The sequence below is a fragment of the Lepidochelys kempii genome, chromosome 6 (assembly GCF_965140285.1).
Source record: "Lepidochelys kempii isolate rLepKem1 chromosome 6, rLepKem1.hap1, whole genome shotgun sequence".
Lineage (NCBI taxonomy): Eukaryota > Metazoa > Chordata > Testudines > Cheloniidae > Lepidochelys > Lepidochelys kempii.
In genome coordinates, this window is record NC_136385.1 from 6,179,753 (window position 1) to 6,251,841 (window position 72,089).

The 72,089-nt window shown below is 43.7% G+C and overlaps 4 protein-coding genes and 1 pseudogene across 4 annotated transcripts; all 5 read left to right on the forward strand.

Moving 5' to 3' along the window:
• Positions 1-7,884: 7,884 nt before the first annotated feature.
• On the forward strand, positions 7,885-8,823 carry LOC140913762 (olfactory receptor 5W2-like). Its single transcript, XM_073350560.1, has one exon. The coding sequence runs from the start codon at positions 7,885-7,887 to the stop codon at positions 8,821-8,823; it is 939 nt and encodes a 312-aa protein (XP_073206661.1).
• Positions 8,824-20,643: 11,820 nt separating this feature from the next.
• LOC140913763 (olfactory receptor 5W2-like) lies at positions 20,644-24,854 on the forward strand. The gene is made up of 2 exons (XM_073350562.1): positions 20,644-20,676; positions 23,913-24,854. Exons 1-2 carry the CDS (start codon positions 20,644-20,646, stop codon positions 24,852-24,854), a joined length of 975 nt encoding a protein of 324 aa, XP_073206663.1.
• Positions 24,855-45,732: 20,878 nt separating this feature from the next.
• Positions 45,733-46,671, forward strand: LOC140912760 (olfactory receptor 5W2-like). Its single transcript, XM_073347784.1, has one exon. The coding sequence runs from the start codon at positions 45,733-45,735 to the stop codon at positions 46,669-46,671; it is 939 nt and encodes a 312-aa protein (XP_073203885.1).
• Positions 46,672-52,917: 6,246 nt separating this feature from the next.
• On the forward strand, positions 52,918-53,856 carry LOC140913764 (olfactory receptor 8U9-like). The gene has a single exon (XM_073350563.2). It carries the CDS (start codon positions 52,918-52,920, stop codon positions 53,854-53,856), a length of 939 nt encoding a protein of 312 aa, XP_073206664.2.
• Positions 53,857-63,830: 9,974 nt separating this feature from the next.
• LOC140912762 (olfactory receptor 5AR1-like) lies at positions 63,831-64,757 on the forward strand (annotated as a pseudogene).
• The last annotated feature ends 7,332 nt before the right edge of the window (positions 64,758-72,089 follow it).

The window sequence follows — 72,089 nt, forward strand, 5'->3', positions numbered from 1 at the left end:
AAGTGTGTCTGACACAACCAGGCAGAGTTCTGGAGTCCAAAACTTGCAGGGAAAGCAGGGGAAGAAGTAGGCTTGGCAAATCAGTTGGCAGCCCCAAGGGGTTTCTGTTATCCAACCCGTCAAATTCTTCCTGGTTTGACCCACACATACACAGGAAGACTTGCAGGTAAACAGAGCCATCCACAGTCTATTGATTCTCAAGCACCTTTAATGACTTCCACTTAATGTGTCTAAATCAGTAATACAAGTTTATATCTTATTCTCCGAACTCAGAAATAGAAATAATCCACATAAACAAATAGGATGAACACACTTAGTAGTTTATAAGTTTTATAATGATATGTTACATGGGGCACTTAGCATAAAGCATATTCCAGTGATGTCATATTAATAAGCATATTTTCATAAAGCATATGGAGTGCAATGTCACACAGAGCTTTGCCCAGCCCTGGACAGAAGGGGGAATTGAACCTGGATCTCCCACCTCAGAGATGAACTATTGGGCTAAAAATTACAAAGGGAAGGACCACCACTGCCTCCTACAGTGGCTGTCTTGCATCCGGCACCTAAACCATCCCCCCGCACACAAGCATTGTTTTTGGCGAAGCTATTAGGAGTATTTGTGACACGTTTGTGAAGAGTTTCAGGTCAATCCAAACGGTATTGTTTTTGACAATAAATGATTAGTCCAGAAGAAATTCACCTATTTCTACACACATTTGTGTCCCAAAGCTGGAAATTTACTGAAAGAGACATTTGGAGAGGTGACCACCAAATAAAGTGGAATACTTTTATCTAAGGTTTGTATCATATTAAATAGATCTCACAGGAGAGACAGCGATCCAGACCAGCTGATGTTCTGTCCCTCTCTGTTCAATTTCAAGAAGAAAAGACATTGCAACAACATTAATTCCATTTGCTGTGTACACTTGTTGTCCTGGGAGCAAAGATGCTCCAGTGAGTAAATCTCAAAGTCATCAAAGCCAAATTTAACCTCTGCCACCCAAGGAAGCAGCAACAGATGTATTAAGGGTAATGTTGGTGTGGATAGCAAGCAGGGAAAGATTCATCTCTAAATCTGATTTCTGGGTTCTGAGCAGGTACTGCTTCTGTCCTTCTCAACTCATTGAAAGTGAAGTGAGAAAAAACAAAGAGGTACCACCAAGTCTTGGGCAAACAAGTCAGTTTCAGAGCACTTCAGCCTTTAATTGAAATGACAGTGAGCCATTCATAGAATCACAGAATATCAGGGTTAGAAGGGACCTCAGGAGGTCATCTAGTACAACCCCCTGCTCAAAGTAGTACCAATCCCCAACTAAATCATGCCAGCCAGGGCTTTGTCAAGCCTGACCTTAAAAATTTCTAAGGAAGGTGTCATAAATATAAAGGGAAGGGTAAACCCCTTTAAAATCCCTCCTGGCCAGAGGAAAACTCCTCTCACCTGTAAAGGGTTAAGAAGCTAAAGGTAACCTCACTGGCACCTGACCAAAATGACCAATGAGGAGACAAGATACTTTCAAAAGCTGGGAGGAGGGAGAGAAACAAAGGGTCTCTGTCTGTCTATATGCTGCTTTTGCCAGGAATAGAGTCTTAGAACTGTTAGTAAGTAATCTAGCTAGGTATGTGTTAGATTATGATTTCTTTAAATGGCTGAGAAAAGAATTGTGCTGAATAGAATAACTATTTCTGTCTGTTTATCTTTTTTGTAACTTAAGGTTTTGCCCAGAGGGATTCTCTATGTTTTGAATCTAATTACCCTGTAAGATATCTACCACGCTGATTTTACAGAGGGGATTTCTTTACTTCTATTTACTCCTATTTCTATTAAAAGTCTTCTTGTAAGAAAACTGAATGCTTTTTCATTGTTCATTGTTCTTAAGATCCAAGGGTCTGGGTCTGTAGTCACCTAGGCAAATTGGTAAGGCTTTTTACCAAACCTTGTCCAGGAAGAGGGGTGCAAGCTTTTGGGAAGTATTTTGGGGGGAAAGATGTTTCCAAACAGCTCTTCCCCAGTAACCAGTATTTGTTTGGTGGTGGTAGCGGCCAATCCAAGGACAAAGGGTGGAATATTTTGTGCCTAGGGGAAGTTTTTGACCTAAGCTGGTAAAGATAAGCTTAGGAGGTTTTCATGCAGGTCCCCACATCTGTACCCTAGTGTTCAGAGTGGGGGAGGAATCTTGAGAGAAGGAGATTCCACCCTAACCCTAGGTAACACATTCCAGTGTTTCACCACCCTCCTAGTGAAAACATTTTCCATAATATCCAACCTAAACCTCCCCCACTGCAACTTGAGACCATTACTCCTCCCACTTTAGTGTAACCTGCAAACTTGCTGAAGGTGCAATCCACACCATCCTCCAGATCCGTTATGAAGATATTGAACAAAACCAGCCCCAGGACTGACTCTTGGGTCACTCCACTTGATACCGGCTGCCAACTAGACATGGAGCCATTGATCAGTACCCGTTGAGCCCAACAATCTAGCCAACTTTCTATCCACCTTATAGTCCATTCATCCAGCCCATACTTCTTTAACTTGCTGGCAAGAATACTGTGGGAGACTGTCAAAAGCTTTGCTAAAGTCAAGGAACAACACATCCACCACTTTCCCCTCATCCACAGAGCCAGTTATCTCATCATAGAAGGCAATTAGATTAGTCAGGCATGATTTGCCCTTGGTGAATCCATGCTGACTGTTCCTGATCACTTTCCTCTCCTCTAAGTGTTTCAGAATTGATTCCTTGAGGACCTGCTCCATGATTTTTCCAGGGACTGAGGTGAGGCTGACTGGCCTGTAGTTCCCTGGCTCCTCCTTCTTCCCTTTTTTTAAAAGATAGGTGCTACATTAGCTTCTTTTAATCTTCAATCTTACTTATTTTGCTTATTTTTCGGTCCCTATTTCCCTTACCCGAAATAAGCAATTCGAAAATAACAGACTAGTAACCTCTTTGTCTGTTCTCCACCCACCATACCCAAAACTCACATAAAATCACTACCAGTGTCTCAAAGCAATCAACTGTGCACAGACCCTGCTCGACTACACCACTGTGACAGGTTGGGTCACAGAAAACCCTTTGGGACTGCCACCCAATGTGCTGAGTCTCCCTCTGAACCTGTTTTCCCTGCAAGCTTGGGACTTCAGTACCTTACCTTGTTGAAGCCAGATACACTTGCCAGCTGCAAACACAGATGCAAATCTGAACCACGCCCCCCACAAGCTGCATGCTTAAGTGAAAACAGCTAAAGTAATGCTTCTGTCTCCAGCACTCAGATACCCAGCTCCCAATGGGGTCCAAACCCCAAATAAATCCATTTTACTCTTTATAAAGCTTATTCAGGGTAAACTCACAAACTGTTTGCCCTTTATAACACTGATTGAGAGATACACACAGCTGTTTGCCCCCTCCCGCCCCCCCCCCCAGCCAGAACTAATACATACTCTGGGTTAATAGATACGTAAAACTTGATTTTATTAAATACAAAAAGTACCTTTTAAGTGGTTCAAAGTAATAACAGACAGAAGGAAATGAATTACTAAACAAAATAAAATAAAACACGCAAGTGTACACCTAATACAGTAAAAAAAAACTAAATGCAGGTAAATCTCACACTCAAAGATGTTGCAATAAGCCTGTTTTACAGTCAAGACTTCCTCCTAGTCTGGGTCCAGCAATCACTCACTCCCCTGTAGTTACTGTCCTTTGCTCTAATTTCTTTCAGGCATTTCCTTGGGGTGGAGGGGCTATCTTTTGTGCCAGCTGAAGACAAAATGGAGAGGGCTTAGCAGGGGCTTAGATTATCTCTCTCTTGGGGTTGGAAACCCCTTCTGCTCTCCTATGTAGAATCCAGCTCCAAGATGGAGTTTTGGAGTCACATGGGCAAGTCACATGTCCATGCATGACTCAGTTCCTTACAGGACGAGGCCACATTCCCAGGAAAGTTCACATGTGGATTGGTGTCTCTCAAAGATCATTGCTAGCGTAAGTGTTTCTTGACTGTGCACTTTCGGAGTCTTTTCTCAGTAAGCTGACCAACTGCTTTACTGAGGCTACTTAAAATCAAAGAAGTACAAAGCCAATATTCATAACTTTGAATACAAAATGATACATGCATGCAAATAGGATGAACATATCCAGTAGATCATAACCTTTGCAGGGATACGTTACAGGGCATATCTGGCATAAAACATATTCAGTGGTGTCATGTTTACATGCAGAAGCATATTTCTATAAAGCATTATGGGGTGCAACGTCACACTCTGTTTCACAAACTATAAGTTATAGGAAATAAATAAAATTAACAAAAGAATTGGGAGGGAGCTGGCCTGCTCGAAGATATTTTGTAGCAGCATCTGCAGACATGCTGCAGAGATCTTGAATGTTAACCACCAATTTGGGGAATATCCTCCTTTTTGCATCCTGCCCTGACATTGGCATTTTCAATGAGAACTGTCCCATGGACCTCCGGGTCACAGGAGGCACAGAAGCAAAGGAGAAGGATTATGAGCATGAATCCTAGAGGAAGTAGGGGCATAGTGATTCCTGGGCACAGACCTAGAGCAACAGAGTTGGGAGTTCCTGAATACAAAGATTGCTGGCTGTTAGTTGTTTCTACTGGTGTTCAAGGAAGCAGGACTTTATTTACATTCTTTGTAACCTCTCCCTCCCTGCACCGCATAGATTATACCAAAGAATATAGCTGTCTTGTATCATCAATTTTTTCCTCCTAATACAATCAACCCTGCAATGACTCACAGGTTGGCACCATTTAGAAGAAGGAGGCACCAACATGCCCCAGAGCACAGATAATACCAACCAAGCCTGCACACCCATGGGCGATAATTTCTGCTCCCATAGTGAAGAAGGGAAGAGTCATCACTGGGCCTGACATGGATCTCCTTGGTGGTAGGTGATGACGATAATGGCCTTGTACATCTGCAGCCATGGATCAGTGCATGGGCCCATCCCTGTGGTGACTTCACCCTTTCCCGTCAATCAAACATTCCTGTCAGTCAGCACCACACCTGTGGTGTTACTGGGATATTTTCTAGGTTGGTGGCTGTGGCATACCAGGGTCCAACGCAGACTAATCAGCAGCTGTGTCACACCTGCCTGCAACTTTGCAATGCCTTGCTGAAGTGGTTTCCACTGCGCCACTCACAAACAACTGTCTCACATGCAAATCACACCCTGAACATGTGTGTGTAACTGCAACCTGGCCAGGAATAGTTGGGTTACACTCAGGATCTCACCACCCTTGCTTATACTGCAGAGTGACCCCAAAACAGGCCCCTGTCTTCGATTTCCCTCCAGAAATTTACATCATGTGCTGCCAAGTCCTCTCCTGGACAACATAAGCTACACTGTCCATTATTTCTTTAATAGCACTAACATTCATGCCACTTAGTTTCTCAGGCACTTCTATTTAAACACACTGGGTTAGATAAAACAATAAAACAAAGTTTATTGACTACAAAGATAGAATTTAAGTGAGTGCCAATAAGGAGTCATAGAAGTCAGAGATTGTTACGAGAAAAAATAAGCTGGAATGCAACTTGTGCCTACATTAACAAATGATGTGAAATTCAAAGCAAAAGTTTCCTCACCACATGCTTTCAGCAGTCTTACTGACCAAACTTCTTAGCTCTGGACCCCTCCCCCAGTTCAATTGCTGCTTCCTTTTCCCCTTCAGAAGCAGTGAATCAATGGACAGAGAGAGAGAGAGAGAGAGAGAGAGACTGGTGCCTTGAGATGTCTGCCCCTTCTTTTTATAGTCCTATCCCTCCTTTGAGAAAAATTTCCACCTGGTTTCCAGAAGACAAAACGTCTTTGTAGAAGGATGTTCCCTGCTGCTTTTCTCTCACCTTTTTTGGGCTTTCTTTGTTTACCTTCCTGCTTGATGACTCTGATTACTGTTAAGACACAAAATTAACCAGCACACACATTTCTTTGTTTAAGACAGAACAGTTTGCCAGCCTCCTTTTGGAACATATATTCATAACATGATACAGTGTAATCTTATAACTTCACATGCATTATAAAATATATTAATATTTCCGACGAGAGAATGACTATTTCTAGTTGATGCATAGATTTACTTAGCATCTTACAGCTGAGCTCTCTGTGCAGATAATATGCATACAAGCGGGATAGTTTTGTAAACTGCAGAAGTCAGTAGCATGCTGTGGCATCCCCCTGAACTCCTCTGGTCATCATGTGGTCTCCATCAAGCAAAATGACTGAACATATCTTTCATACGTTGGGGAGTAACTAGCAAGGGAAGGACATGGGATACCATGGTGATTGGCATGCCATTCGTAGCTCAAAAATCTGGAGTACTCTTACATGTCTTACAGGTTTACTTTCCACCTACTGGGGCCAGGACAAGGAGGTTACTCTGGAACCAGGAATAACTGAGAAGATACCAGCTACAGCCGGAAACAATTAGTACGTTTCACCTGTATCTAACTTTCTGGTCCTTTGATTCCAAATTTGTTGCTAAGGCTGGTTGAAAATTTTTCTTGAGAAGTTTTTTTGATGGGAAATTGGATTTTACATTTTATTTTTTTCCCAAGAAATTATGTTTCCCCTGCAAATTGTAAGCTCTCCATCAAAATACCAAACACCCCTCATCCCTAAACCATGACGTTGGGACTCTGGTGATGTTCCAGGGCACTTCAGCAAGGGGAGAGACCATCATGAATCATGGGGGATGTAGTCCAACCTGGGAGACTTACCCGTCAAAGAGTAGTAGGGTGTGTAGTAAGGTGGTGTGTAGTATCTGAGGAACCCCCATGGTACTTCTGAGTCGAAATATCAAGTTTTTACCTAAAAGATTTTGGTGTCAAAAAAAAATTGTGGATCAGGTCTTTGGAGTATCCAGCTTGCACTGAAAGCAGCAGGATGAAATATGCCCCTAACCTCACACTCTGTAACTCTGATAGAAATTGCATCATTTAATAATACTGTAAGAAAGAGTAGGTCAAATTAATCCCCAGGGCACCAATTACACCGAGGGTGGCTTTGGTTCACTGAATGCATTAATTCGGTGTTGTGTCTCTCTGAGCTCAGATATTCCCAAGGGCTTCAGGAATCATATCCCATAGATCACATATCTCAGTATAAAACTTCCCGAAGGCTCCAAACTGGCAGTTTCTATAAATGGGGAAACACCGCCATCTCTCTCTCTCTCTCTCTTCTCAGCAGGTACGTGCTATTGTCCTGAATTACAGTCACACACACACAGAGACACCACGGGGATCAGCAGGTATTGAATTCAAGACCTCCAGCACCAAAAGCCTCAGCCCCAACTCCTACCCCTTCAGCTAAAGGAGCAAACTGCTGGGTTGGAAAAAATAGGCAATTACCTAGTCACTGAAGCCGGGGCTTCCCATGATGTCTCTGGGTTTTCGTACAGGTTCCAGTAAATGCCAAAAAGCTTAATCAGCACAGTGAGCAACTTTACCCCAAACAGACAAGCCAAGCCACAGAGCTCCCCTTGCCCAGAGAGGGTGGAAAGATTGACACCCCTTTACTCTCACCCCTTCTTTAGCTAAGGAATAATCCATTCAGACTGATTCTCTCACAACAGAGTCACAAGTCACAGTTTTCTGTTTGGAGTAGTGAACTGGAGTGTTTGTGTGGGGGCATGATTAGCCTGTGTGTTATTGTATTTGCACAGCATGTGCATTTTATCGAACACCTGGAATGACCAGCTGTGAACATCTGGCTCTGTGGACTAAGCCCTTCCCGGAGTGAGTACTGATGTCCATTGAGAAACTGATCTCCGTTTATCTTCACTTACTTCATTGCAGAGAAGAGACAGGTTTTCCGCACCATCCGCCTGCCCACATCTCTGTAGCAGCCTGATCTCTGTTCAGAGGAGATGGAAAAGGGAAATCACTCGGAGGTGACTGAGTTCATTCTCTCAGGACTGACAGATCGTCCGGAGCTGCAGGTCCCCCTATTTGGGTTGTTCCTCCTGATTTATGGTGCCACCGTGGTGGGGAACGGGGGGATGATCTTGTTAATCACAATTGATCCCCGACTCCACACCCCCATGTACTTTTTCCTCAGGAATTTGTCTTTCTGTGACCTCTGCTTTTCCTTGATAATTTCCCCTAAGATGCTGCTTAATTTCTTAGCCGAGACAAAAAGTATTTCCTACACTGCCTGCGCTGTGCAAATGTATTTCTCTGTTGTTTTTGGAGATGTTGAGTGCCTCTTGCTGGCTGTGATGGCGTATGACCGTTATGTGGCCATCTGTAACCCGCTGTTCTATACAGTCACCATGTCCAGGCAGCTTTGTAAACAGCTGGTTGCTGGGGTGTACACTGTGGGGGTGGTGGATTCAATGATATACACATGTTGTACATTTCGGCTGTCATTCTGCAGCTCCAACGTCATCAATCATTTCTTCTGTGACGTCCTCCCTCTGTTGGCGCTCTCCTGTTCTGACACCCGCATCAATGAGATTGTGATGTTTGCTTTCATGAGCTGCATTACAGTGAGCAGCTTTGTGACTGTTCTCCTCTCCTATGTCTATATCATCTCCGCCATCCTACAGATCCGCTCTCTCGAGGGCCGGCACAAAGCCTTCTCCACCTGCACTTTCCACTTGACCTCTGTGGTCCTGTCTTTTGGCACCCTCCTCTTCACGTATTTGCGTCCCAGCTCCAGCTATTCCATGGACAGAGACAAAGTGACCTCAGTGTTTTACACGCTGGTGATCCCCATGTTGAACCCCCTCATCTACAGCCTGAGGAACACGGAGGTGAAGGATGCCCTGAGGAAAGCAATGAATAAACTCCTAACCAATTCTTGAATCTGTTTAAGTCTGTATTGGTTTAGTGGTTGGGAGTGGAAACAGGTGAATTCAATTCCCAGCCCATTACAAAGTAATTTCACAGAGCCCCTGGGAGTATTGTTCTTTATTGTATTGTTATTATTATTATTATTATTATTATTATTATTATTATTATTATTATTATTATTATTATTATTTATTATTATTATTTTTTGTATTCTGACAAGTTCTGCAGGTCCCAACTCAGATCGGTGGACAAAACATGAGAACCATCATAGGGTCAGAGAGAGAGAGAATAATTTTATGAGCTTGTGGTTGGGGGCATTCATTTAGAGGGTGACATATTCAAGTTCACATCTCAGGACATTGGGTGGCAGTTCCAAAGGGGTTTCTGTGACCCAACCCATTACACAGAGTTCAGGAATAAAATTAGGAATACAAAAGTATGTGTGTGTGGTCGGAGATAGGTAGTTTAGGTTGGACATTAGGAAAAACATCTTAACAGTGAGGGTGGCTGTGCACTGGAATAACTTGCCCAGGAAGGTTGTGGAATCTCCACCACTGGAGATTTTTAAGAGCAGGTTACACAAACACCTGCCAGGGATGGTAGATAATACTCAGTTGTGCTGTGAGTGCAGGGAAGTGGAGTAGATGACCTCTTGAGGTCCCTTACAGTCCTGTGATTCCATGATTGCATAAGGAGCCCTGTACTGGGAGGAAGGGGGACGCCAGCCCGAGCACTGGGCAGGGCAAGGGACACAGACCTGCCAACACTTGATATTCAGCTCCACTGTAACCCCCAACAGATGCACACACAGAGTGCCTAATGCACACCAAATGCACACACACACACACAGAAGGCGCAGTACACACTCACACAATGCCCACTACAACACACACAGAACCAACTGCACACGAACACACACACACACAGCCCAACACTGAGCTCAATCAGAATGCAGAATAATCTCTGCTGGGAGCTGGGACAACTGCAATATTTCCAACTCTTCTGAACAAAGAGAACCGAAGGGGATTCTGCTGCCCTGGCAGGGAGATAGGACTAGATTTCCCAACTGGTCTTTTCCATCAACAGCTTTTCTGAGGCCTGGTTTAGGCTTAAAAAATAGATCAACAGAACTCTGTCACACAAGCCAGGGAAATTTTTCACACCCTGTGCAAGGTAGTTAGCTAGTGCTGACCCTTAGTGTCATTCTTCCATTGACCCAGCTACTGCCTCTCGGGGAAGTGGATTAACACTTCCATAAATGTGGAAAACATCTACGCTATGACATTGATGCACACCATAGCTGAGTCAATGTAATGGCTTTAGTATAGGCATTCTCTGAATCAATCGGGGTTGTTTCCCACTTCCCATTAAAGCAATTTTTCTCTCCTTTTCCATCATTTCAATTATAGTTTGAAATGTTCTGAAACTGACTTGTTTGCCCATGACTTGGTGGTACCTCTTTGTTCTTTCTCCCTTCACTGACAATGGGTTAAGAGTGACGGAAGCAGTACCTGCTCAGAACCCTAAAATCAGACATAGAGCTAAATCTTTCCCTGTTTGCTAGCCACACCAGAGTAACCCTTAATACCTCTGGAGCTGCTTCCTTGGCCAGAAGAGGTTAAACTTGGCTTTTATGACTTTGGGATTTGCTCCCTGGAGCATCTTTGCTCCTAGGACAACAGATGTGCACAGCAAATGGAATTAATGTTGTTGCCATGTATGTCCTTGTGGAAATGGAACACAGACGGCCAGAGAATCAGCTGGTCTGTATCACTGTCTCTCCCTTGTGGTCATTTTAGCATGATACAAAACTGAGGTGACTATATTCCACTTTATTTGTTGGTCACCTCTCCAAACGTCTCTTTAAGTAATTTCCCAGCGTTGGGAAGCAAAGGTGTCTAGAAATGAGTGAATTTCTTCTGGGCTAATGATTTATTGTCAAAAACAATAGTGTTTGGATTGACATGAAACTCTTCACAAATATGTTACAGATATACCAAATAGCTTTGTCCCAAAACAATGTGTGTGTGCTGGGGGAGGATTTAGATGCCGGTCACAACACAGCCACTGTAGGAGGTGGTGGTGGTCCTTCCCTTTGGAATTTTTAGCCCAATAGTTGGGGTGTTCACTTGTGAGGCGGGAGATCCAGGTTCAATTCCCCCTTCTGCCCTGTGCTTGGCAAAGCTCTATGTGACATTGCACTCCATATGCTTTCTGAAAACATCCTTCTGAATAAGACATAACTGGAATATACTTTATGCTCAGCGCCCCTTGTAACATATCATTATAAATCTTATCATCTATGAAGGTGTTCATCCTATTTGTTTACATGGATTTTTTTATGTTTGGAATTAGGAGAATAAGATATAAACTTGTATTACTGATTTAGACATATTAAATGGAAGCCTTTAAAGGTGCTTCAGAATCAATGAACTGTGAATGGCTTTATTTACCTGCAAGCCTTCCTGTGTATGTGTGGGAGAAACCAGGAAGAATGGAGATTGGGGTCTTATAGTGACATGTGACCATGCCACCAGATACTGAGCTCTATCTTGAAGCTGGTACTTTTCCTGAAGGGGCTGGAATTCGAAGGAAAGTTTTCCCACCTTGGGGAAGTTCTATAAAAAGTGAGGAAGCAAACAATGAGTGTCTTCAGATGGCTTAAGGTTTCCCCACGGTGATACCTACAAGCACCTGGAAATACAAGGACTGTAACCACAGGGGTGGGTGAGAACAGGCTGGATCCAGGCCAGAAAATGCAGCTTGTCTGAGAAGGATTTTACCTGAAATAACAACTGGGGTGAGAAGTTAACATTTGTAACTGATTTCTGAGTGTATTAAGCTTAGTCTTGTACATTTTACTTTTTGATTTACTTTGTTCTATAGGTTACATCTTAAAACCACTTAAACCCTAATTTTTTACTTAATAAAATCACTTTTGTTGATTTATAAACTCAGTGTGAGTAATTGTTACCTTGGGGGGCAAACAGCTGTGCATATCTTTCTTGAAGTGATATAGGGGGCAAACATGTATCATTTTACCCTGTATAAGCTTTATACAGAGTAAAATGGATTTGTTTGGGGTTTTGATCTCATTGGGAGCTTGGTATCTGCATGCTGGAGACTGGTATCCTACTGAGTTTGTTTTAATCTAGATCTGTAGCTTTGTGGGGTAACCCAGACCTGGGGTCTGTGTTGCAGCAGACCGGTGTGTCTGGCTCAAGAAGGCAGGGTTCTGGAGGCCAAGGATAGCAGGGAAAATCAGCTCACGGGTAATTTCAGCACATCAGCTGACAGTCCCAAAGGGGGTCTCTGTGCACTTGGGTTCCCTGCATCTCCAAAAAACATCCCAGCCCCTGGGGTGATATGCTATTCCAATCTGGGTTTCTCTCAGTCTCTCCTTTCAAAGTGTTTCTACTGTGGATAGCTAATTGAATAACCATTATACAGCTTCATACAGAGTAAAATGGACTTATTTGGGGTTTAGAGCCCTTTGGAAGCTGGGTGTCTACAGGTATCCTGCTGAGCTGGTTTCAGTCTAGATCTGAAGTTTTGGGGGTGTGGCCCGGACCCTTGGTCTGTGTTGCAGCAGGCTAGCGTGTCTGGCTCAACAAGGCAGGGTTCTGGAGGCCCAGGCTGGCAGGGAAATCAGCACACCAGATGACAGGAGGAAGGGAGGTGGGTTGCATGCTTGGAGATACTTTGTTTCAGCAGCTGCAGAGATCTTAAGTGTTAACCACCAGTGACTAACGCATGAAGTGAAATACAGTCACCTCTGTTTAGTATCATATTCAAAAGGCCTCACAGGAGAGACAGTGATTGAGACCAGCTGATTCTCTCGCCCTCTGTGTTCCATTTCCACAAGGAAAGACTCAGGGACAACATTAATTGCATGTGCTGTGCACACTTGTTATCCTGGGAGCAAATCTCAAAGTCAACCCGGGAAGCAGCTCCAGAGGTATAAAGGGTAACGTTGGTGTGGTTAGCAAACAGGGAAAGATTCAACTCTGATTTTACGGTTCTGATTTCAGGGTTCTGAGCAGGTACTGCTTCCGTCCTCAACTCATTGTCCGTGAAGGAAGGGAAAACAAAGAGGTACCACCAATTCATAGGCAAACAAGTCAGTTTCAGTGCATTTCAGCCTTTAATTGAAATGACAGTGAGCCATTCATGGGAGGGAAAGGAAGGAATTATTCTGAGAGGAGAAATTTCAACTTTTGTGAACATATTTACCTATCAAAAGAAGGAAAGATCTTTATAAGGGAGGGAGAAGAGTGATTGGAAAAGGAGAGAAAAATAGCTTTACGAGGAAAGAGGAAAACTCCCCCATCACCCAGGTAATATCTATACTAAGGCCATTACATTGACTCAGCTACGGTGTGCAACAGTGACGTAATGTAAATGCTTTCCACATTCTTGAATCTGTTTAACTCAGTACTGGTTTAGTGATGGGGAGTGGAAACAGGTGAATTCAATTCCCATCCCATTATAAAGTAATTTTGCAGAGCCCGTGGGAGTATTGTTCTTTATTATATTGTTATTACTATGAATTTGTTTATATTCCAACGAGGCCTGCAGGCCCCAACTAAAATCAGGGCTTTATTCGGCTATTACCCCATCAAAATTCCAGGAGGCACCTGTTTCAGATGTGTGAATATTTGTGACGTGCTTCCAAAGCATAGAGGTATTTGTACTGGGGAGGAAGAGGGGGGCGTCTAATCTATCTCCTTTTGCTTTGTAGTGGGTTTGGTTTTTGTTATGCAGTTGCAAGTATGAAGTGTGTGGTTTCCATGGTGGAACCAAAGGGAGTTTTGCACACCCTCCTGATATTCTGCAGCCCTGTATGTTCTCTGTGGGGTTGTTGTAGATTGTCGCCTGGTTTGAATCCATTCATGTGGAGGAGAAAGGTGATTTCCATCAAAATGGCCTTTATTTTAAGTTAAGGGAGCAACAAAACAAGTAAGAACAAGGGTAACATATCCAAAAGAGAACATGCTATGTGTGCGTCCACTGTGAGAATCTGCACTGAGCTGAATACAAAATAATATGGAAAGGGTGAGTTTTCTCGAGCACATACATTAAACAGAAAGAAAAAGTCGTATCAGACACTAAATATTTATACCACATCAGCTGGTTAGCTATGAGGTCTTACTCTTAGTTCTGCAAGTAAGTCCTATGGACTCTGAAGAATAGGGATTCTGGGAATTGTACAGCTCGGGTTACGGAGAGTGAGAAAAGGCTAGACCTGGGCCAATAGCAGATTTTTGAATTCATGTGTGGTTACAAAAAATGGAAAAACAAATTCAGTTCAACCTGATCCAAATCTGAAAATTCCTTAAATGTTTGGCAAATTGAAAACACTGACAGACATGTCCTGTGGGGGTCGAATGAACTATTTAGCATGACCAGAAATGGAACATTTCCTTTCCTTCCTGGATACTTTTCAATGTAAATGTAAAGACAATGTATGGCCACATTGACAAAATGAATGGAAATGGAAGAGGCACTAATGGTGCTGCTTCTCTTGTAGACTGTAACCCAGTGATTAGATCATTCCTGTGGGAAGTGGGAGATCCTGGTCAATCCCCCCTCTGTCTGATGGGGAGAAACTATTTGAAAGTGGTTCTCCCATAGTTCCGGACAGTGTCCTGGCAATTGGGCTTTGTTCTGTCCTGCATCATTCTCAGGACAGGTCTACGCTAATGCTGTAAATTGATCTAAGTTATGCTACTTCAAGTTGACTAAGTTCATCTGACTTACAGCGGTGTCCACACTGTGCCATGTCAACCGGAGAGTTATGTAACTGAAATAAAGTAACACAGATCATCCAACAGCGTTAGTGTAGAACAGCCCTGAGGAAGATCCATGATGGAACATTCTCTCTGAGGGAGGTGGAGTACAGACCTCATCAGGTAAGCGCTCTCCCATTGACTTAGCATGTCTTCCCCAGACCTGCTCAGTCAAGACCATTTCATCTCTTGCAGTAGTCCTGATTGAGCCAGTAGTGTAGATATGGCCTGTTGAAGATGTTGCATTTTGGATAAAAAACGGGAAGAATCACAGGGCCAGAAAGAGAGAATGACTCTATAGACAAGTGGTTCAGGGCACCAACATGCTCAACCTCATGTCTCTGTTCGAATGGTTTTTTAATTAGTTATCCACTGTAGAACGACTTTGAAAGGGGAGATTGAGAGTAACCCATACTGGAATAGCACATCACTAAAGGGCTTCCCACGGTTCATGTCATCTGGGCGAGATTCCAAGGTTCATGCCCTTGAGAAGAGCTGTGTGTGCACAGCTCCTATACAACACTCCGGGTGTGCCCTGAATGTTGCCAAGCGCATGAACCTTGTATGAATCCTACATCCCCTCCTTTTTTGTTTATTTGTGCTCGGCCATCTCATGGTAGCCAACAATTTGCTTTTGAAAGCCAATTAACTCCCGGACAGATGAGGTCATAACTCGTGGAGCCTGCCAGGGTGGGTCTCGACAAAGCCTTAACAAAAAGGATATACATTGCACACAGCAACAGCAAAAAATGAGCTTAAGAAGGTAAAGTGTAATTGGCCGGGCCCCAATTAGCCATGCTAGAGTACTGGGAAGAGAGGTTTTGAATTCATTGGGAGCTTGGTATCTGCATGCTGGAGACTGGTATCCTACTGAGTAAGGATACGAGCATCATCTCATTTCCAATTTCCTCAGGGTGATGACATACTGGAATAAGGCACGTACCTAACAATTCTTCAGCTGCTACAAAATCAGATAAACAAAAGTGGGTAACATTTGCTATTGAAGCCAATCTTTCCCATAGGTTATATGTCATTCGGGCCTGTAACGGAGAAAGCACTCCCGAGCCAACCCATACAGGAAATAGCAGGCACAAAAGACATACAGTCAATACAGAATTAGCAGTAATTTGGGCGAGAATGGCCATAAACAAAGTCTCAGAAGTCTCTGGCTGTTGGTTTGCTGCCAGTCTTCATTGAGCAGCGGCGACCAATGCTTTTACTGCTCCCCATGTCACGGGCTGGCTTGGGACACTACGCCTCCTCCGTTTCCGTCCCGCCATTGTCGACCCGGGAGGCACCGCGTTCTCCTCCAAGGTCAGCTGAAACTCCGGTATGGGGTTCGACAGCCCCTGGTGCCACGCCATGCTGCTTCAGTGCCGGTCGCACACACCGGGCCGGAACCCACAACGGTCCTGCAGGGAGAAACACAGCAGCATATCCCCGACCCCAAGTGATTAAAGGTACTGGGTCCAGCCATTGCAGATTGGGCAGCTGACGGTAATAGACACGCGGTCTTTCCAGTACCTCGGATTTGTGAAAATGCTGATCCGCGGGGGTCTGCTGATCTGCGTTCAGCATTAAATTATTTAAAATAAACAAAAGGATACGCAATTGTTGCTGAATGTCTCCTAAGGTTCGGAGACACAGCTCCCCTTGTTTTAATTGTTTGTTGAGCAAGGTTTTTAGCGTACGATTTGCACGTTCAACAATAGCTTGGCCTGTGGAATTATAAGGGATCCCGTGTTTGAGACAGACGTCCCATTGGGCACAAAAGATGGAGAGGGCTGTGGAGCAATAGGCTGGGGCATTATCTGTTTTTATCTGGCTCGGGCGACCCATAACAGCAAAACAGGCTAGCAAATGGTGAATAACTTTAGGAGTGGCTTCCCCACGCTGTGGGGTCGCCCAGAGGAATCCTGAATAGGTATCAATGGAAACATGTAAAAACGAATAGGGGGGGAATTGTGGCACGTGAGTGACATCCATTTGCCACAGCTGATTCGCCGCGGTACCTCTGGGGTTAACGGCGTAAGAAAAGGTAGGGGCAGCAGCGGCACAGTGGGGGCAGGAACGAATAATAGAACATGCATGATCAGCAGAAATGTGAAACTGTCAGGCCAAAACAGAGGCAGACTGTGAAAAAAGGAATGGCTTTCAATGGGGTCAGAAAAAAGGGAATTTACCTGACCATGTAACGCGCGATCAGCGCGCACATTGCCTTCAGTAAGTAGCCCAGGCAGAGGGGTATGACTGCGAATATGAGCAACAAAATAAGGGAAATTACGAGTGGTGATGAGATACTGTAAGGACAAAAACAGGCGAAAAAGGTCCGCATTGACCTGAGGGGTAATGAGAGCAAGGGGTAAATGATCAATTACCTGATAAACGTAGTGCGTGTCCACGATCAAATTAAAGGGACAATCAACAAAAGTTGAAAGGCCAAAATAACAGCAGCTAGTTCCAAGGACTAGTAAAGCTCTCCAAGCACTGTGCATGCAAATATTGTTGTACAAGTGAATGAAGCGCTTTCAGCTTTTCTAGGGGGAGGGGCTACTGGTCAATCCATAGGGGCTCTAAGGATTGCCATACCAATGGTAATGCGGATGGCAAGGTGAGTGAGGGAGGATTTTGGTCCATTATATATTAATATCGAGGGTGGTGCCCAGCTTTACAAGTGAGTCACGGCCCCAAATATTGAGGTGGACAGGGAGTACAAAAGGGCGGATTGTAGCAAGGGCATGGCCTCCTGGTTTAGAGACTGTGACCCAAGACAAACTTTGGCGCCCGGGTTTGCTACCCCCGATCCCCCACAACTCTTTAGAAGGAACTGTTGGCCAACCGACCGGCCACTCCGGATCACGAATCACCGTAACGTCAGCTCCAGTGTCCACCAGCCCTGTAAAAGGAACATTATTTAAGTGTTAACTGAGGTTTCGAGGGGCGGAGTGACATTGTTAGAGCAACAAGTGGAGAGGACATGTTGTGAGACGGCAATTGAGACAGCGTCGATCCAAAGCCGTTCCCGCCCCGGGCTCGATCCTCTGCAGCTGGCACCTGATAGGGGACTAAAATCAATTGTGCAATTGACCATCCACGCGGGAGCGACTGCGGAAGATGGGTCCACACCTGAACCTTAATAAAGCCGGTGTAATCGGCGTCAATGACCCCTGGGATGACAAAAAAACCCTGTTTCCCAGCATGTGAGCGAGGGAGAACCAGACCCACAAATCAGTCAGGGAGAGGTCCCATCACCTGGGTAGGTATGGCGCAAACCTCCCCCAGCAACTGAAAATCAGCGTCCTCCTGCACAATCAAATCAAGCCCTGCACTTCCTGCAGTCACCGCCCTCATGGAGTCTACGGATTTTAAAGCAGTGGAACAGTTGTCTGAGTGGGAAACACCCCCGTTTGACCCTGGGTTCGGGGGGAACCCGTTGTGTGGTTTGACAACCCGCTACGACACTGATTAGCCCAGTGATAGCCCTTCCGACACTTGGGGCACTTCTTTGAGGGGCGAGCGGGCGCTGCCGAGGAGCGGCACTCCTGCTGAAAGTGACCCTCCTTACCACAGCGGTAACAACGCTTCCCCTCCTTCCTGCTTTTCCGCAGGGCAGCAGCCAGAACTCCAGCTTTATGGGCTTGGGTGCCGATGTTTTGGCACGCCCGCAGCATGTCCGACAGCTCTAGAACGCCAGTGCCTTGTGCCGCCTGGAGAGCACGTCGGCAATCCTCGTTCGCATTTTCAACCGCCATTTTTAACAGGATCTCCTGAGCTGCCACAGGGTTATCCACCTGTCGGAGGATAGCCTCCTTCAATCTGTTGGTAAAATCCATAAAGGACTCTGATGCACCCTGACGGATACTGGCAAAGCTTTTGGTAGGCTTGCCTGAATCCGGGACCTTCCGGAAAGCATGCTGGGCGCAGGTAGAAATAATGGGGAAGACGGTCTGAGGGAGTTGAGACTGCATCTGAACGGTAGCAAACTGGCCCTCCCCTGCCAAATGCTCATAAATGATACCTTGCTCTCTATATACCTGGGCTTGGCGTTCTGCCATCTGCCGATACTCACTAAGCCAAATAACATACTGACTGGGCATCAGCATCATGTGCAACAGCACCTTCCAATCTTCAGGGATCAGGGTGTACCCAGTACCTAGCCCTTCAATGAGACCACTTACATATGTGCTAGTGAGGCCAAACTCGCGAATCGCTTTCTTTACGTCTCTGATCACCGAGTAGGGCAAACTGACCCAGTTTGCAACCTGGTTGCCCTGGCCATCATCCTGCCAGGTCACCGGACAAACTGAGACCAGATCAGCCAGCTCCTTTGCTGTAATATCTGAGCGAGTCTTCTCTGCGTGAACCATTTGTTGCACCAGCGAAAGCCCCTGAACAGACGCGGATGACCCCCCGGCGGGGGGCCCCGGAGCATGGGACCCCACGCGGGGATGGCGATCACACACTGGCTCCAGTGGGGAAGGACAGGGAGGCGGTGGTAATAGAGGCACGGGGGGTGAAGCAGGGGGAAGGATGGCTGCAGGAGCGGACGGGGGTGGCGGGATCGGCAGCCCCTCTGTTGGTGCGGGAGAGGGCCTTTCCGAGGCGACACGCTGTGTCGCATCGCCAGGAGGGGGGATGGTTGCAGGAGCGGATGGGAGTGGCGAGAGCACCAGCCTCACGAGGGAGGGCCTGTCCGAGGCGACATGCTGTATCGCGTCGCGGCAGAGGTGCCAGGCATGTAGAGCCTACATGGGCGCCCGAGGCTCTTTGTGCAATGTCTGGCCCAACCGCTCAGTCCGCTAGCTTAAGGGTTCCAGCTTCAGGGTACCACGGGCACTGGGCACGCACCTCCTGTAGCAGGCGAGTGAGTTCTCGAATGGGGCAGTCGTGCTGCGCCTTACGCAGCAAATACTGTAGCTCATTGCGGTGTTGCACTTGCAAAGCAGAGAGGGAGCTTCCCATACTTACCACAATGAAAAATACTCACCGGGATCCGTGAAGCGGATGAGTGACACATCTGAAACCCTTGCCGGGCGAGGTGAGTGCTGAGGGCCCCACGTTGGATGCCAGTTGTTGCGGTTCAACTACAAGACAGCACAGAGCTTTTAGCAAGCAAGCGAGCTGGTCTGCCAACCGACTTCTGCCTGTCAGCTTTCCACCTTCCCCTTTATTCTTTTTCTCCCCCCGCACATTACATTCTCCAACAGATAAAAGGAATACACTGGCTTTGTTTAACATTCTTATTTACCAATTTCTATCTACCGCATTCCTTGCTCTCGGGCCTTGAGCCCAGTCCTGGGAGGCTTCCCACGGTTCATGTCATCTGGGCGAGATTCCAAGGTTCATGCCCTTGAGAAGAGCTGTGTGTGCACAGCTCCTATACAACACTCCGGGTGTGCCCTGAATGTTGCCAAGCGCATGAACCTTGTATGAATCCTACACACTACCAATGTGGACACAAGAACAAATGGATATAAACTGGCCAGCAGGAAGTTTAGACTTGAAATTAGATGGAGGTTTCTAACCGTCAGAGGAGTGAAGTTCTGGAACAACCTTCTAAGGAAAGCAGTGGGGGCAAAAGACATATCTGCTTTCAAGACTAAATTTGATAAGTTTATGGAAGGGATAAGATGATGGGATTGCCTAATTTTGTCAATTAATTGATCTTCAACTATTAGCGGGAGATGTGCCCAATGGCCTGTGATGGGATGTTAGATGGGATGGGATCTGAGTTTCTACAGAGAATTCTTTCCAGGGTGCCTGGCTGGTGAGTCTTGCCCACGTGCTCAGGATTTAGCTGATCACCATATTTGGGGTCGGGAAGGAATTTTCCTCCAGGGCAGATTGTCAGAGGCTCTGGGGTTTTTTCGCCTTCCTCTGCAGCGTGGGGTATGGGCCACTTGCTGGAGGATTCTCTGCACCTCAAAGTCTTTAAACCATGATATGAGGACTTCAATAGCTCAGAGAGAGGTTAGAGGTTTGTTACAGGAGTGGGTGGGTGAGATTCTGTGGCCTGCGTTGTACAGGAGGTCAGAGTAGAGAATGATAATAGTCCCTTCTGACCTTAAAGTCTATGTTTCTATGATTAGTCCAGAAGAAATTCACCCATTTCTAGATACTTTTGTGTCCCAAAGCTGGAAAATTACTTACAGAGACTTTTGGAGAGGTGACCAACACATGAAGTGGAATACAGTCACCTCAGTTTTGTATCATATTCAAAAGACCTCAAGGGAGAGAGAGCCATCCAGACCAGCTAAAGCTCTGGCTCTCTGTGTTCCATTTCACAAGGAAGGCAACAGCATTAATTGCATGTGCTGTGCACACCTGTAGTCCTGGGAGCAAAGATGCTTCAGGGAGCAAATCTCAAAGTCATCCCAGTAAGCAGCTCCAGAGGTATTAAGGATAACGTTGGTGTGGTTAGCAAACAGGGAAAAGTTCGACTCTTCGTCTGATTTTTACAGTTCTGAGAAGGTATTGCTTTCATTCTCAACTCATTGCAAGTGAAAGGAGGGGAAATAAAGAGATACCACCAAGTCATGGGCAAACAAGTCAGTTTCAGAGCATTTTGGCCTTTAATTCAAATTACAGTCCGCCATTTATGGGAAGGGAAGTAAGGAGATGAAATATTCGGCAAAATCACTGTACTCTTCCTACTGCCGACATACTGCTTCCATTTGGGTATTTTTGGGGAAGTGGGGCAGCTCCTGGAGGGTTTTGTCTCTTCCACTCCACAACAGCCAGTTCATGCTTCTGGGCCTCAATCTGAGCCTGTATTTCTCTGTCTCTTAATCCCAGGACTCATTGTAAGTGGCTGCCTCAGCTTCCATAGCCCTTCTGTACGCAGTTGCCTCAGCTTCTTTGATCTTCAATTGAAACTCCCGGTCCTTTGCCTTCTCTTCTCTTTCCCGACTGGCCAGCTCTGGTTTAGCAGCTGCCTCATTGGTCATCATTTTCCTGCTTTCTTCTGCTGGGCCACGCCCCTCTGCAGTTCAGAGAAACTGAGATTCACTCGGATCAGGGGCTTCTTAGTTAACAGAGACTTTCCCAGTGCCCAGTGTTCAGCCTTTCTGGGCACTTTGCAACTTGTGCAGTTCTAGCTTCTTCTGATTTTCACTCATACTTATTTTGCTTATTTTTCCATCCCTATTTCCCTTACCCTAAATAAGGAAACAGAAAATAACAAATTTGTTACCACTTTGTCTGTTCTCCACCCACCACACCCAAAATTCACTTAAAATCACAACCAGTGTCTCAAAGCAATCAGCTCTGCACAGATCCTGCTCCACAGGAGCTTAGATACTCTCTCTCTCTTGTGGGTGGAAACCCCTTCACCCAGAAGAGAGAAGGGGTACAACGTCACACTCTGTTTGCAAGATATCCTATGACGTCTCTCTCTCACTCTGCCTCCCCATTGATTTACTGCATTGGAAGGGATAAAGGAAGCACTTTGAACATGTATTAATAACATGATACAGTGCTATCTTATAACGCCACTTACATGATCAAAAATATTGTATTAATATTTGCGATGAGAGGATGACTATTTCTAGTTGACTCATGGATTTATTTAACATCTTAAAGCTGAGCTCTGTGTGCAGATAGCAGCCATGCAAGAGGGATAGTTTTGTGAACTGCAGAAGTCCGGAGCATACTGTGGTCTCATCCTGAGCTCCCCTGGTCACCATGTGGTCTCCATCAGGCAAAAATGAGTGAAACTATCTTTCCTATTTTGGGGAGTAAGCTATCATAGGAAGGACATAGGATACCATGGTGATTGGAATGCCATTAATAGCTCAATAATCTGGAATACTCTTATGTATCTTACAGGTTTACATTGCACCTGCTGAGGCCAGGACAATGAGGTGAATCTGAAACCAGGAAAGGCTGTGAAGATATCAGCTATGGCTACAAATAATTAGTACGTTTCACCTGTATCTAACTTTCTGTCCCATTGATTGCAAATGTGTTGCTAAGTCTGGTTGAAAATTTTTCTTGAGAAGTTTTTCTGATGGGAAATTTGATTTTCAATTCAATTAAATCCATCAAAAAAGTCAAACTTTCCTCCTCCCTAAACCATGGCTGTGGGACTCTGGTGATGTTCCAAGGCAGTTCAGCAAGAGGAGAGACCATCATGCATCATGGAGGATGTATTCCAGACTGGGAGCCTGGCCCACGGAAGTGATTGGTGGTGTGTGGTACCTGAGGCACCTGCGTGATATTTCTGAGTCGAAATATGAAGTTTTTATCTAAAAGATTTTGGTCTCCAGAAAAAAAACCCAACCCTTTGTGTATCACTTCTACTCAGTACCCAGATGTCACTGAAAACAGCAGGATGAAATATACCCCAAGCCTCATACTCTGTAACTCTGGTAGAAATTGCATCATTTGATAGCACTGTAAGAAAGAGTAGGTCAAATTAATCCCCAGGGCACCAATTACACTGAGGGTGGCTTTGGTTCACTGAATGCATTAATTAGGTTTTGTGTTTCTCTGAGCTCATGTATTCCCAGTTGCTTCAGGAACCATGTCCCATAGATCACACATCTCAGTATAAAATTTCCCAAATGCTCCAAACTCGCAGTTTCTGTTGATGGGGAAACGCCGCCACATCTCTCTCTCTCTTCTCAGCAGGTACATGCTATTGTCCTGAATTACATGCATGCACACAAATGCAGACACCATGGTGATCAGCAGGTATTAAATTCAAGATGTCCAGCACTAAAAGTATCAGCCCCAACTCCTACCCCTTCAGCTAAAGAGACGACCTCCTTGGTTGGAAAAAAATAGACAATTACATAGTTACTGAAGCCAGGGCTTTCCATTATGTCTCCGGGTTTTCATACAGGATAAAGTAAATGGCAAAAAGCTGAATTAGCACAGTTGGCAACTTTACCCCAAATGGAGATGCCAAGCCTAAAAGCTCGGCTTGCCAAAAGAGGGTGGAAAGATTGGCACTCCTTTACTCTCACACCTTGTTTAACTAAGGAATAATCTCTTCAGACTGATTCTCTCACAACAGAGTCACAAGTCACAGTTTTCTGTTTGGAGTAGTGAACTGGAGTGTTTCTCTGTGGAACATGATTAACCTGCATGTCATTGTGTTTGCAGAGCGTGTGCATTTTATCGAACACCTGGAATGACCAGCTGTGAACATCTGGCTCTGTGGACCAAGCCCTTCCCTGAGCAGGTACTGATGTCCATTGAGAAACTGATCTCCATTTATCTTCACTTACTTCATTACAAAGAAGGGACAGGTTTTCCGCACCATCCACATGCCCACATCTCTGTCGCAGCCTGATCTCTGTTCAGAGGAGATGGAAGAGGGAAATCACTCGGAGGTGACTGAATTCATTCTCTCAGGACTGACAGATCATCCACAGCTGCAGGTTCCTCTGTTTGGGGTGTTCCTACTGATTTATGGGATCACTCTGGTGGGGAATGGGGGAATGATTTTGTTAATCACAATTGATCCCCGACTCCACACCCCCATGTACTTTTTCCTCAGGAATTTGTCTTTCTGTGACCTCTGCATTTCCTTGATAATTTCCCCTAAGATGCTGCAGAATTTCTTAGCCGAGAGGAAAAGCATTTCTTTCACTGCCTGCACTGTGCAAATGCATCTCTCTATCATTTTTGGAGATGTTGAGTGCCTCTTGCTGGCTGTGATGGCGTATGACCGTTATGTGGCCATCTGTAACCCGCTGCTCTATACGGTCACCATGTCCAGACAGCTTTGTAAACAGCTGGTGGCTGGGGTGTACACTGTGGGGGTTTTGGATTCAATGATATACATGTGTTGTACATTTCAGATGTCTTTCTGCAGCTCCAACATCATCAATCATTTTTTCTGTGATGTCCTCCCACTGTTGGCGCTCTCCTGCTCTGACACCCGCATCAATGAGATTGTAGTGTTTGCTTTCATGAGCTGCATTACAGTGAGCAGCTTTGTGACTGTCCTCCTCTCCTATGTCTATATCATCTCCACCATCCTGCAGATCTGCTCTGCCAAAGGCAGGCGCAAAGCCTTCTCCACCTGCACTTTCCACTTAACTGCTGTGGTCCTGTTTTTTGGAACCTTCTTATTCATGTATTTACGTCCCACCACCAGGTATCCCACGGACAGAGACAAAGTGACCTCAGTGTTTTACACACTGGTGATTCCCATGTTGAACCCCCTCATCTACAGCCTGAGGAACATGGAGGTGAAGGATGCCTTGAGGAAAGCAATGAATAAATGCCTAACCAATTCTTGAATCTGTTTAACTCTGTATTGGTTTAATGCTGGGGATTGGAAACAGGTGAATTCAATTCCCAGTCCATTACAAACGAATTTTGCAGAGCCCCTGTCAGTATTATCCTTTTTGTATTGTTATTATTATTAATTTGTTTGTATTCCAAGAAGGTCTGCAAGCCCCAACGGAGATCAGTTGAGAAAGCCTGAGGAAGATTCACAGGTCCAGAAAGAGAGAATGATTTTATAAGCTTGTGGCTAGAGGCATCCACGGAGAGGGAGACATTGAACTTCACATCTCAGGACATTGGGTGGCAGTTCCAAAGGGGTTTCTGTGACCCAAACCATCACACAGTGTTCAGGAATAAAACTGCAAAAAAGTGTGTGTGTGGATGGGGGAGAGTTGAGGGGGAGGGGGATGACAGCACAAGAACAGAGGGACTTCAATTGCACGAAAGGTGGTTTAGGTTGGACATTAGGAAAAACATCCCAACAGTGAGGGCGGCTAAGCACTGGAATAACTTACCCAGTAAGGTTATGTAAACTCCACCACTGGAGATTTTTAGGAGCAGATTAGACAAACACCTGTCAGGGATCATCAAGTTAATACTCAGTTGTGCTGTGAGTGCAGGGGACTGGGGCTAGATGACCTCTCGAAGTCCCTTCCACTCCTATGATTTTATGATGTCACAAGGAGCCCTGCACTGGAGGGAGCAGGGACTCCAGCCTGAGCAGTGGGCAGGGCAAAGAACATGCACCTGCCTTCATTTGACATTCAGCTCCAATGTACCGCTCACAACATGCACACACATAGTGCCCCCTGCAACCAAACACACATACACAAAGTACCCAGTACACACAACACACAGAGTCCCCAATGCACACAAAATGCACACACACACACAGAAGGCACACTATACACACACACACACACACAATCCCCACTACACAAAACACACACACGGCCCACTGCACACCAAACATACACACACAGAGACAGAGTGTCCACTACACACACACAGCCTGACACTGAGCTCGATCAGAATGCAAAAGAATCTCTACTAGGAATCTGGGACAGCTGTAATATTTTCAACTTGCCTGAACAAAAAGAGCTGAAGGGGATCCTGGTGCCCTGGCAGGGAGATAGGACTAGATTTCCCAACTGGTCTTTTCCATAGACAGCTTTTTTGAGGCTTGGTTTATGCTGAAAAATAAGATCAACACAGCTCCATCACACAGGGTGGGGAAACTTTTCATATGCTGTGCGAGGCAGTTGGGTTGTACTGACCCTCAGTGTAATTCTTCCATTGACCTAGATACTGCCTCTCGGAGAAGTGGATTAACTACATCGAAGGAAAAACCCTTCCATCAACGTGGAAAGCATCTACACTGTGGCGCTGCTTCAAATCACAGCTGAGTCAATGTAATGGCTTTAGTACAGACATTCCCTGAATCGATGGGGCAGTTTTCCCACTTCCTATTTAAGCTATTTTTTCTCTCCTTTTCCATCATTCTTCTCCCTCCCTTGTAAAGCTCTTTCCTTCTTTTGATAGGTAAATACGTTCCGAAATTTTTACTCTCAGCATAATTCCTTCCTTCCCCTCCCATGAATGTCATTTCAAAGAGAGGCTGAAATGCTCTGAAACTGACTTGCTTACCTATCACTTCCTTGTACCTCTTAGTTTTTCCTCCCTTCACTTACAATGAGTTGAGGATGAAAGCAGTACCTGCTCAGATCCCGAAAATCAGAACCGTAAAATCAGAGTCGAATATTTCCCTGTTTGCTCACCACACCAATGTTGCCCTTAATACATATGGAGCTGCTTTTTTGGGGGGCAGAGGTTAACTTTGGCTTTGATGACTTTGAGATTTGCTCCCTGGAGCATCTTTGCTCCCAGGACAACAGGTGTGCACAGAACATACAATTAATGTTGTTGCCGTATCCTTCCTTGTGGAAATGGAACACAGAGGGCCAGAGAGTCAGCTCATCTGGATCTCTGTCTCTCCGGTGAGGTCATTTAACATGATACAAAACTGAGGTGACTGTATTCCACGTTATTTGTTGGTCACCTCTCCAAACCTCTCTTTACGTAATTTCCCAGTGTTGGTACATAAAGGTGTCTAGAAATAAGTGAATTTCTTCTGGACTAATAATTTATTGTCAAAAATATTACCATTTGGATAGACCTGAAACTATTCACAAATGTGTTACAAACACGCCAAATAGCTTTTTCCCAAAACAATGTTTGTGTGTGTGTGTGGTGGGGGATTTCGATGCTGGTCACAACCCGATCACTGTAGAAAGCAGTGGTGGTCCTTCTCTTCGTAATTTTTAGCCCAACAGTTGGGGCGTACACCTGTGAGGTGGGAGATCTGGGTTCAATTCCCCTTCTGTCCAGTGCTGGGCAAAGCTCTGTGTGATATTGCACTCCATATGCTTTATGAAAATATGCTTCTGAATAAGACATAATGAATATGCTTTAAGATAAGTGCCCCTGTAACATGCCATTATAAATCTTATACTCTACTAAGTGTGTTCATACTATTTGTTTACATGGATTATTTTTTGTGTCTGGAATTAGGAGAATAAGATATAAATTTGCATTACTGATTTAGACATATTAAGTGGAAGCCTTTAAAGGTCCTTCAGAATCAATTAACTTTAAATGGGTCTGTTTACCTGCAAGCCTTCCTGTGTAGGTGTGGGAGAAACCAGGAAGAATGGAAATTGGGGTCTTACAGTGACATGTGACGAAGTCGCCAGATACTGAGCTCCATCTTGAAGCTGGTACTTTTCCTGAGGGGGGGTGGAATTCCAAACAAAGGTTTTCCACCTTGGGGAAGTTATATATAAAGTGGGGAAGCAAATGAGTGTCTTCATCTGGCTTAAGAGACAGCCTCCCCACCCCACAGAGATACAGAGAAGCACCTGGAAACATAAGTACTGTAACCACAGGGGTTGGTGAGAATAGGCTGGACCCAGCTCAGAAAAGGCATCTGACCTGAGAAGGATTTTACCTAAAGTCACAATTGGGGTGAGAAGTTAAAGTTTGTAACTGATTTCTGAGTGTATTAAGCTCAGCCTTGCTTGTTTTTCTTTGTGATTTACTTTGTTCTATCTGTTATGACTTAAAATAACTTAAATCCTACTTTTTATGCTTAATAAAATCACTTCTGTTTATTTACAAACTCAGTGTGAGTAATTGTTACCTTGGGGGGGCAAAGAGCTGTGCATATCTGTCTTGCAGTGATATAGAGGGCGAACATTTATCATTTTACCCTGTGTTACATGTATACAGAATAAAATGGATTTATTTGGGCTGTAGATTCCATTGGAAGCTGGGTGTCTGCGTGCTGGAGGCAGGTATCCTGCTGAACTGGTTTCAGTCTAGATTAGAATATATCTGCAGCTTTGTGGGCGTGACTCAGACTCTGGTTCTGTGATTCACCAGGCTAGCGTGTATGGCTCTACAAGACAGTGTGTGGGAGGCCCAGGCTGACAGGGAAAACAGCACACCAGATGACAGGAGGGAGGAAGTGGAGTGGCATGCTTGGAGATACTTTGTTGCAGAATCTGCAGATATGATGCAGAGATCTTCAGTGTTAACCACCAGTGACCAACAATTGAAGGGGAATACAGTCACCTCAGTTTTGCATTATATTCAAAGGCCTCTCGGGAGAGACAGTGATTGAGACCAGCTGATACTCTGGCCCTCTGTGTTCCATTTAAACAAGGAAAGACACAGCAACAATATGAATAGCATATGCTGTGCACACCTGTTGTCCTGCGAACAAAGATGCTCCAGGGAGGAAATCTCAAAGTCAACCCAGGAAGCAGATACAGAGGTATTCAGGTTAACTTTGGTGTGGTTAGCAAACAGGGAAAGATTCAACTCTTGATTTAATGGTTCTGATTTTAGGGTTCTGAGCAGGTACTGCTTCCGTCCTCAAATCATTGTAAGTGAAAGGAGGGAAAACAAAGAGGTACCACCAAGTCATGGGCAAACAAGACAGTTTGAGAGCATTTTGGCCTTTAATTAAAATGGGGAAGAGATGGCCAGCCCTCTGTGGAGATAGAGGTGGTTAGGGACTATTTAGAAAAGCTGGATGTGCACAAGTCCATGGGGCCGGACGAGTTGCATCCGAGAGTACTGAAGGAATTGGCGGCTGTGATTGCAGAGCCATTGGCCATTATCTTTGAAAACTCGTGGCGAACCGGGGAAGTCCCGGATGACTGGAAAAAGGCTAATGTAGTGCCAATCTTTAAAAAAGGGAAGAAGGAGGATCCTGGGAACTACAGGCCAGTCAGCCTCACCTCAGTCCCTGGAAAAATCATGGAGCAGGTCCTCAAAGAATCAATCCTGAAGCACTTGCATGAGAGGAAGGTGATCAGGAACAGCCAGCATGGATTCACCAAGGGAAGGTCATGCCTGACTAATCTAATCACCTTTTATGATGAGATTACTGGTTCTGTGGATGAAGGGAAAGCAGTGGATGTATTGTTTCTTGACTTTAGCAAAGCTTTTGACACGGTCTCCCACAGTATTCTTGTCAGCAAGTTAAGGAAGTATGGGCTGGATGAATGCACTATAAGGTGGGTAGAAAGCTGGCTAGATTGTCGGGCTCAACGGGTAGTGATCAATGGCTCCATGTCTAGTTGGCAGCCGGTATCAAGTGGAGTGCCCCAAGGGTCGGTCCTGGGGCCGGTTTTGTTCAATACCTTCATAAATGATCTGGAGGATGGTGTGGATTGCACTCTCAGCAAATTTGCGGATGATACTAAACTGGGAGGAGTGGTAGATACGCTGGAGGGGAGGGATAGGATACAGAAGGACCTAGACAAATTGGAGGATTGGGCCAAAAGAAATCTGATGAGGTTCAATAAGGATAAGTGCAGGGTCCTGCACTTAGGACGGAAGAACCCAATGCACAGCTACAGACTAGGGACCGAATGGATAGGCAGCAGTTCTGCGGAAAAGGACCTAGGGGTGACAGTGGACGAGAAGCTGGATATGAGTCAGCAGTGTGCCATTGTTGCCAAGAAGGCCAATGGCATTTTGGGATGTATAAGTAGGGGCATTGTCAGCAGATTGAGGGACATGATCGTACCCCTCTATTCGACATTGGTGAGGCCTCATCTGGAGTACTGTGTCCAATTTTGGGCCCCACACTACAAGAAGGATGTGGAAAAATTGGAAAACGTCCAGCAGAGGGCAACAAAAATGATTAGGGGTCTGGAACACATGATTTATGAGGAGAGGTTGAGGGAACTGGGATTGTTTAGTCTGCGGAAGAGAAGAATGAGGGGGGATTTGATATCTGCTTTCAACTACCTGAAAGGGGGTTCCAAAGATGATGGATCTAGACTGTTCTCAATGGTAGCAGATGACAGAACGAGGAGTAATGGTCTCAAGTTGCAGTGGGGGAGGTTTAGATTGGATATTAGGAAAAACTTTTTCACTAAGAGGGTGGTGAAACACTGGAATGCGTTACCTAGGGAGGTGGTAGAATCTCCTTCCTTAGAGGTTTTTAAGGTCAGGCTTGACAAAGCCCTGGCTGGGATGATTTAACTGGGAATTGGTCCTGCTTCGAGCAGGGGGTTGGACTAGATGACCTTCAGGGGTCCCTTCCAACCCTGATATTCTATGATTCTATGACATTCTTGGGAGGGGAAGGAAAGAACCATCCTGAGAGGCGCAATTTTAACTTTTCTGAACATATTTACCTATCAAAAGAAGGAAAGAGCTTTACCAAGGGAGGGAGAAGAGTGACAGGAAAAGGATAGAAAAATAGCTTTAATAGGAAGGGGGAAACTTCCCCATTGATTCAGGGAATATCTATACTAAGGCCATTACATTGACTCAGCTATGGTGTGCAGCAGTGCTATAGTCCAGATGCTTTCCACATTGAAGGAAGGGTTTTTCCATCATTGTAGTTAATCCATGTCTCCGAGAGGCAGTAGCTCGGTCAATGGAAGAATTATACTGAGGGTTAGTACAAGCTAACTGCCTCACACGGGATGTGAAAAGTTTCCCCGCCCTGTGTGAAGAAGCTCTATTGATCTAATTTTTAAGCATAAAGCATGCCTCAGAGAAGCTGCCAATCAAAAAGAGCAGCTGGGAAATCAAGTCTTATCTCCCTGACAGGTGTTATTCTAACCTGTTCTTAAAAAATCTCCAGTGATGGAGATTCCACAACCTTCCTGGGCAAGTTATTCCAGTGCTTAGCCACCCTCACTTTTGGGATGTTTTCCCTAATGTCCAACCTAAATCACCCTTGCTGCAATTGAAGTCCATCGGTTCTTGCCCTATCCTTCCCCTACTCCCACATTGTTTTGCAATTTTATTCTTAAACACTGTGTGACGGGTTGCGTCTCACAAACCCCTTTGGGACTGCCACCTGATGTGCCTAGAGTACCTCTGAGCCTGTTTTCCCTTCCAGCTTGGGACTTCAGTACCTTACCTTGTATGAGCCAGGCACGATTGCCTACTGCAAATACAGCTCCAAGTCTGAACCACGTCCCACACAAGCTGCAGGCTTAAGTGAAAACAGCTTAAGAAGTGCTCCTGTCTCCAGCACTCAGATGACCAGCTCCCATTGGGGTCCAAACCCTAATAAATTGGTTTAACCCGCTATTAAATTTATAAAGGGTAAACTCATAAATTGTTCGCCCTCTGTAACACTGATAGAGAGATATGCACAGCTGTTTGACCCTCGGTATTAATACATACTGTGGGTAACTTAATTAGGAAAAAGTGATTTTATTAAATACAGAAGTAGGATTTAAGTGGGTCCAAGTAATAACAGACAGAACAAAGTGAATTACCAAATAAAATAAAACAAAACATATAAGCCTAAGCCTAATACAGTAAAAATTAAATGGAGATAAATCGAACCCTAAGAGATGTTTCAATAAGCCTCTTTTACTGACTAGACTTCCTCCTAGTCTGGGTTCAACAATCATTAACACCCCTGTAGTTACTGTCTTTTGTTCCAGTTTCTTTCAGGCATCTCCGTGGGATGGAGGGGCTATAGCAGGTACGTGCTATTGTCCAGAATTACAGTCACACACACGCAGACACCATGGGGATCAGCAGGTATAGAATTCCAGACCTCCAGCACCAAAAGCCTCAGCCCCAGCTCCGACCCCTTCAGCTAAAGGAGTGACCTCCTTGGTTGGAAAAAATAGGCAATTAGCTAGTCTCTGAAGCCAGGGCTTCCCATTCTGTCTCTGGGTTTTCATACAGGCTCCAGTAAATGCCAAAAACCTTAATTAGCACAGTGAACAACTTTACCCCAAACGGACATGCCAAGCCACAGAGCTCCCCTTGCCCAAAGAGGGTGGAAAGATTGACACTCCTTTACTCTCACCCTTCTTTAGATAAGGAATCATCTCTTCAGACTGATTCGCTCACAGCAGAGTCACAAATCATTGTTTTCTGTCTGGATTAGTGAACAGGAGTGTTTGTGTTGGGGGCATGATTAACTCTGGGGTAAAACAGTAATTCTGCTTTTCCCCAACCCTGTACCCCTCTGCCACTGGTTTATGTTTAATTCCAGCTTGTGACAGCTCGAAAGAGTCTGCAAACTCAGCCAATGAACCCATTGCATCCACCTTTTTGTCCCACAAATACTGTTTTACATCATCACTGCACAGATTCAGGAATTGTTCCTGAGTAACCAAATCACACTTTTCTTCCAAGATTCTAATGCCTTTTCCCCTCACCACTTATATAACAAATCTCTCATTTCATTTACATAAGCCATATTACTCAATCCAGATCCCCGCTTAAGACTCCTGAATTTAACCCTGTAGGTATCAGGTGTAAACTGGTCACTAGTTACATGCCATCGTTCTCAGCCACCCCAGGACTGACTGAATGGGAATACCACACCATTGACACAGGTAATGTTCACCCAATTAAAGTCCAACCTTACCGGATGTCTCCTCAAGCTAAAACTGCTATAGTACAGGAGATCCAGGATATGCTACAGATGGGGGTAATCTGCCCCTATGGCAGTGGATGGGCATCTCCAGTGGTACTAGTTCCCAAACAAGATGGGGAGATTCGTTTTTGCATGGACTACCGTAAGCTAAATGCTGTAACTTGCCCAGACAATGATCCAATGCCACACACAGATGAACTATTAGAGAAACTGGGATGGACCCAGTTCATCTCTACCTTGGACTTAACCAAGTGGTACTGGCAGGTACCACTAGATGAATCTGCCAAGGAAAGATCAGTGTTCATCACCCATTAAGACTGTATGAATTTAATGTGCTCCCTTTCAGGCTGTGAAATGCACCTACCACCTTCCAAAGACTTGTAGATGGTCTCCTAGCAGGATTAGGAGAATATACAGTCACCTACCTTGACAGTGTGGCCATATTTTCAGATTCCTGGGCAGAACACCTGGAGCATCTACAAAAAAGTCTTTGAGTGCATAAGGGAGGCAGGACTAACTCTTAAGGCTAAGAAGTGTCAAATAGGCCTAAACAGAGTGACTTCCCTTGGACACCAGGTGCGTCAATGAACTATCAACCCCCTACAGGCCAAAGTGGATGCTATCCAAAAGTGGCCTGTCCCAAAGTCAAAGAAACAGGTTCAATCCTTCTTAGGCTTGGCCGGATATTACAGGTGATTTGTACTGCAATACAGCTAAATCACTGCCCCACTGACAGACCTAACTAGAAAGAAACAGCTAAATGCCATTCAGTGGACCGAAGAGTGTCAGAAGGCCTTTAACCAGCTTAAAGTGACACTCATCTCTGACCTTATGCTAAGGGCCCCAGACTTTGACAAACAATTCCTAATAACCACAGATGCGTCCGAGCGTGGTGTGGGAGCAGTTTTAATGCAGGAAGGACCGGATCAAGAATTCCATCCCGTAATGTTTCTAAGCAAGAATTTGTCTGAAAGGGAAAGCAACTGGTCAGTCAGTGAAAAAGAATGTTACGCCATTGTCTATGCTCTGGAAAAGCTAAGCCCATACGTTTGGGGACGACATTTCCACCTGGAAACCGACCATGCTGTGCTACAGTGGCTTCATACCGCCATGGAAATAACAAAAAACTTATTCGGTGGAGTTTAGCTCTCCAAGATTTTGATTTCGACATCCAACACATCTCAGGAGCTTCTAACAAAGTGGCTGGCGTACTCTCCCATGAAAGTTTCCCAGAATCAACTGGTTAAAATCATCCTTGAGATGTGGAAAATATTGTTAGTCTTTATACACTTGGTAGTATATTTAGAGGTGCATGAGTCTTCTTAATTCTGTTTTCTCCTAGAGCTCCAGGAAGAAATCCCAGCCACTGTTTCACCCTATCTTGTGATTTTGGGGGGCATGTCATAAATATAAAGGGAAGGGTAAACACCTTCCTGTATACAGAACTATAAAATCCCTCCTGGCCAGAGGCAAAACCCCTTCACCTGTAAAAGGTTAAGAAGCTAAGATAACTTTGCTGGCACCTGACCAAAATGACCAATGAGAAGACAAGATACTTTCAAAGCTGGAGGGGTGGGGGTAACAAAGGGTCTGTCTGTCTGTGTGATGCTTTTGCCGGGACCAGGTCAGGAATGCTCTTCAGAACTTCTGTTAAGTTAGTAAGTAAACTAGCTAGAAATGCATTAGATTTCCTTTTGGTAAATGGCTGGTAAAATAGGTTGTGCTGAATGGAATGTATATTCCTGTCTTTGTGTCTTTTTTGTAACTTAAGGTTTAGCCTAGAGGGATTCTCTATGTTTTGAATCTGATTCCCCAGTAAGGTATTTACCATCCTGATTTTACAGAGGTGATTCTTTTACTTTTTCTTTCATTAAAATTCTTCTTTTAAGAACCTGATTGCTTTTTCATTGTTCTTAAGATCCAAGGGTGTGGGTCTGTGTTCACCGATGCAAATTGGTGAGGATTTTTATCAAGCCTTCCCCAGGAAAGGGGGTGTAGGGTTTGAGGGGACGATGTCTCCAAGTGGGCTATTTCCCTGTTCTTTGTTTAACATGCTTGGTGGTGGCAGCACAGGGTTCAAGGACAAGGCAAAGTTTGTACCTTGAGGAAGTTTTTAAGATAAGCTGGTAAGAATAAGCTTAGGGGTCTTTCATGCAGGTCCCCACATCTGTACCCTAGAGTTCAGAGTGGGGAAGGAACCGTGACAGCCCCTCGACAGGATTATGCATTTGGATCCCATGTAGGGGCCCAGGACCGTGTTCCTTTCTTTTCAAATGCCGCACACGCCTGCAGAGACCCAAGTCAAAAATGAGGACTCATTTGTAACGATGTTTAAGCAGATGCTTAAGTCTCAACAACAGGATATCCAGAAACTCCAAGCCCATGTGAATGAGCTAATAATGGAAAGCCAAGGCCCGGCACCCTCATACCATCCAGGGGTCTCCGTTAACGCCTTTCCTTCTCTCCGGTGGATAGCCTCCAGAGAAATAGTAGGGAAATCTGTAGATTATTTGTCTGCATACTCTACAAATTACTCAACATAATGCCAATCGGCCCCAAGCATAGTCATAGCTCCTTTAGGCAGGGATGCAAGCGGGAGACCCACAGTATCTGCAGTGGAAGGGGGCCGCCACAGAAATGTTATTATAGATCCTGGGGCAGCAATTACTATTTTCCATGTTAAGGATCCTAGATCCTTGTCTCTGTCATCAGGGTATACAAAAACACTTGCAACTTTTGCAAGTAATCAGGTTGTTACCACACTTTCTATACCCATTGCAGTACAGATAGGTCACCTAAGAAAGGTTCATACCTTTGAATTGATGAAATTAGGACCCTATTGGAAACTGATTTCCTATACAAACAGAAATGTGTTCTTGATTTGGGTAACCAATTGTTGTGTCTTACTGTAGAACAGGCAAAGGATGACCCACCAGTAATCATACCTAAGTGTGGCATGGCATCTCCAGTGGAGGACTCTGAACCTGAGGGATATGATTTAAACAAAATAGTGGCTAATCATGCAGACCAACATGAGTTACAGGTGTTACTTTGCAAGCATGCAGATACCTTTGCTAAATACAAACTTCACTGTGGATGTATGGCAGTCACTAGTGTTGTGGAAGGAGGAGATATATCAGCCCAAAGACAAAATCCTTACCCAGAACAGGCAAACCCATATATAGAAAAGACTATCAAGTCTTTACTAACACAGGGAGTACTACGTAAGCGTATTTCCACTGCCAATTCCCCATTTGGCCCATGAAGAAACCAAATAGTTCTTGGCATCTCACAATTAAATTATAGACGCCTGAATCAGGTCACACCCACTTGTGCCCCTAAAGTGACCAAGATGCCAAATTTAATCAAGTCCTTTAATCCAGAAACTAAGTGGTTTACTGTCCTTGACATCAGCAACAGCTTTTGGGCATTATCATTGGCCCACATTTTACAGTACCGTTTTGCATTTAGTTTCCAAGGAGTCCAATATTTCTGGACACATTTACCCCAGGGATATAAAATTCTTCAGCTTTATTCCATGAGCAATGAGGCAGGTACTGTCGCAATTTTCCAAATGAGCTGTTTTATTTCAGTATGTAGATAACCTGTGTTTAGCAACAAAGACCAAAAAGGAGTGTCTAGAAAGCCTTAACGAGCTCCTACAGATCCTATAGGAAACAGGGCTAAACTGCAATCTGGCCAAGGCACAGCTAATGGCAATCATGTCTCTTTCTTGGGTCTCACCCTGACAAAATGGGGTAGAACCCCGGCGCAACAGAAAGTAGATGCAATCCAAACATTGCCTTTACCACAAGACCCTTTAAAATCCTTTTTGCGTTTAACTGGGTACCACAGGGATTTGCTTCCATTGCAGGATCCTTGTACCAACTATTAAAAAGAAGGAGTCCGATGGAAATGGACTGAGCAACACTCGGAAGCAGTATCCCAGCTGCAACAAGGCATTGTCAAGGCTCCGGTGTTGATCACACCAAATCCTGAGATACCCTATCATCTGGAGGTAGCAATGAGTGTTAATGCGTTAGCGGCTGTGGCTTCACAAGGGAGACATGGGAAAATCAGAACAGTGGCCTATGCCTCCCGTTTAATGTCATCAATTGAACTTAAGTATGACAATTGTGAAAAGTACCTATTGGCAACCAGTTGGGCCATACAACACTTTTTTTTTCTAATTGGCTTCAGTCCAATCATATTACAGTCATCGCACACTCCCCTTCTGTTCTCACTGTCCAATGGGGTAAAAGATGGTGCTCACCTAGCCCACTGGGCATTATTGCTGCAACAAAAAAAAATTGCAGTAAAACCTATTAGGGAAGAGGCGTTTCCTATTAAGGCCAATACTGCAGAAGCCACCACGAACTTCCCAATAATGCAAGTCTTCTCTCGATGGGAGATCCCTGCAGAGGTAGAATCAGGCCAGGGATCACATTTCACTAAACAGTGTCTTAAGTTAATGGAAGTCCTGCAGAGACTACACATCCCATGCAGACCACAGTCATCTGGGATGGTGGAACAAAGCAATCAGACTATAAAAGTGATGTTGAGGAAACTGGTTAATGCCAATGGATGTAACTTGAACACTCTCATGCCTCTAATTTTAATGGCATTGAGAGTGACACCTGTTGCACCTTCTGATAAAACACTTTGAAGTGATGACAGGCCGAACAATGCAATTACATTTAATTTGGCAAACAAGTGGTACTCAATCAGAGGGAATAAAAATGGATACCTACCTGCAGAATCTGCAAAAACATTTAAATCAAATCCATTTGCAGGTAGCAGCTAAACTGGGAAAAGCCAAACGTAAGGCAAAGGCTTACTTTGACAAAACCAAAGAGAGACTACTAGAAAGGTTAAAAACCAAGTAATGTTGTTGTTGTAGAAATCACCAGAACATGGGTTGAGTAACTGATGGATCGGACCCCTCTGAATCATCGATAAACTCAGTTCAGCAGTGTATAAGATTAGAATGACAGGAGGCAAGCGTAATAGAAACAGAATCTATCATACTAATCAGTTAAAAGTTGTATAGATCATCCAGGCTGCAGGAGCAATTTCCTCCTCAGGACTTAAGTGAACAGCATCCGATGGAATCGTGACACCTGGAGCCCAGCTGATTGCAACCATAAAATGGACTTTGATATTTCTGATTTACTACACCCTTATCATTGCTCTAAGGGTAAGACTGAGCCAAAATCACAAATTTGGGACTGAACTGTTACGACCCCATGAAACCAGATGACACAGTCATGCTCAATTGCCTGAGCACGTGAAACAGGACATACCAACACAAAAGGAATGGACTATTATACTCAACCCAGGACTTATCCACAAGGAAAAGCAATTTACTGTTTATAATAAGTATGACATAACCCAACTGTTTAATGAGACCCAACGTAAAAGTAATCAGCTAATCCCTTTAAAACAATGATCAGCACAGGGATCAACATTTTAAAAAGAGAGATTATATACTCCGCATATGGGCAATACATAGTAAATGTAATCACTGATGCATTATGATCCCTAAGATTGGGAAAGGTTCCTGACTTAATTAAAAATGAGCAACTATCAAGTTGGTACTGTCCCAAATGTTTTCAAAAGCTGGAAAAGGAACAATCCACATGTTTGGATTCATGCCAGCATTTATCAGTAAGTGCTATGAGAAAAATGGGATCTGTGACACCTCACCCCAACCGAAACAGTTGTTTTCTTTCTAAAGATTGTTTAATGGCACAATCTTTGTATGTCTCATTCACAGTCTCGTTACCAGTTTGACCCAAGCAAGGATGTGTACAGGCAACTGGTTGTTGTCCATTCTATAGGTCCCCTTGAAGATGACATCTATAGGGAATGCATTAATGCACCTCCCCTGGTGGTCTATCACACTCCAACTCATACTGAGGCTCTTTTTAGAGCAACATCTGTGGCACTTTCTAAGTCTATCTGTAGATGTAACATGTCTGAAACAGACAGTGTTCTGTGTGGACTGCAGGGAGAGAAAGTATGGAATTCATCATTGTCATTCCTTTTGAGGCTGACCAAGTGGAAGACTTTGATAGAGAGGGTGACCTATGCTGGAAATAACCAATTTTGCATGGTTACAAACCAAAAGAGGTACCAATGTGGTCCTTTGGAGTGTCCTGTCAGAGAACCAAATTTTTGTTTTACTCCAAAGCAACCTACTTTGATAGGAAATTAAGTTATTTCCCCATTCCCACTTTTGAAAACATTACTATTATTCAATACAACCCAGCTTATCATCTTTATGAAAATGACGTTGAAACTGTCCCCATAAATATTTAACCACCTACATCCTACCTGTGTGAAGGGGTTCATTGGTGCAAACCACCGCGTCAAAGGGGTGTGTGTAGCCTATCGGACTAACCTGCTTGCTTGCATTTGTGTTTGTGTATATATATATATATATATATATATATATATATATATGTCCTTTCTTATAGTTTAGGTATTTGGTTTATAAATTTATATTAATGTAAGTTTGGCTGTAATGCAAGAGACCTACAGGCCATATCCTGTATGTTAAGCTAAGTTAATTTAACACATCTATATTAAGACCTTTTACCCAGAAAAGTAAAGTTGACCTTCATCTTGTTACTTAAATAGATAAGTACCCACGCTTATGTCTATGACCTTTTATCTAGACCAATAGACAATGGAGAATGGCATAGTGGGTTTTTCAGTGTTGTATCCACAAACTTAACAGGTACGCCACAAGGAAACTTATGTGCGTATGTACGTGTTATCAATACGCAAAAACATACTAGCCTATGGAGTAAGCGTACCCTAACATTTTGTGGGTGAGGAATGAACTTTGAGCATAGGAGGAAGGATTTCCAGCACTTGTGCCCTATAAAAGAGGTGACCCACTTCGCTAGAGAACACCACCCTGCTCTATCAGTCTCACTTACTCTATCTTACTTTCACTCACTCTTTCTATTTTATTTTATCTATTCTATCTATCTACTATGACTACTACTATTAAAAGGCTATACTTGTTCTTCTTAAACTTTCAGTTTCAAGGGAACTAGACTAAGCTTGGTTTCCTCAAGCTTTTATTCTTAGTTGTGTTTATTATGTTTTGATTTTAAATTTCAGTTAGTCAAGTAAACCCTAAGTTAGCTCTTAGCATTACTTTCTTCTAAGCACTGCATCCCTCACTCAAGAATTGAGAAACTTGAACTGCAAGGCTGGTCCTGTGTCTCTTCCCATTAGGCCAAAGCTTTGTTGCATATAATACTGTATTAGCATATGTATCTTTTGAATAGCAGTAATGTAATTGTAACTTTGTAACTCTGGGTATTTTACCACTTACTTACTGTTATTGATTTTAATTAAAGGTCTGTAAGGCTATATCTGTCTGAGTGTGAGCTTCCTGTCATACCCCCAAGGGTCCTTTGTAAATTCTGTGGAGCCTGATTCAGGACAAGAACTTTTATCTTCTGATCAAAAAGGTTGGGGAGCCTAAACCCCATGCTATTAATAGTAATAATTAATAATTAATAATTAATAATTAATAAATAAAATAATTAATACAATGAACTTAAAATTGATAAATTAAATTAATATTATGAGCTTACACCCTAAATCAGGTGACAGTCTGCAACTTGTACAGTTCTAGCTTCTTCTCATCTTCACTCTTACTTATTTCGCTTATTTTTCTGTCACTATTTCCCTTATCCGAAATGAGCAAACAGAAGATAACAAACTAGTAAGCACTTTGTCTGTTCCCCAGCCACCACATTGAAAACTCACTTAAAATCATTACCAGTGTCTCAAAGCAGTCAGCTGTGCACAGATCCTGCTCAACTACGCCAGTGTGACATGTCAGGTCACAGAAACCTCTTTAGGACTGCCAGCCGATTTCCTGAGACTCCCTTTGAGCCTGTTTTCCCTGCCAGCTTGGGACTTCAGGACCTTACCTTGTTTGGGCCAGACACACTTGCCTGCTACAAACACAGATCCAAGTCTGAATCACATCCCCCACAAGATGCAGGCTTCACTGAAAACAGCAAAGAAGTGCTCCTGTCTCCAGCACTCAGATACCCCGCTCCCAGTGGGCTCCAAACCCCAAATAAATCCGTTTTACCATGCATAAAGCTTATAGAGAGCAAACTCAGAAATTGTTCGCCCTCTGTATCACTGATAGAGAGATATGCACAGCTGTTTGTCCCCCGTTATTAATACATACTCTGGGTTACTTAATTAGTAAAAAGTGATTTTATTAAATACAGAAGTAGGATTTAAGTGGTTCCAGGTAATAACAGACAGAACATAGTGAATTACCAAACAAAATAAAATAAAACACGCAAGTCAAAGCATAATACAGTAAAAACTAAATGCAGGTAAATCTCACCCTCAGAGATGTTCCAATAAGCCACTTTTACAGACTAGACTTCCTCCTAGTCTGGGTCCAGCAATCACTCACACCCCTTTTATATAGTCTCTCTCTTGTGGTTGGAAATGCCTTCCCCTGTCCTGTGCAGAATCTAGCTCCAAGGTGGAGTTTTGGAGTCACAAAGGCCGACACCACATTCCCAGGAAAGCTCAGATGTGGATTGGTGTCTCTCAAAGTTCATTTTCAGCTTAATGACAGGTTTCAGAGTAGCAGCCGTGTTAGTCTGTATTCTCAAAAAGAAAAGGAGTACTTGTGGCACCTTAGAGACGAATAAATTTATTTGAGCATAAGCTTTCATGAGCTACTGCTCACTTCATCGGAAGTCCACTGAATGCATCCGATGAAGTGACTTGTAGTTCATGGAAGCTTATGCTCTAATAAATTTGTTAGTCTCTAAGGTGCCACAAGTACTCCTTTTCTTATTGTCAGCTTAAGTGTTTCTTGATTGGGTGCTTACTAAGAATAGTCTTTTCTCAAGAAGCTGACCAACTGCTTCACTGACTCTACTTAAAATCAAACAAGTAAACAGCCAATATTCAAAACTTTGAATAAAAAATGATACATGAATGCAAATAGGATGAATATATCCAGTAGAACATAACCTTTTCAGAGATATGTTACATGGCATATCTAGCATAAAACTTATTCCAGTTATGTCATATTTACATTCTTAAGCATTTTTCTGTAAAGCATTATGGGGTGCAAGGTCACACTCTGTTTCATGTACTATAAATTATCGGAAATAAATAAAATTAACAAAAGAATCGGGAGGGAGCTGGCCTGCTCGGAGATAATTTGTAGCAGCATCTGTAGAAATGCTGCAGAGATCTTCAATGTTAACCACCAAATAGGGGAATATCCTCCTTTTTGCACCCTGCCCTGACTTTGGCATTTTCAATGAGGACTGTCCCAAGGAGTCACAGGAGGCAGAGAAGCCAGGAGGAGGAGTTACGAGCATGACTCCTAGAGGAAGTAGGTGCATAGGTTTTCCTGGACACAGACCTGGAGTGACAGACTTGGGAGTTTCTGAATACAGAGATTACTGGCTGTTGGTTATTTCTACTGGTGTTCAGGGAAGCAGGACGTCATGTACATTCTTTGACACCCCTCCCCCTGTATGTAAAGTATGTAGCTGATTTTTATCATCAATTTTTCCTCCTAATGCAATCAATCCTGCAATGCCTCACAGGTTGGCACCACCAAAGAGAGGGGGGCACCAATACATCCTGGAGCACTGATAATACCAGCCAAGCCTGCACACCTGTGGGGGATAATTTCTGCTACCATAGTGAAGAAGAGAAGAGACATCACTGGGCCTGCCTTGGATCTCCATGGGCAGAGGTGATGACCACAATGTCCTTGTTCATCTGCAGCCATGGATCCGTGCATGGTCCCATCCCTGTGGTAACCTCACCCTTTCATGCCAATCCAACGCTACTGTCAGTCAGCACCACACTTTTGGTGTTACTGGGATATTTTCTAGGTTGGTGGCTGTGACATACCAGGGTCCAACCCAGACTAATCAGCAGCCGTGTCACATCTGCCCGCAACCTTGGAATGCCTTAATGAAGTGGCTTCTACCTGGGCCACTCAAAAATAACTGTCCAGAAGGAAAATCACACCCTGAGCATGTGTGTGTAACTGCAGCCTGACCAGGAATAGTTGGCTTACACTCAGGCTCTCACCACCCTTGGTTATACTGCAGGGTGACCCCAACACACTCCCCAGTCTTTGAGTTACCTCCAGAAATGTATGTCCTGTGCTGCCCAGTCCTCTCCTGGACAATACCAGCTACATTATACATTATTTCTTTAATAGCACTAATATGCCTGCAACTTAGTTTCTCAGACACTTCTATGCCTCCTAATTTGTACTCACTTAAAATCTATCTTTGTAGTCAATAAACATTCTTTTATTGTTTTATCTAATCCAGTGTATTTAAATAGAAATCAGAGATGGTTACAAGAAAAATAAAGCTAGAATGCAACTTGTGCCTAAGTTAACAAATGATGTGAAACCCAAAGCAAAAGTTTCCTTAAAACATGCTTTCAGCAGTCTTACTGACCAAACTTCTTAGGTCAGGACCCCTCCCCCAGTCCCAGGGATGCTTCCTTTATCCCGTCAGATGCATCAATGGGCAGGCAGAGAGAGAGAGAGAGAGAGAGAGAGAGAGAGCAATGGCTTGGGCTTACTGCCCTTACTTTTTATAGTCCTTTCCGCACTTTGAGAAACATTTCCACCTGGTTATCAAAAGAAAAAATGTCTATGTAGAAGGATGTTCCCTGCTGCTTTTTCCTCACCTTTTTGGGCTTCCTTTGTTTCCCTTCCTGCTTGATGACTCTGGTTACTGTTTAGCTACAAAATGAACCAACACACACATTTCTTTGTTTAAGACAGACCAGTTTGCCAGCCTCCGTTTGGAACATGTATTAATAACATGATAAGTGTAATCTTATAACTTCTCATACATTATCAAAAATGTATTAATATTTGCGATGAGAGCATGACTGTTTCTAGTTGACTCATAGATTTATTTAGCATCTTAAATCTGAGCTCTTTGTGCAGATAATATGCAAGCAATAGGGATAGTTTGTGAACTGTAGAAGTCCAAAACATGTCCGTAATTCCAGAGCTCCTCTGGTCATCATGTGGTCTCCATCAAGCAAAATGAGTGAATCGATCTTTCCTACTTTTGGGAAGTAACCTAGCAAGGGAAGGACATAGGATACCTTGGATGATTCTCACTCTATAAATAGCTAGATAATCTGGAGTACTTTTACATGACTTACAGGTTTTACATTCCACTTATTGGGACAAGGACAATGAGGTGATTCTGAAACCATGAATGACTGAGAAGACATTAGCTACAGCTACCAAAAATAAGTACGTGTCACCTGTATCTAACTTTCTGTTCCTCTGATTCCGAATTTGTTGCTAAGGCTGGTTGAAAAATTTTCTTCACAAGTGTTCTTGATGGAAAATTGGATTTTCCAGTCAACTCTTTTTTCCATGAAATTATCTTTTCCCTGGAAATTATAAGATTTCCATCAACATTCCAAACTCCCCTCCTCCCTAAACGATTGCTGTGGGACTCTGGTGATGTTCCAGGAAAGTTCAGCAAGAGGAGAGACCATCATGCACCATGAGGGATGTAGAGCAGCCTGGGAGCCTGGCCCATGTAAGATATTGGTGGTGTGTGGTACTGGATGCACCCCCGTGGTATTTCCAAGCCAAAATATTTTTAGCAAAAAGATTTAGGTCTTCACAAGCAAGCCCCCTTTGAGTATCAGCTCTATAAGGTACCCGGTATGCACTGAAAACAGCAGAATGAAATGTACCCCTAACCTCATACTCTGTAACTCTGGTAGTAATTGCATCATTTAATAGCATAGTAAGAAAGAGTGGGACAAATTAATCCCCAGGGCATGAATTACACAGAATGTGTCTTTGGTTCACTGAACGCTTTAATTAGGTGTTATGGTTCTCTGAGCTCAGGTATTCCCAGTTGCTTCAGGAATCATGTCCCACAGATCACATATCTCAGTATAAAACTTCCCGAAAGCTCCAAACTGGCAGTTTCTGTCAATGGGGAAATGCCACCATCTCTCTCTCTCTCTCTTCAGCAGGTAGGTGCTATTGTCCTGAATTACAGTAACACACATAGAGAGACACCATGGGGATCAGCAGGTATTAAATTCAAGACCTCCAGCATTAAAACCCTCAGCCCCAACTCCGACCCCTTCAGCTAAAGGAGCGACCTCCTTGGTTGGAAACAAATAGGCAATTACCTAGTCACTGAAGACAGGGCTTCCCATTCTGTCTCTGGGTTTCATTCAGGCTCAAGTAAATGCCCAAAAGCTTAATTAGCACAGTGAGCAACTTTACTGCAAACGGACTTGCCAGGCAAGAGATCTCCCCTTGCCCAAAGAGGATGGAAAGAGTCACACTCCTTTACTCTCACCCCTTCTTTAGCCAAGGAATAATCCCTTCAGAGTAAAAGAAAAGGAGGACTTGTGGTACCTTAGAGACTAACACATTTATTTGAGCATAACCTTTTGTAAGCTACAGCTCACTTCATCACTTCACTGTAGCTCACGAAAACTTATGTTTAAATAAATTTGTTAGTCTCTACGGTGCCACAAGTACTCCTTTTCTTTTTGCAGATACACACTAACATGGCTGCTACTCTGGATCCCTTCAGACTGATTCTCTCACAGCAGAATCACAAGTCACTGTTTTCTGTTCAGATTAGTGAACAGGAGTGTTTGGGGGGGGGGGGGGCAGGATTAACCTGTGTGTCATTGTATTTGAACAGTGTCTGCATTTTATAGAACACCTGGAATTACAAGCTGTGAACATCTGGCTCTGTGGATTAAGCACTTCCTGGAGCAGGTACTTATGTCCATTAAGAAACTGATCTCCATTTATCTTCACTTATTTCATTACAGAAAGGGAGCAGGTTTTCCGCACCATACACCTGCCCTCATCTCTGCAGCTGCCTGATCTCTGTTCAGAGGAGATGGAAAAGGGAAATCACTCGGAGGCGACTGAGTTCATTCTCTCAGGATTGACAGATCGTCCGGAGCTGCAGATCCCCTTGTTTGGGGTGTTCCTACTTATTTATGGCATCACCCTGCTGGGGAATGGGGGAATGATTTTGTTAATCACAATGGATCCCCGACTCCACACCCCTATGTACTTGTTCCTCAGTAATTTATCTTTCTGTGACCTCTGCTTTTCCTTGATAATTTCCCCTAAGATGTTGCTGAATTTCTTAGCCGAGAGGAGAAGCATTTCTTTCACTGCCTGTGCTGTGCAACTGTTTCTCTGTATCATTTTTGCAGATGTTCAGTGCCTCTTGCTGGCTGTGATGGCGTATGACCGTTATGTGGCCATCTGTAACCCACTGCTCTATACGGTCAGCATGTCCAGGCAGCTTTGTAAACAACTGGTGGCTGGAGCGTACACTGTGGGGGTGGTGGATTCAATGATACACACATGTTTTACATTTCGGCTGTCATTCTGCAGCTCCAAAATTATCAATCATTTCTTCTGTGACATCCCCCCTCTGCTTGCGCTCTCCTGTTCTGACACCCGCATCAATGAGATTGTGATGTTTGCTTCCATGAGCTGCATTCAAGTGATCAGCTTTGTGACTGTCCTCCTCTCCTATGTCTATATCATCTCCACCATCCTTCAGATCCATTCTTCCAAGAGCCGGCACAAAACCTTCTCCACCTGCTCTTTCCACTTGACTGCTGTGGTCCTGTTTTATGGCACCCAACTCTTCATGTATTTACGTCCCCCCTCCAGCTATCCCATGGTCAGAGACAGAGTGGCCTCAGTGTTTTACACGCTGGTGATCCCCATGTTGAACCCCCTCATCTACAGCCTGAGGAACAAGGAGGTGAAGGACGCCCTGAGGAGAGCAATGAATAAACTCCTAACCATTCTTTAATCTGATTAACTCTGTACCTGTTTAGTGATGGGGAGTGGAAGCTTGGTGAATTCAATTCTCAGCCAATTGTAATTTAATTTTCCAGAGCCCATGGTAGTATTGTTCATTATTGTACTGTTATTATTACTAATTTGTTTACATTCCAAGAATGTCTGCAGACCCCAACTGAAATCAGTGGACAAAACAGAGGAAGACTCACAGGGCAGATTTAGACTGAAACCAGCTCAGAAGGATGCATGTCTCCAGCACGCAGACATCAAGCTCCCAATGGGCTCTAGTCCCCAAACAAATCCATTTTACTCTGTATACAGGTTATACAGGGTAAAATGATAAATGTTTGCCCTCTATATCACTGCAAGAGAGATATGTACAGCTGTTTGCCCCCCAGATAACAATTAGTTGCACTGAATATATAAATAAACAAAAGTGATTTATTAATTATAAAAAGTAGGATTTAAGGGGCTTTAAGAAATAACAGAGATAACAAAATAAGTGACAAAGCAAAATAAAACAAATATGCAAGGCAAAGCTTAATACTCTCAGAAATCAGTTACAAATGTTAACTTCTTATCCCAGGTGTTACTGACAGTAAAATCCTTCTCAGGTCATATGCTTTTTCTGAGCTGGGTCCAGCCTGTTCTCACCCACTCCTGTGGTTACAGTCCTTTTGTTTCCAGGTGCTTGCAGGTATCTCCTTGGGGTAGGGAGGCCATGACTTAAGACATCTGAAGACACTCATTGTTTGCTTCCCTTAGGCAACTTCCTGAAGGCAGGAATCCTTTTTTTAGAATTCCACCCCATCTGGAAAAGTACCAGCTTCAAGATGGATTTCAGTATCAGGGGAGAAGGTCACCTGTCACTGTAAGACCCCAATCTCCATTCTTCTTGGGTTGTCCCACAGGTACACAGGAAGGCTTGCAGGTAAACAGAGCCATTTACAGTTCATTGATTTTGAAGCACCTTTAATGGCCTCCACTTAAAATATCTACATCAGTAATACAAGTTTATACCTTATTCTCCTTACTCCGGACATAGAAATAATCCATGTAAAGAAATAGGATGAACACACTTAGTAGATTATAAGCTTTATAATGACTTGTTACATGGGACACATAGCATAAAGCATTTTCCAGTTATGTCTTATTCAGAAACATATTTTCATAAAGCATATGGATTTCAATGTTATACATGGCTTTGCCCAGCACTGGACAGAAGAGGGAACTGAACCTTAATCTCCCATCTCACAGGTGACAATCCCCACTAAGTGAGAGACAAACAAGTCAGTTTCAGAGCATTTCAGCCTTTAATTCAAATGACAGTGAGCCATTCATGGGAGGGGAAGTAAAGAATTATCCTTAGAGGAGAAATTTCAATGTTTCTGAACATATTTACCTATCAAAAGAAGGAAAGAGCTTTACCAAGGGAGGGAGAAGAGTAACTGGAAGAGGAGAGAAAAATAGCTTTGATAGAAAGGGGGAAACTCCCCCATCGATTCAGAGAATGTCTGTACTAAAGCCATTACTTTACTTAGATATGGTGTGAAGCAGCGCCAGAGTGTAGATGCTTTCCACATTCATGGAAGGGTTTTCCTTCAATATAGTTAATCTACGTCTCCGAGAGGCAGTAGCTCTGTCAATGAAAGAATTACACTGAGGGTCAGTACAAGCTAACAGCCTTTCACAGGGTGTGAAAAGTTTCCCCGCCCTGTGTGACGGAGCTCTGTTGATCTAATTTTTAAGCATAAACCAGGCCTCAGAGAAGCTGCCGATGAAAAAGGCCAGTTGGGAAATCTAGTCCTATCTCCCTGCCAGGGCAGTAGAAACCCCTTTGGTTCTTTTTGTTCAGGCTAGTTGGAAATATTCCAGCTGTGCCAGCTTCCCAGTGGACATTATTCTGCAATCTGACCGAGCTCAGCGTCAGGTTGTCTGTGTGTAGTGGACACTCTGTCTGTGTGTGTGTGTTTGGTGTGCATCAGGCACTAGTTGTGTGCATGTGGTGGAGGGGTATAGTGGAGCTGAATGTCAAGTGTAGAAATGTGTGTCCCTTGCCCTGCCCATGGCTCAGTTTAGGAAGTGCTCCTGTCTCCAACACTCAGATGCCTAGTTCCCAATGGGGTCCAAACCCCACATAAATGCACTTAACTCTGTATAAAGCTTATACAGGGTAAACTCATAATTTGTTCCCCCTCTATAACACTGATAGAGAGATATGTGCAGCTGTTTGCCCCCCACCCAGGTATTAATACATACTCTGGGTTAATTAATAAGTAAAAAGTGATTTTATTAAATACAGAAAGTAGGATTTAAGTGGTTCCACCTAATAACACACAGAACAAAGTAAATTACCAAGCAAAATAAAATAAAAGACGCAAGTCTAAGCCTAATCCAGTAAAAACTAAATGGAGGTAAATCTCACCCTCTCTGAATCCAGCTGAACACAAAATGGAGAGGTTTCCCCAGGGGCTTAGATTGTCTCTCTCTTGGGGTTGGAAACCCCTTCTGCTCTCCTATGTAGAATCCAGCTCCAAGATGGAGTTTTGGAGTCACATGGGCAAGTCACATGTTCATGCATGACTCAATTCCTTACAGGATGATGCCACATTCCCAGGAAAGCTCACATGTGGATTGGCGTCTCTCAAAGATCATTGTTAGCTTAAGTGTTTCTTATTTGGGCACTCATGGAGAATAGTCCATTGTCAAGAAGCTAACCAACTGCTTCACTGAGGCTACTTAAAATCAAAGAAGTATGTAGCCAATGTTCATAACTTTGAATACAAAATGATACATGCATGCAAATAGGATGAATATATCCAGTAGATCATAACCTTTCAAGAGATATGTTACAGGGCACATCTAGCATAAACTATATTCCAGTGGTGTCATGTTTACATTCATAAGTATATTTCTATAAAGCATTATGGGGTACATAGTCACACTCTTTTTCATGGACTATAAATTATAGAAAATAAATAAAATTAATAGAAGAATCAAGAGGCAGCTGGCATGCTCGAAGATATTTTGTAGCACCATCTGCAGAGATGCTGCAGAGATCTTGAATCTTAACCACCAATTTGGGAAATATCCTCCTTTCTGCATCCTGCCCTGACATTGGCATTTTCAATGAGGACTGTCCCACGGACCTCCGGGTCACAGGAGGCACAGAAGCAAGGAGTAGGATTATGAGTATGACTCCTAGAGGATGTAGGGGCATAATGTTTCCTGTGCACAGAGCTAGAGCAACAGAGTTGGGAGTTTCTGAATACAGAGATTGCTGGCTGTTGGTTGTTTCTACTGGTGTTCAGAGAAGGATGACTTTGTGTCCATTCTTTGTAACCCCTCCCCCATGGATTATACAAAAGAATATAGCTGACTTGGATCATCAATTTTTCCTCCTAATACAATCAACCCTGCAATGCCTCACAGGTCAGCACCATTTAGGAGAAGGGGGCACCAACTTGCCCCAGAGCACAGATAATACCAGCCAAGCCTGCACACCCATGGGTGATAATTTCTGCTCCCATAGTGAAGAAGGGAAGAGTCATCACTGGGCCTGACATGGATCTCCTTGTGGGGAGGTAATGGCGAACATGGCCTTGCACATCTGCAACCACGGATCAGTGCATGGGCCCATCCCTAACCTGACTTCACCATTTCCTGTCAATCAAACACTTCTGTCAGTCAGCACCATGCCTTTGGTGTTACTGGGATATTTACTAGGTTGGTGGCTGTGACATACCAGGGTCCAACCCAGACTAATCAGCAGCTGTGTCACACCTGCCTGCAACCTTGCAATGCCTTGATGAAGTGGCTTCCACCTGGCTACTCACAAACAACCTTATAGCATGCAAATCACACCCTGAACATGTATGTGTAACTGCAGCCTGGCCAGGAATAGTTGGGTTACACTCAGGCTCTCACCACCCTTGGTTATACTGCAGGGTGACCCCAACACATGCCCCAGTCTTTGATTTCCCTCCAGAAATTTACATCCTGTGATGCCCAGTCCTCTCCTGGACAAAATAAGCTACATTGTCCATTATTTCTTTAATTGCACTAGCATGCATGCCACTTCTATTTAAACACACTGGGTTAGATAAAACAATAAAACAAAGTTTATTGACTACAAAGATAGATTTTCAGTGAGTGGAAATAAGGAGGCATAGAAGTCAGAGATGGTTAAAAGAAAAATTAAGCTGGAATGCAACTTGTGCCTAAGTTAACAAACGATCGGGGGAGGGATAGCTCAGTGGTTTGAGCATTGGCCTGCTAAACCCAGGGTTGTGAGTTCAATCCTTGAGGGGGCCATTTAGGGATCTGGGGTAAAAATTGGGGATTCATCCTGCTTTGAGCAGGGGGTTGGACTAGATGACCTCCTGAGGTCCCTTCCAACCCTGATATTCTATGATTCTATGATGTAAAATTCAAAGCAAAAGTTTCCTCACCACATGCTTTCAGCAGTCTTACTGAGCAAACCTTGTATCTCAGGACCCTTCCCCCAGTCCAGTCACTGCTTCCTTTTCCCCTTCAGAAGCAGTGAATCAATGGAGAGAGAGAGAGAGAGATTGGTGCCTTTGGATGTCTACCCCTTCTTTTTATAGTCCTATCCCTCCTTTGAGAAACATTTCCACCTGGTTACTAGAAGAAAAAGTGTCTTTGCAGAAGGATGTTTCCTGCTGCTTTTTCCTAATCTTTTTGGGCTTTCTTTGTTTCCCTTCCTGCTTGATGACTCTTATTACTGGTAAGATACAAAATTAACCAGCACACACATTTCTTTGTTTAAGACAGAACAGTTTGCCAGCCTCCATTTGGAATATGTATTAATAACTTGATACAGTGTAATCTTATAACTTCACACACATTATAAAACAATGTATCTAACTTTCTGGTCCTTTTTATTCCAAATTTGTTGCTAAGGCTGATTGAAAATTTTTCTTGAGAATTTTTTTTGATGGGAAATTGGATTTTACATTTAACTATTTTTTTCCAAGAAATTATCTTTCCCCTGGAAATAGAAGCTTTCCATCAAAATACCAAATATCCCTCCTCCCTAAGCCATGGCTGTGGGATGTTCCAGGGCAGTTCAGCAAGAGGAGAGACCATCTAGCATCATGGGGAATGTAGTCCAACCTGGGAGCCTTACCCGTTGAAGAGTAGTAGGTTCTGTAGTAAGGTAAAAGATTTTGGTCTCCAAAAAAAAAACAAACAAAAAAAAACCATTTGTGAATTAGGTCTTCAGAGTACCTAGCTTGCTCTGAAAGCAGCAGGATGAAATATGCCCCTAACCTCATACTCTGTAACTCTGGTAGAAATTGCATCATTTAATAGCACTGTAAGAAAGAGTAGGTCAAATTAATCCCCAGGGCACCAATTACACTGAGGGTGGCTTTGGTTCACTGAAAGCATGAATTAGGTGTTGTGTCTCTCTGAGCTCAGGTATTCCCAGTGGCTTCAGGAATCATGTCCCATCATCACACATCTCAGTATAAAACTTCCCGATTGCTCCAAATTGGCAGTTTCTGTGGATGAGGAAACACCAACACATCTCTCTCTCTCTCTTCTCAGCAGGTACGTGCTATTGTCCAGAATTACTGGCACACAGAGACACCATGGGGATCTTCAGGTATTGAACTCCAGCCCTCCAGCACCAAAAGCCTCAGTCCCAACTCCGACCCCTTCAGCTAAAGGAGTAACCTCCTGGGTTGGAAAAAAATAGGCAATTACCTAGTCACTGAAGCCAGGGCTTCCCATGATGTCTCTGGGTTTCAAACAGGCTCCAGTAAATGCCAAAAACCTTAATTAGCACAGTGAGCAACTTTACCCCAAACAGACATGCCAAGTCACAGAGCTCCCCTTGCCCAAAGAGGGTGGAAAGATTGACACTCCTTTACTCTCACCCCTTCTTTAGCTAAGGAATAATCTCTCCAGAATGATTCTCTCACAGCAGAGTCACAAGTCACAGTTTTCTGTTCGGATTAGTGAACAGGAGTGTTTGTGTGTGTGTGGGGGGGGCATAATTAACGTGTGTCTCATTGTATTTGCACAGCATCTGCATTTTATCAGACACCTGGAATGACCAGCTGTCAACATCTGGCTCTGTGGACTAAGCCCTTCCTTGAGCAGGTACTGATGTCCATTGAGAAACTAATCTCCATTTATCTTCACTTACTTCATTACAGAGAAGGGACAGGTTTTCCACACCATCCATATGCCCACATCTCTGTAGCAGCCTAATCTCTGTTCAGAGGTGATGGAAGAGGGAAATCACTCGGAGGTGACTGAGTTCATTCTCTCAGGACTGACAGATCGTCCGGAGCTGCAGGTTCCCCTGTTTATAGTGTTCCTACTGATTTATGGTATCACCCTGGTGGGGAATGGGGGGATGATCTTGTTAATCACAATTGATCCCCGACTACACACTCCCATGTACTTTTTCCTCAGTAATTTGTCTTTCTGTGACCTCTGCATTTCCTCAATAATTTCCCCTAAGATGCTGCGGAATTTCTTAGCTGAGACAAAAAGCATTTCTTACACTGCCTGCACTGTGGAAATGCATCTCTCTATCATTTTTGCAGATGTTGGTTGCCTCTTGCTGGCTGTGATGGCGTATGACCGTTATGTGGCCATCTGTAACCCGCTGCTCTATACAGTCACCATGTCCCGGCAGCTTTGTAAACAGCTGGTGGCTGGGGTGTACGCTGTGGGGGTGGTGGATTCAATGATATATATGTGTTGTACATTTTGGCTGTCATTCTGCAATTCCAACATCATCAATCATTTCTTCTGTGACGTCCTCCCACTGTTGGCACTCTCCTGTTCTGACACCCGCATCAATGAGATTGTGGTGTTTGCTTTCATGAGCTGCATTACAGTGAGCAGCTTTGTGACTGTCCTCCTCTCCTATGTCTATATCCTCTCCACCATCCTGCAAATCTGCTCTGCCGAGGACAGGCGCAAAGCCTTCTCCACCTGCTCTTTCCACTTAACTGCTGTGGTCCTGTTTTTTGGCACCTTCCTCTTCATGTATTTACATCCCACCTCCAGCTATTCCACGGACAGAGACAAAGTGACCTCAGTGTTTTACAGACTGGTGATCCCTATGTTGAACCCTCTTATCTACAGCCTGAGGAACACAGAGGTGAAGGATGCCCTGAGGAAAGCAATGAATAAACTCCTAACCAATTCCTGAATCTGTTTAACTCTGTATTGGTTTAATGGTGGAGAGTGGAAACAGGTAAATTCAATTCACAGCCAATTACAAAGTAATTTTGTAGAGTCCGTGGGAGTATTTTTTCATTATTATTTCATTATTAAAATTAATTTGTTTGTATTCCAACAAGGTCTGCAGGCCCCAACTGAGATCAGTTGAGAAACCTCAGGAAGACTCACAGGTCTAGAAAGAGAGAATGATTTTATAAGCTTGTGGCTAGGAGCATCCACCGAGAGGGAGACGTTCAACTTCATATCTCAGGACATTGGGTACCAGTTGTAAAGGGGTTTCTGTGACCCAAACCATCACACAGTGTATAGGAATAAAATTGCAAAACAATGTGTGTGTGTGTGTGGCGGGGGGGGGGGGGGGGGGTTGAGGGGCAGGAGGACGACAGCACAAGGACAAAGGGAGTTCAATTGCACAAAGGTTGGTTTAGGTTGGACATTAGGAAAAACACCCCTACAGTGAGGTTGGCTAAGCACTGGGATAACTTACCCAGTAAGGTTATGTAATCTCCACCAATGGAGATTTTTAAGAGCAGGTTAGACAAGCACCTCTCAGGGATTGTCTAGTTAATATTCAGTTGTGCTATGAGTTCAGGGGACTGTACTAGATGACTTCTCAAAGTCCCTTCTAGTCCTATGATTTTATGATCTCACAAGGAGCCCTGCACTGGAGGGAGCAGGGACTCCAGCCTGAGCACTGAGCAGGGCAAAAAACAGGCACCTGCCTCCACTTGACATTCAGCTCCAATGTACCGTTCACCACATGCACACACATAGTGCCCACTGCACACCAAACACAGACCCACAAAGTACCCAGTACACACAACACACAGAGTCCCCAATGCACACAAAATGCACACACACACGCAGAAGGCGCACTACACACACACGCAGAAGGCACACTACACACACACACACACACGGCCCACTGCACACCAGACATACACACACAGGGACAAAGTGTCCACTACGCACACAGCCTGACACTGAGCTCGATCAGAATGCAGAAGAATCTCTACTGGGAATTTGGGACAGCTGCAATATTTCCAACTTGCCTGAATGAAAAGAACCGAAGGGGGTCCTGGTGCCCTGGCAGGGAGATAGGACTAGATTTCCCAACTGGTCCTTTCCATGGACAGCTTTTTTGAGGCCTGGTTTATGCTGAAAAATAAGATCAACAGATTCCATCACACAGGGTGGGGAAACTTTTCACACCCTGTGCAAGGCAGTGAGCTTGTACTGACCCTCAGTGTAATTCTTCCATTGACCGAGCTACTGCCTCTCGGAGAAGTGGATTAACTATATCGAAGGAAAAACCCTTCCATCAACGTGGAAAGCATCTACACTGTGGTGCTGTTGCAAATCACAGCTGAGTCAATGTAATGGCTTTAGTATAGACATTCCCTGAATCGATGGGGCAGTTTTCCCCCTTCCTATTAAAGCGATTTTTCTCTACTTTTCCGTCATTCTTCTCCCTCCCTTGTAAAGCTCTTTCCTTCTTTTGATAGGTAAATACGTTCCGAAATTTTTACTCTCAGCATAATTCCTTCCTTCCCCTCCCATGAATGTCATTTCAAAGAGAGGCTGAAATGCTCTGAAACTGACTTGCTTGCCTATCACTTCCTTGTACCTCTTAGTTTTTCCTCCCTTCACTTACAATGAGTTGAGGATGAAAGCAATACCTGCTCAGATCCCGAAAATCAGAACCGTAAAATCAGAGTCGAATATTTCCCTTTTTGCTCACCGCACCAATGTTGCCCTTAATACATATGGAGCTGCTTTCTTGGGTGACAGAGGTTAAATTTGGCTTTGATGACTTTGAGATTTGCTCCCTGGAGCATCTTTGCTCCCAGGACAACAGGTGTGCACAGCACATGCAATTAATGTTGTTGCCATATCCTTCCTTGTGGAAATGGAACACAGACAGTCAGAGCATCAGCTGGCCTGGATCGCTCTCCCACAAGGTCATTTTAACTTGATACAAAACTGAGGTGATTGTATTCCATTTTATTTGTTGGTCACCTCTTCAAATGTCTCTTTAAGTAATTTCTCAGGGTTGGGATATAAAGGTGTCTAGAAATGAGTGAATTTCTTCTGGATTAATAATTTATTGACAAAAACAATACTGTTTGGATAGAACTGAAACTATTCACAAATGTGTTACAAATACACCAAATAACTTTGTACCAAAACAATGTTTGTGTACAGGGGAGGGTTTTGATGCTGGTCACAACCCAGCCACTGTAGGAAGTGGTGGTGGTCCTTCTCTTTGTAATTTTTAGCCCAATAGTTGGGGTGTACACATGTGAGGTGGGAGATCCGGGTTCAATTCCCCCTTCTGTTCATGGCTGGGCAAAGCTCTGTGTGACATGGAACTGCATATGCTTTATGAAAATATGCTTCTGAATAAGACATAACAAATATACTTTATGCTAAGTGCCCCTGTAACATATCATTATAAATCTTATAATCTACTAAGTGTGTTCATCTTATTTGTTTATATGGATTATTTTTATGTCTGGAGTTAGGAGAATAAGATATAAATTTGTATTACTGATTTAGACATATTAAGTGGAAGCCTTTAAAGGTCCTTCAGAATCAATTAACTTTAAATGGGTCTGTTTACCTGCAAGCCTTCCTGTGTACATGTGGGAAAAACCAGGAAGAATGGAGATTGGGGTCTTACAGTGACATGTGACCATGTCACCAGATACTGAGCTCCATCTTGAAGCTGGTACTTTTCCTGAGGGTGGTGGAATTCCAGACAAAGGTTTCCCACCTTGTGGAAGTGCTATATAAAGTGGGGAAGCAAATGAGTGTCTTCATCTGGCTTAAGAGACAGCCTCCCCACCCCACAGAGATACACACAAGCACCTGGAAACATAAATACTGTAACCACAGGGGTGGGTGAGAACCAGCTGGACCTAGGTCAGAAAAGGCCTCTGACCTGAGAAGGATTTTACATCAAGTAATAACTGGGGTGAGAAGTTAAAATTTGTAACTGATTTCTGAGTGTATTAAGCTTAGCCTTGCACATTTTCCTTTGTGATTTACTTTGTTCTATCTGTTATGACTTAAAATCACTTAAATCCTACTTTTTATACTTAATAAAATCACTTTTGTTTATTTATAAACACAGTGTGAGTAATTGTTGCCTTGGGGGGCAAACAGCTGTGCATATCTTTCTTGAAGTGATATAGGGGGCAAACATGTATAATTTTTCCCTGTATAAGCTTTACGCAGAGTAAAATGGATTTATTTGTGGTTTAGATCCCTTTGGGAGCTGGGTGTCTGCGTGCTTTAGATAGGTATCCTGTTGAATTGCTTTCAGTCTAGATTGGTATATATCTACAGCTTTGTGGGCGTGGCATGCTTGGAGATACTTTGTTGCAGAATCTGCAGATATGCGGTAGAGATCTTCAGTCTTAACCACCAGTGACCATCAAATGAAGGGGAAAACAGACACCTCAGATTTGCATTATATTCAGAGGCCTCTCAAAGCTGAGACTCTGGCCCTCTGTGTTCCATTTCCACAAGGAAAGACACAGTAACAATATGAATAGCATATGCTGTGCACACCTGCTGTCCTGGGAGCTAAGATGCTCCAGCGAGAAAATCTCAAAGTCATCCCAGGAAGCAGATCCAGGGGTATTAAGGGTAACTTTCGTGTGGCTCGCAAACAGGGAAAGATTCAACTCTTGATTTGATATTTCTGATTTTAGGGTTCTGAGCAGGTACTGCTTCCGACCTCAACTCACTGTAAGTGAAGGGAGGAAAAACTAAGGGGTACAATGAAGTGATAGGCAAGCAAGTCAGTTTCAGAGCATTTCAGCCTCTAATTGAAATAACATTCATGGGAGGGGAAGGAAGCAATTAAGCTGAGAGTAAAAATTTCAGGACATATTTACCTATCAAAAGAAGGAAAGAGCTTTACAAGGGAGGTTGAAGAATGACAGAAAAGTAGAGAAAAATAGCTTTAATAGGAAGGGGGAAAAACCCCCAGTCAATTCAGGGAATGTCTGTACTAAAGCCATTACATTGACTCAGCTGTGATTTGCAACAGCACCACAGTGTAGATGCTTTCCATGTTGATGGAAGGGTTTTTCCTTCAATGTGATTAATCCACTTCTCTGAGAGGCGGTAGCTTGGTCAATGGAAGAATTACACTGAGGGCCATACAAGCTAACTGCCTCACACGGGAGGTGAAACGTTTCCCTGCCCTGTGTGATGGAGCTCTGTTGATCTAATTTTTAAGCATAAACCAGGCCTCAGAGAAGCTGCCAATCAAAAAGAACAGTTGGGAAATCTAGCTACAACCTACCTGAGCAAGTTATTCCACTGCTTAGCCACCCTCAATGTTGGGATGTTTTTCCCAATATCCAACCTAAACCACCCTTGTTGCAATTGAAGTCCATTGGTTCTTGTCCTATTCTTCCCCTACTCCCACATTGTTTTGCAATTTTATTCTTAAACACTGTATGGCGGGCTGTGTCTCACAAACCTCTTTGGGACTGCCACCTGATGTGCCTAGACTACCTCTGAGCCTGTTTTCCCTTCCAACTTAGGACTTCAGTACCTTACCTTGTATGAGCCAGGCACGATTGCCTGCTGCAAATAAAGATCCAAGTCTGAACCACATCCCGCACAAGCTGCAGGCTTAAGTGAAAACAGCTTAAGAAGTGCTCCTGTCTCCAGGACTCAGATGACCAGCTCCGAATGGGGTCCAAACCCCAATAAATTGGTTTAAACCTCTATTACATTTATACAAGGTATACTCATAAATTGATCGCCCTCTGTAAAACTGATAGAGAGATATGCACAGCTGTTTGACCCCCATTATTAATACATACTCTGGGTTACTTAATTAGTAAAAAGTGATTTTATTAAATACAGAAGTAGGATTTAAGTAGTTCCACGTAATAACAGACAGAACAAAGTGAATTACCAAACAAAATAAAATAAAACATGTAAGTCTAAGCCCAATACAGTAAAAACTAAATGGAGGTAAATCTCACCCTCAGAGATGTTCCATTAAGCCTCTTTTACTGATTAGACTTCCTCCTAGTCTGGGTCCTGCAATCACTCACACCCCTGTAGTTATTCTCCTTTGTTCCAGTTTCTTTCAGGCATCTCTGTGGGGTGGATGGGCTATATTTTGTGCAAACTGAAGACAAAATAGAGGGTTTTCCCCATGGGCTTATATATTTTATGTTTTGTGTTTGGAAACTCCTTCTCCTCTCGGATGCAGAATCCAGCTCCAAGATGGAGTTTTGGAGTCACATGGGCAAGTCACATGTCCATGCATGACTCAGTTCCTTAGAAGAGGACAACCACATTCCCAGGAAAGCTCACATGTGGATTGGCATCTCTCAAAGATCATTGTTAGCTTAAGTGTTTCTTGAATGTGCACTTACAGAGAATAGTCTTTTCTCAAGTAGCTGACCAACTGCTTCACTGAGGCTACTTAAAATCAAGGAAGTACGTAGCCAATATTCATAACTTTGAATACAAACATGATACATGAATGCAGAGAGGATATATATATCCAGTAGAGCATAGCCTTTGAAGAGATATGTAACATGGCACATCTGGCATAAAACATATTCCAGTTACGTCATATTTACACTCATAAGCATATTTCTAAAGTGTTATGGAGTGTTATATTATGCAACGTCACACTCTGTTTCATGGATTATAACTTACAGGAAGTATATAAAACTAAAAAAAGGATTGTGAGGGAGCTGGCCTGCTCGGAGATATTTTGTGGAAGCATCTGCAGAGATACTGCAGAGATCTTGAGAGTTAACCACCAGTTTCGGGAATATCCTCCTTCTTGGAGCCTGCCCTGACCTTGGCATTTCAGTGAGGACTGCCCCATGCACCTTGACATCACAGGAGGCACAGAAGCCAGGAGGAAGAGTTGTAAGTTCTTAGAGGAAGTAGGGGCATTGTGTTTCCTGGGTACAAACCTGGAGTGACAGACTTGGGAGTTTCTGAATAAAGAGATTGCTGGCTGTTGGTTGTTTCTACTGGTGTTCACAGAAGGAGGACTTTGTGTCCATTCTTTGTAACCCCTTCCCCAAGGATTATACAAAAGAATATAGCTGACTTGGATCATCAATTTTGCTCCTAAAACAATCAACCCTGCAACGCCTCACAGGTGGGCACCACTTAGGAGAAGGGGGCACCAACATGCCCTAGAGCACTGATAATACCAGCCAAGCCTTGACACCGATGGGGGATAATTTCTGCTCCCATAGTGAAGAAGGGAAGAGTCATCACTGGGCCTGCCAGGGATCTCCTTGGAGGTAGGGGATGACCACAATTTCCTTATGAATCTGCAGCCATGGATCAGTGCATGGTCCCATCCCTGTGGTAACCTCACCCTTTCATGTCAATCGAATACTACTGTCAGTCATCACTACACCTTTGGTGTTACTGGGATATTTTCTAGGTTGGTGGCTGTGACATACCAGGGTCCAACCCAGACTAATCAGCAGCTGTGTCACAGCTGCCTGCAGCCTTGCAATGCCTTCCTGAAGTGGCTTCCACCTGGGCCACTCACAAACAACCATCTAGCAGGCAAATCACACCCTGAGCGTGGGTGTGTAACTGCAGCCTGGAGAGGAATAGTTGGGTTACACTCAGGCTGTCACCACCCTTGATAATACTGCAGGGTGACCCCAACACACTCCCCAGTCTTTGATTTCCCTCCCGAAATGGATGTCATGTGCTGTTTAAATCTCTCCTGAAGAATACAAGTTACATTGTCCATTATTTCTTTATCAGCACTAATATGCATGGAACTCTCAGACATTTCTATTTAAACACACTGGATTAGATAAAAAAATTAAAACAAAGTTTATTGAATAAAAAGTTTTTCAGTGAGTGCAAATGAGAAGGCATAGAAGTCAGAGATGGTTACAAGAAAAATAAAGCTAGAATGCAACTTCTGCCTAAGTTAATAAATGATGTGAAATTCAAAATGAAAGTTTCCTCACCACATGCTCTCAGCAGTCTTACTTACCAAAAGTCTTAGGTTAGGACCCCTCCCTCAGTCCAATGGCTGCTTCCTTTCTCCCTTCAGATGCAGTGAATAAATGGGCAGAGAGAGAGGGGGCGGGGGGAGGGTGGGAGGAGGAGAGAGAGAGTCCGAGAGAGCGAGAGAGCGAAAGCGGTGCCCTTGTGATATCTGCTCCTTCTTTTTATAGTTTTACCCCCCTTTGAGAAACATTTCCACCTGTTTCCTGGAAGAGAAAAAGTCTATGTAGAAGTATGTTCCCTTCTGCTTTTTCCTCACCTTTTTGGGCTACCTTTGTTTCCCTTGCTGCTTAATGACTCTGGTTACAGTTTAGATACAATATTAAGCAGAACACACATTTCTTTGTTTAAGAGAGACCAGTTTGCCAGCCTCAGTTTGGAACATGTATGAATAACATGATGCAGTGCAATCTTATATCTTCACATAGATTGTCCACTATTTCTTTAATAACACTAACATGCGTGCAACTTAATTTCTCAGACACTTCTATTTAAACACACTGGATTAGATAAAATAAAAAAACCCAAACTTTATTGACTACAAATGTAGATTTTAAGTGAGTGCAAATAAGGAGGCATAGAAGTCAGACATGGTTTCAAGAAAAATAAAACTAGAATGCAACTTGTGCCTAAATTAACAAATTATGTGAAATTCAAAGCAAAACTTTCCTCACAACAAGTTTTCAGCACTCTTACTGACCAAACATCTGAGGTCAGGAGCCTTCCCCCAAGTCCAATGGCTGGTTCATTTCTCCCATCAGATCCAGTGAATCAATGGGCAGAGAGAGAGAGTACAGTGGCTTGGGATGTCTGCCCCTTCTTTTTAGAGTCATATTCCACCTTTGAGAAACATTTCTACCTGGTCACCAGAAGACAAAATGTCTATGTAGACGGATGTTCCTTGCTGCTTTTTCCTCAGCTGTTCGTATACAAATTTAAGTAGAACACAAGTTTCTTTGTTTAAGACAGAGCAGTTTGCCAGCCTCCGTTTGGAACATGTATTAATAACATGATACTGTGTAATGTTATAACTTCACATATATTGTCAAAAATGTATTAATATTTACAATGACAGCATTACTATTCTTCGTTGACTCATAGATTTATTTAACATCTTAAAGCTGAGCTCTGTGTGCAGATAATATGCTTACAAGTGGGATAGTTTTGAGAACTGCAGAAGTCTGGAGCATGCTGTGGCCTCCCCCTGAGCTCCTCTGGTCACCATGTGGTCTCCATCAAGCAAAATGAATGAACCCACCTTTCCTACTTTGGGGAGTAACCTAGCAAGGGAAGGACATAGGATACCGTGGTGATTAGCATCCTACAAATAGCTTGATAATCTGGAGTACTCTTACACATCTTACATGTTTTGCATTCCAGCTACTGGGGCCAGGACAAGGAAGTTACTCTGGAACCAGGAATAACTGAGAAGATATCACCTACACCTGCAAACATTTAGTACATTTCACCTGTATCTAACCTTCTGTTCCTTTGATTCCAAATTTGTTGGTAAGTCTGTTTGAAAATTTTTCTTGAAAAGTTTTTTTGGTGGCAAATTGGATTTTCAATTTAACTATTTTTTCCAAGAAATTATCTTTTCCCTGGAAATTATCAGCTTTCCCTCAAACTACCAAACTCCCGTCCTCCCTAAACCATGGCTGTGGGACTCTGACGATGTTCCAGGGCAGTTCAGCAAGAGGAGAGACCATCATGCATCATGGGGAATGTAGTCCAGCCTGGGAGCCTGGCCCATGGAAGAGATTGGTGGTGTGTGGTATCTAAGGCACCCCCATGGTATTTCCGAGCTGAAATGTTAAATTTTAGCAGAAAGATTTTGGTCTCCAGAAAAAAAAAAACTTTGTGGATCAGCTCTACAGAGTACTCGGCTTGCACTGAAAACAGCAGGATGAAATATAAACCTAACCTCATACTCTGTAACTCTGGTAGAAATTGCATCATTTAAGAACACAGTAAGAAAGAGGAGGTCGAATTAATCCCCAGGGCACAAATTACACTGAGGGTGGCTTTGGTTCATTGAATGCATTAATTAGCTCTTATGGCTTTCTGAGCTCAGTTATTCCCAGTTGCTTCAGGAATCATGTCCCACAGATCACAAATGAGAGTATAAATCTTCCCGAATGCTCCAAACTGGCAGTTTCTGTCGATGGGGAAACACCAAAACATCTCTCTTTCTCTTCTCAGCAGGTACTTGCTATTGTCCTGAATTACAGTCAAACATGCACACATGCAGACAGCATGGTGATCAGCAGGTATTAAATTCAAGACCTCCAGCACTAAGAGCCTCAGTCCCAACTCCTACCCCTTCAGCTAAAGGAGCGACATTCTCTGTTGGAAAAAAGTAAGCAATTACATAGTCACTGAAGCCAGGGCTTTCCATTATGTCTCTGGGTTTTCATACAGGCTCAAGTAAATGCCAAAAAGCTTAATGAGCACAGTAAGTAAACTTTATCCCAAACTAACATGCCAAGCCATAGCGCTCCGCTAGCCCAAAGAGGGTAGAAAGATTGAGACTCCTTGACTCTCATCCCTTCTTCCACTAACAAATAATCTCTTCAGACTGAGACGATTTTCACCCTGATTCTCTCACAACAGAGTCACAAGTCACTGTTTTCTGTTCGCATTAGTGAACAGAAGTGTTTGCATGAGGGGCATAACCTGCATGTCATTGTATTTGCACAGTATCTGCATTTTATCGAACACCTGGAATGACCAGCTGTGAACATCTGGCTCGGTGGACTAAGCCCTTTCCGGAGCACGTACTGATGTCCATTGAGAAACTGATCTCCGTTTACCTTCACTTACTTCATTACAGAGAAGAAGCAGGTTTTCCACACCATTCGCCTGCCCACATCTCTGTAGCAGCCTGAACTCTGTTAAGAGGAGATGGAAAAGGGAAATCACTCGGAGGTGACTGAGTTCATTCTCTCAGGACTGACAGATCATCCGGTGATGCAGGTTCCCCTGTTTGGGGTGTTCCTACTGATTTATGGTATTACCCTTCTAGGCAATGTGGGGATGATCATGTTAATCATGATTGACCCCTGACTCCACACCCCCATGTACTTTTTCCTCAGGAATTTGTCTGTCTGTGACCTCTGCCTTTCCTCGACAATTTCCCCTAAGATGCTGCTGAATTTCTTAGCCGAGAGGAAAAGCATTTCTTTCACTGCCTGCACTGTGCAAATGTCTCTCTCTATCGCTTTTGCACATTCTGAGGGCTTATTGCTGACTGTGATGGCGTATGACCGTTATGTGGCCATCTGAAATCCACTGCTCTATACGATCACCATGTCCGGGCAACTTTGTAAACAGCTGTGGTGGTACACTGTGGGGGTTTTGGATTCAGTGGTATACACGTGTTGTACATTTTGGCTGTCATTCTGCAGCTCCAACATCATCAATCATTTCTTCTGTGAGATCCCCCCGCTGCTGGTGCTCTCCTGTTCTGACACCCGCATCAATGAGATTATATTTGCTTTCACATTGTGCATTGCAGTGAGCATCTTTGTGACCATCCTCCTCTCCTATGTCTATATCATCTCCACCATCTTTAAGATCCTCTCTGCCGAGGGCCGGTGCAAACTCTTCTCCACCTCCTCTTTCACTTGACTGCGGTGGTCCTGTATTTTGGCACTGTCTTCTTTAAGTATTTATGTCCCACCTCCAGCTATTCCATGGACACAGAAAGTGGCCTCAGTGTTTTACATGCTGGTGGTCCCCATGTTGAACCCCCTCATCTACAGCCTGAGGAACACGGAGGTGAAGGACGCCCTGAGGAAAGCAATGAATAAATTCCTAACCAATTATTGAATCTGTTTAACTCTGTACTGCTTTAGAGATGGGGAGTGGAAACAAGTGAATTCAATTTACAATTGTAATGTAATTTTGCAGAGCCATATTGTTATTATTATTAATTGGTTTGTATTCCAACGGGGCCTGCAGGCCCCAACTAAAAACAGGACTTTATTTGCCTATTACTCCATCAAAATTCCAGGAGGCACCTGTTTCAGATGTGTGAATATTTGCATTGTGCTTCAAAAGCATCGAGGTATTTGTATTGGGGAAGAAGAGGGAGGCGTCTAATCTATCTCCTTCTGCTTTGTAGTGGCTTTGGTTTTGTTTTGCAGTTGCAAGTATGAAGTGTATGGTTTCCATGGCTGAACGAAAGGGAGTTTTGCACCCCCTCCTGATATTCTGCAGCCCTTTATTTCCTCTGTGGGGTTGTTGTAGAGATTGTCGCCTGGTTTGTATCCATGCATGTGGAGGAGAAAGGTGATTTCCATCAAAATGGTCTTTATTTTAAGTTAAGGGAGCAACAAAACAAACAAGTACAAGGGTAACATATCCGAAAGAAGAAAAGGAGTCCTTGTGGCACCTTAGAGACTAACCAATTTATTTGAGTACTTGTGGCACCTTAGTCTTTAAGGTGCCAGAAGGACTCCTTTTCTTTTTGCGAATACAGACTAACACGGCTGCTACTTTGAAACATATCTGAAAGAGAACATGGTGTGTGTACGTCCACTGTGAGAATCTGCACTGAACTGCATACAAAATAATATGGAAAGGATGAGTTTTCTCGAGCACATAAATTAAACAGAAAGAAAAAGTCATATCAGACACTAAATGTTTATACCACATCAGCTGGTTAGCTATGAGGTCTTACTCTTAGTTCTGCGGGTAAATCCTGTGGACTCTGAAGAATAGGGATTCTGGGAATTGTACAGCTCAGGTTACAGAGAGTGAGAAATGGAAAGAGCTGGGCCAATAGCAGATTTTTTAGTTCATGGGGTGTTACAAAAAATGGAAAAACAAATTCATTTCAACCTGAACCAAATCTAAAAATTCCTTAAATATTTGGCAAATTGAAAACATTGACAGAAATGTCCTGTGGGGGTCGAAGGAACTATTTATATGACCAGAAATGGAACATTTCCTTTCCTTCCTGGATACTTTTTGATGTAAATGCAAAGACATTGTAGGGCCACACTGACAAAAGGGATGGGAATGGAAGAGACGGTAATGGTGCTGCTTCCCTTGTAGACTTTAAATGAGTGATTAGATCACTCCTGTGGGAAGTGGGAGATCCCGGTCAATCCCCCATTTGTCTGATGGGGAGAAGCAATTTGAAAGTGGGTCTCCCAAATTGCCGGACAGTATCCTGGTGACTGGGCTATGTTCTGTCCTGCATCATTCTCAGGACTGGTCTACACTACTGGTGTAAATTGATCTAAGTTACGCTACTTCAAGTTGACTAAGTTAGTCTGACTTAAAGTGGTGTCCACACCATGCTATGTCAACTGGAGAGTTACGTAACTGAAGTAGTGGAACACAGATCATCCAACAGGGTAGTGTAGATCAGCCCTCCCACTGACTTAGCATGTCTTCCCCAGACCTGCTCAATCAACACTATTCATCTATCGCAGTAATACTGATTGAGCCAGTTGTGTAGATATGGACTCAGTCTCTCCTGTTGAAGCTGTTGCATTGTGGATAAAACACGGGAAGAATCACAGGGCCAGAAAGAGAGAATAACTCTATAGACAAGTGGTTCGGGGCACTGACATGCTCAACTTCATGTCTCTGTTCCAAAGGTTTTTAAATTAGTTTTCCATCATAGAACAACTTAGAAAGGAGAGATTGAGAGCAACCCATACTGGAATAGCACATCACGTAAGGGCTGGGATGCCTTCTGGAAATACAAGAAACTCAAGTGCACATCTTTGCCCAGCACTGGACAGAAGGGGGAATTGAACCTGGATCTCCCACCTCACATGTGAACACCCTGCCTTTTGAGCTAAAAATTACAAAGAGAGAGAGCATCACCACCTCCTACCGGTGGCCACTCTGCGACCAGCACCTAAATCCTCCTCCCCCACTCACTCTTTTTTGGGGACAAGGTTATTTAGAGACTTTGTAACACATTTGTGAATAGTTTCAGGTTAACCCCAATGGCATTGTTTTTTACAATAAATTATTCATAAATTTAATAGTGAAAAGTGCAGGGACTAATAACAAGAATTTTTGTTATAAACTGGGTATGCATCATTAGGAAGTAACAGAGGAGGACAAGGATCTCATAGTATTGGTTGATCACAGGATGACTATGAGCCACCAATGTGATATGGCCATGAAAAAAAAGCTAATGGGGTCTTGGGATGCAACAGGTGAGGTATTTCCAGTAAAGGTAAGGAGGTGTTAGTACCGTTATAGAAGATACTGGTGAGACCTCACCTGCAATACTATGTGCAGTTCTGGTCTCCTATGTTTAAGAAAGATTAATTCAAACTGGAACAGGAACAGAGAAGGGCTACTAGGATGATCCAAGGAATGGAAAACCTGTCTTATTAAAGGAGACTCAGGGAGCTTGGCTTGTTTAGCCTAAACAAAAGAAGGCTGAGGGGAGATATGATTGCTTTCTATAAATATATCAGAGGGATATATACCGCGGAGGGAGAAGAATTATTTAAGCTCACTACCAATGTGGACACAAGAACAAATAGATAAAAACTGGCCAGCAGGAAGTTTAGACTTGAAATTAGACAAAGGTTTCTAACCATCAAAGGAGTGAAGTTCTGGAATAGCCTTCTAAGGGAAGCAGTGGGAGCAAAAGACATATCTGGCTTCAAGACTAAACTTGCTAAAGTTTATGCAAGGGATGATATGATGGGATAGCCTAATTTTGTCAATTAATTGATCTTCAACTATTAGCGGTAGAAATGCTCAATGGCTGTGATGGGATGTTAGATGGGGTGGGATCTGAATTACTACAGAGAATTCTTTCCAGGGTGCCCCTCTGGTGAGTCTTGCCCACATGCTCAGAGTTCAGCTGATTACCATATTTGGGGTCAGGAAGGAATTTTCCTCCAGGGCAGATTGACAAAGGCCCTGAGGGTTTTTCACTTTCCTCTGCAGCATGCAGGAAGCACTTGCTTGAGGATTCTCTTCACCTCGAAGTCTTTCAACCATGATTTGAGGACTTCAATAGCTCAAACATAGGTTAGAGGTTTGTTACAGGAGTGGGTGGGTGAGATTCTGTGACCTGCGTTGTGCAGGATGTAAGACGAGACGATCATAATGACCCTTTCTGACCTTAAAGTCTGTGATTCTATGATCAGTCTGGAAGAAATTCACTCATTTCTAGACACTTCCATGTCCCAACGCTGTAAAATTACTTAAAGAGACTTTTGGAGAGGTGACCAACACATTACGTGGAATACAGTTACCTCAGTTTCGTGTCATGTTCAAAAGCCCTCACGGGAGAGAGAGTGATCCAGACCAGCTGACGCTCTGGCCCTCTGTGTTCCATTTCACAAGGAAGGCAACACCATTAATTGCATGTGCTGTGCACACCTGTCGTCCTGGGAGCAAAGATGCTCCAGGGAACAAATGTCAATGTCATCCCAGAAAGCAGCTGCAGAGGTATTAATGGTAATGTTTGTATGGATAGCAAACAGGGAAAAGTTCAACTCTTCAACTGATTTTTACGGATCTGAGAAGGTATAGCTTCGCCCCAAACTCATCGTAAGTGAAAGGAGGAAAACCTAAGAGATACCACCGAGACATGGGCAAATAAGTCAGTTTTAAGGCATTTTGGTCTTTAATTGAAATGATATTCTTGGGAGGGGAAGGAAGGAATTATCCTGAGAGGAGAAATTTCAACTTTTCTGAACATATTTACCTATCAAAAGAAGGAAAGAACTTTATCAAAGGAGGGAGAAGAATAATGGAAAAGGAGAGAAAAATCGCTTTAATAGGGAGGGAGTAAAATCACCCATTGATTCAGGGAATGTCCATACTAAAGCCATTACATTGACTCAGCTATGATATGCAGCAGCGCCATAGTGTAGATGCTTTCCACATTGATGGAAGGGTTTTCCTTCAATGTAGTTAATCTATGTCTCCGAGAGGAAGTAGCTTGGTCAATGAAAGAATTACACTGAGGGTCTGTGCAAGCTAACTGCCTCTCACAGGGTGTGAAAAATTTCCCCGCCCTGTGGATGGAGCTCTGTTGATCTAATTTTTAAGCATAAACCAGGCCTCAGAAAAGCTGCCGATGGAAAAGACCAGTTGGGAAATCTAGTCCTATCTCCCTGCCAGGGCAGCAGAATCCCCTTTGGTTCTTTTTGTTCAAGCTATTTGGAAATATTCGAGCTGTCCCAGTTTACCAGTAGAGATTATTCTGCATTCTGACAGAGCTCAGTGTAGGGCTGTGTTTGTGTAGTGGGCACCCTGTCTTTTTGTGTGTGTGTTTTGTGTGTAGTGGGCACTGTGTGTGTGTGCATGAAGTGGGCATTTTGTGTATTTATGTTTGGTGAGCAGTGGACACTATGTGTTTGTGTGTGTGTTTGGTGTGCATTGGGCACAATGTGTGTGCATGTGGTGGGGGGCACAGTGGGGCTGAATATCAAGTGGAGGCAGGTGTGTGTCCCTTGGCCTGCCAGTGCTCAGGCTAATGTCTGCCCTCCTCCCAGTGCAGGGCTCTTTGTGAGATCATAGAATAATAGGCCTGGAAGGGACCTTGAGAGGTCATCTATTCATGTCCCCTGCACTCATGGCAGTTCTAAGTATTATCTAGACAATCCCTGACAGCTGTTTGTCTAAAATGCTCTTAAAAGTCTCCAGTGGTGGAGATTCCACAACCTTCCTGGGAAAGTTATTCCAGTACTTAGCCACCCTCACTGCTGGGTTTCCTTTCCTACTGTCCACCCTAAACCGCACTTTCTGCAATTGAAGTCCATCGGTTCTTTTCCTATCCTTCCCATCCTCCCCCATTGTTTTGCAATTTAATTCCTAAACTCTGTGTGATGGGCTGGGTCACAGAAAACCCTTTGTGACTGCCTCTGGGTGTGCCTAGACTACCCGTGAGCCTGTTTTCCCTGCCAGCTTGGGACTTAAGTACCTTATCTTGTTTGAGACACACACACTTTCCTGCTGCAAACACAGAGCCAAGTCTGAACCACGTCCCCCACTAGCCGCAGGCTTCACTGAAAACAACTTAAGAAGTGTTCCTGTCTCTAACACTGAGATGCCCAGCTCCCATGCCACATTCCCAGGAAAGCTCAGTTGCGGATTGGCGTCTTTCAAAGTTCATTGTTAGCTTAAGTGTTTCTTGAATGGGCACTTACAGAGAATAGACTTTTCTCAAGAAGCTGACCAACTGCTTCACTGAGGCTACTTAAAATCAAATAAGTACATAGCCAATATTCATAACTTCTAATACAAAATTGATACATGCAAGGAAATAGGATGAAGATATCCAATAGATGATAGCCTTTGCAGAGCTATGTTACATGGCCTATCTAGCAGAAACCACAGTCCAGTTATGTCATATTTAAACTCATAAGCATATTTCTGTAAAGGATTATGGGGTGCAATGTCACACTCTGTTTCACGGACTATAACGTATGGGAAATAAAGAAAACTAACAAAAGAATTGGGAGGGTGCTGGCCTGTTCGGAGATATTTTGTAGCAGCATCTGCAGAGATGCTGCAGAGAGCTTGAGTGTTAACCACCAGTTTGGGGAATATCCTCCTTTTTGTAGCCTGCCCTGATGTTGGCATTTTCAATGAGGACTGTCCCAGGCACCTCCGGGTCACAGGAGGCAGAGAAGCCAGGAGGAGGAGTTATGAGTTCCTAGAGGAAGTAGGGGCATAGTGTTTCCTGGGCACAGACCTGGAGTGACAGACTTGGGAGTTTCTAAATACAGAGATTATTGGCTGTTGGTTGTTTCTAGTGGTGTTCAGGGAAGCAGGACGTTGTGTACATTCTTTTTAACCCATCGCCCACGGATTATACCAAAGAATATAGTTGACTTGTATCATCAATCTTTCCTCCAAATACAATCAACCCTGTAATGTCTCACAGGTTGGCACCACTTAGGAGAAGGGGGCACCAACATGCCCTGGAACCCTGATAATACCAGCCAAGCCTTGAGAACCGTGGGGGATAATTTCTGCTCCCATATTGAAGAAGGGAAGAGTCATCACTGGGCCTGCCAGGGATCTCCTTGGGGGTAGGTCATGACCACAATGGCTTTGTGCATCTGCAGCCATGGATCAGTGCATGGGCCCATCCCTGTGGTGACTTCACCCTTTCATGTCAGTCAAACACTCGTGTCAGTCAGCACCACACCTTTGGTGTTACTGGGATATTTTCTAGGTTGGTGGCTGTGACATACCCGGGTCCAACTCAGACTAATTCGCAGCTGTGTCACACCCTCCTACAACCTTGCAAACCTTTCATAAAGTGGTTTCCACCTGGCCACTCACAAAAAACTGTCTCGCATGCAAATCACACCCTGAGCATGTGTGTGTAACTGCAGCCTGCACAGGAATAGTTGGGTGACACTCAGGCTCTCACCACCCTGGGTTATACTGCAGGGTGACCCCAACACACTCCCCAGTCTTCGATTTCCCTCCCGAAATGTATGTCCTGTGCTGCCCAGTCCTCTCCTGGACAATACAAGCTACATTGTCCATTATTTCTTTAATAACACTAACTTATGTGGAACTTAGTTTCTCAGACACTTCTATTTAAAAACACTGGATTAGATAAAATAAAAAAAAATATTGATGACAAAGATAGATTTTAAGTGATTGCAAATAAGGAGGCATAGAAATCAGACATAGTTTCAAGAAAAATAAAGCTAGAATGCAACTTGTGCCTAAATTAACAAATGATGTGAAATTCAAAGCAAAACTTTCCTCACCACATGCTTTCAGCAGTCTTACTGAGCAAACATCTGAGGTCAGGACCCTTCCCCCAGTCCAATGGCTGCTTCCTTTATCCCATCAGATCCAATGAATCAATGGGCAGAGAGAGAGAGAGAGAGAGAGAGAGAGAGAGAGAGAGAGAGAGAGAGAGATTGGTGCCTTGCGATGTCTGCCCCCTCTTTTTATAGTCCTATCCTCACTTTGAGAAATATTTCCACATGGTTAAGACAAGACAAAATGTCTTTGTAGAAGGATGTTCCCTGCTACTTTTTCCTTACCTTTCTTGGGCTTCCTTTGTCTCCCTTCCTCCTTGATTACTCTGATTTCTGTTTAGATACAAAATTAATCAGAGCACACATTTCTTTGTTCAAGAGGGACCAGTTTGCCAGCCTCAGTTTGGAACATGTATGAATAACATCATACAGTGTC

What these genes read in the sequence shown, in the direction of transcription:
- LOC140913763 (XM_073350562.1), top strand. Translation starts at nt 20,644, where the DNA reads ATGATAATAGTCCCTTCTGACCTTAAAGTCTAT. An exon ending in CTTCTGACCTTAAAGTCTAT is followed by an intron (nt 20,677 to 23,912) that starts GTTTCTATGATT and finishes CTCTGTTCAGAG; the next exon opens with GAGATGGAAGAGGGAAATCA.
- LOC140913764 (XM_073350563.2), top strand. Translation starts at nt 52,918, where the DNA reads ATGGAAGAGGGAAATCACTCGGAGGTGACTGAGTTCATTCTCTCAGGA.
- LOC140913762 (XM_073350560.1), top strand. Translation starts at nt 7,885, where the DNA reads ATGGAAAAGGGAAATCACTCGGAGGTGACTGAGTTCATTCTCTCAGGA.
- LOC140912760 (XM_073347784.1), top strand. Translation starts at nt 45,733, where the DNA reads ATGGAAAAGGGAAATCACTCGGAGGCGACTGAGTTCATTCTCTCAGGA.